The sequence below is a fragment of the Ischnura elegans genome, chromosome 6 (assembly GCF_921293095.1).
Source record: "Ischnura elegans chromosome 6, ioIscEleg1.1, whole genome shotgun sequence".
In the NCBI taxonomy this organism is placed as follows: Eukaryota; Metazoa; Arthropoda; class Insecta; order Odonata; family Coenagrionidae; genus Ischnura; species Ischnura elegans.
The window spans coordinates 24,880,821-24,941,768 of record NC_060251.1 but is presented as its reverse complement, the minus strand read 5'-3'; the positions used below and the strand labels follow the sequence as shown (position 1 = coordinate 24,941,768).

Below are 60,948 nucleotides of genomic sequence, written 5' to 3'. Positions count from 1 at the left end.
CAGTCTTTCTGGATATTCTGGACTCGAGGTAAAAAAAATGGTTACCCCTTAGTAACAACCCTACAAATTCGCCCCATAAGTTGTATGAATAGGAATATTGGCACGTGTTTTAGTTAGAATAGTTTTCTACTATTTTAATCTCACTAATATTTATACATTTTAAGCCAATCTATCGTTGGAATCGACTTAAATATAATGATTAAATACAAAATAATATTTCACATAAATTGGTAGACTTGATTAATGAAGTTCTTGAGTCATTTTCTGAAACAATTTTTTAGCATCCCCGCACTCGGAAATCCACGACTATATCACTGCATGAAAGTAATCTAAGTTTCTATGGAATAATAGTTTACTAAGCATTCATAAAATAACTAAAAATCCATTCTAATCGCTTACGTGGTGGCATTGTAACTTAGTTTTAAATCACCCACGCAATCAGTCTGGATTTCTCTATCGTTCACGCGGCAGGCTAAAATATGGGATATTTTCATGCTTGTATTTCACGCGCGACGTAATGAAATTCCGCTATCAAATAAAGTAAATGAAAAGCTAGAGGAGAGTCCTGTCTACAGTGTAGCGCTTTAAGATGCGGAAACTTGGACGATGTAGAAAGAGGAAGCGAAAAGGCTGTAGGCAATCGAGATATGGATTGAGGTATAGAGGAGAATGGAGAAGGTGAATAGGGTGGTTTCCTATTATTTTTAAATTGCCTAAATCGAAAGATTATTACTCCTGGAGTACGCATTTCACGCATTCAGATTTTTGCTATTTTTCGCAATTAAATGAAAAGTGAAAATTTTCAAGCGCGCGAAAACGCGACGGCTAAGAGAGACGACGAAGTACTGGACTGGTGGGCGAAGGGCTGGTGGTCAAGGTCACGTGGTAATATTCCAGAGGAGATAAGGGAACGAAACTGTTTTGCGAGGATGCTAAAAGCCGTGTGATGGGGACGAATTTACATTAATTGAGATGAGAAAAAAATTCCGGGAAGTCAAGTCCGCGGTTCGATTCCCGGTTCAGGGGAAATTTTTCACATGGCAATTCATATGAATTTCACCACCATTCACGCGGCGGGCAAGAAATATTACACAGAGGGAAAAATGTTAGGTAAGCAGGGAAGGATGAGGAAGAGAAAAAGATTTATAAATAGAAGGGAATACGCCTTATTGTGAGTTGAAAATTGAAGTTCAATGCGGAAAGGGCGCGGTGATGCGCCGCGGTGATTCGCGAGTTTCTCCATGCAAATCCACTTAAATCGTTAGAATACTATGATGATGTTCCTTGCGGAGGAGCTGTAGGGCGAAGGCTATCACAGTCCGCTTTGTCGTGCAGTTCTCCGTACGCACTCAAGGCTAGTGTCGGCATAATGTGAGTCAGTTTCCCCAGTCTGTGTCATCGGGCGTTGCATTCGTGACTCAAGACCTCTCTCTCTATCTGTCACAATTCTCGATCGTAACGCACTTACATTTCGAATTCTTCCGCGATCGCAACTGCCCTGCTTTTTGGCGCCTTCGTTGCCATGGCAGCGTCCGGAAGCAGAGATTGGTCTAAAAATCCATGGTGAAAATACATTTATTTAATTACATTATCCTGGCCAATGAATCGCATTTCTTTGGTCGAACTTCTACAGATAACTTTTAGCATCTAGTTTTTTTTATTGAAAAGCAATTTTGATGGATGCAATAATCTATAAGAAAACTTCTGACGTAAAGTATATTCATTCTCAGGCATAGCCGAATTTCTTATTCCCTACTCCTCCCTGACGCTTTAAAAATAGACAAGATTTTTAATACGGTCCCGATATCATTACTGTCGTTTTGTTTCGTGTTACGTCTTATGAAGATGAAGAATATATTTCGTACAGTAATTGTTGTTCTTCATCCCAAATATGAGAGGACCGTTTGCCTTTCAGACTCATGTACCCCGAACACCCCCCCAGAAAATAATCTTGAATCCGCCCAAGTTCACTGGATTGTATCCTGGAGAAGGAATATGTTTTTACTGTGGGATGTGAACAAGTAAAAAGGTCGAGGGGACGTCACAGCCCAAGATAGATGGAAGGATATTTGTAAAATAATAAAGGGATCGGACGATACAGGGTAATTGACTTTTATAGAGAAAGGTTTTCCGTATGTCGAAGAAAAAAATTTAACTGATTCCTGCGGTAATGAATGAAAAATTAAGAATATATTTATTTTCGAATTCAATCATCAATCGAAAGAGTACCAAAGAGAATACTACCTTAGACGAGTAATGTCTCTGGGTATTTCAGGCTCCCACATCGTAAATGTCGTAATGGTATGAATCTAATAGGGAAGTGCACTAATTTTTTTTTATTGCTGAATTTGAAAGTTTAGCCTAAAAAAGAAACATTAGTATAGTCACTTTTATTTTCTGCATCTGGGGTATGCACTTTAAAACGTTTTGAAAGTCGGAAAATTTCATGTTGCGCTGAAACACAGTGCCTCCATCTTGATTGAGATGTGACGTCACAAGGCAGTAGTCACCAGTGGAGTATCGCTGTATTCCGTCGCCTTCTTTAGCGCGGCGAGAGTTTCCGGGAATCGGTGGAGTTTGCTTCCTAAAAATGTCGTCTAGTACCGAAAACATAATTCAAAATAGAATTATTAATGATTTTTTGTTCCAAATTTCATCTCGACGTCGAAACAAAAGCCTGGAGAAGATATTCATTCCCGTGCCTTAAGCACAAGCTATACGGAATAAATGGTTCAAGGCTGCTCCTGACTCTTGCCTATCGATGATATTCTGTTTTGAAGATCATTTGAAGGTATTGTAAGATCAAATTGATATTCATATTATAATAATTTACTTAATAGGTACCTCAGTCACATCAGAAAGTGTGTTGAGTCAAAATATAGCATCTTCCGCGTAGACCTACGTAATTTATAAACTGAAAGTAGTTTGGTTAAAGAATTATGGCGCGACTGTTTTTTTACACGACCGGGCAAAATGCGTACTTTGCCCATGATATGTGCATATATGATAACAAACGATTTTTGTTAAAGTTAATCTTTATTTGTTGAAATTAGTACATTTATAGGTGATACAGATATAAAGGTACACGGCAGGTCGCGCGGCGTAATTTGTACTCCACTGGTGACGGGTCCATCTTGCTGATCTAAAAAATTAGCTACAATACCTCGAACTTTGAAAACTCGCAATATAGGCAGTCAAAGTACATTGTAAGAATACACGAGACCATTATAGCCCAGAATGTACGTACAATGTCGAAATCCTTGGTTTTCAAAGATTGACGTATTTTATACGCCAGCGCGCCCGGTCCAGGGTTATCAACTTTTATTTCATCCTATTTGTTAGTTGAAATTATATTTCAGAATGGTTCTTTTAGCACTGCTACTGAGGTAAACTGGTAGGTACTGAGTACAAGGTACTGAGGTATGTACTGAGTAAGTAAACTCCCTTTGGAGTAATGTGAATTACAAGTGTTCGAGATATATGGCATTTTATATTCGCTTTGTGTTCTTATTAATTATGCCTGTACGCATATTGTTGCTTGCCGCGAGCCTTTAATGGTATGTGCTCTTGCAAGAGTGGTTTTCATTTTTAATGTGGAAGTTGGTCAGTATAAGCAAAGAAAAAATTAACATTTTAGCGCACCTCAACCCTTGTCGTCATCGTATCTCTGCGTTTGTAATGGCACTGCTAAAATACCTTAACGCCATAATGATGATTAAAAAATTGTCTCATGTCAATGATTACTGCAATTATAATTAATGATAAACTTGATGTCGTATGATCACAATGAAGACAACAAAAAATAATGCCATGGCATAGTCTTGAACTACGGTCCTTCGGGAAATCTTTCCTTTGAATCGTGCACGCTACCACTACCCCAAGCGAACCATCAGAGGATTGTGCGAACCATCAGAGGTCCTACAGACCGTTGAATATTAGGGTTATTATCATTAGGGTCATGGGTTGCCGATGACTGTTTCAATTTAGCATCATATCGGCTGTCCGAACTGCACAAAAAAATAAGTTCCAGGGAAAAATTCTTTTTAAAACATCTTTTCGGAAGTTTGGAAGATCACATAGGCGAATTTAGTGGGGGGAGGAACGGTGCCACGTGCCTTCCCTGGCGCTTAAAAAATAGACGAGATTTTAAATACAAATATCAATACATTTTATAATTTAATATAAATTATACCTTTATATGTATTAAAATTAAGAGTATATTTCGTATAGTAATTGTTGCATGTAGTTTTAATTCCAAATATTAGAAGACCATTTGCCTGTCAGACCCCCCCAGAAAAAATCCTGGTTCCGTCCTTGCATGTGATAGTGGTCCAAATTTATCAATTATAAGCCAATTTTCGTGGTCTTCGCCAAAATTATGTTTTTTTTTTTGCAAAGTTTTACGAAAGCATACCAAATTGTCTTTGACTACAGGTTATTAATATGCTAATTTTGTAATTACGCATCTCATGAATGGAAATAGTATGTTCATTTCGTATGGCAAAGATTTCTTTTGAGTGATGCAAGACGGATACGGAAGTATTGGCATGATGTTAATTTGATTTAGCTATGATTTTAAAATAATGAGAGGATTGATTATTTATTTTTAACTGATATCAATGGGAATATTTTTTATTGATGCTATCTCTGTTTCTTCTCGCGAAAGCTCAACCTTCAGAGCTCTGATGTATGAATTCACGGAGGCCATTCCTCCCTGCAAATACTTTGACCTTGGGGTGGCAGCTCATTCTCTTTTTCCATATTAAAATCTTTCAAAGATTAGTTTCAACAGTCTTATTTTCAAAAATATGAAAAACTAATATATATTTATGGCTTATATCAATGAGACATTAATCAATTCCAACTAGTTTCTTAGGTTTATGATTTCCTATTTCTTAAAAATGGCGCGTGGTTTTACCAAACTATCAAAAGCAAAACACATATCAGAAAAAAGTTGCACATGAACTAGTAATAATTATAAAATGAAAACGTAAATATTTTTCAATACTATAGCCAATACATGTATAAAATATTATGAAGTAATTAATTTACAGTAATTTAGTTAACTTGAGCATGCGCAGGACGCGCAGCGTGCGCAAACTCACCGTCAGCTGATCGTGACGCGATATCGACATCGACATTGCTCATGTGAAGTTGCCTGTCACTTTTATTGCGTTGTGGAAGCTGGATTCTGTGTTTTGAACTTCTGTGTGCCCACCGGCTGCAGAAAGATGTATGGTAAATTGTTCATCATCGCAGCGCTTTGCGGTAAGTGTATCCACAAGGTAGCATATTGAATAATTACTCAAATATGTGTGTTTAGCGAGGCAATAATGGTAATCTCATTACCACACATGATTTCTGAAATTTCGTTTTATCAATCTTTTTATAGTAATGGAGGTTATTTTGCTTCTTTCCATGTTCTGTAGCTGTGCAATGCCTTCTTGGTGTGCATTCCATGGGATTACTTGGAAAAGAAATGTGTTCGAAAGGCCAAGCTTATTGGTGCAATAATTTAAGGTAGGTACAATGTTTGCCGTATTTTGGAATGATGCTTATGTTTAGTTGCCGTAGTCGATGTTTGACGTAGCCGATTTATTTTGCAGGAATGCCAAAAGCTGCAATGCTGTGAAGCATTGTATACAATCAGTTTGGGAACGTCAAACATTACCTGAAGATAATGGCGATATTTGTAATATATGCAAGGACATGGTGACTCAAGCAAGGGCACAGCTTGAGAGCAACGAAACACAGGTATTGTTTGTCGTGACAATATAAGTGCTAATTTTAGTATTATTCCCTTTTTTTCGGAAGTATCTCTCATGGAAACTTGGTGGCTCACAAAACAAGTGCTGACCGTTTCAAATAACTGTATAATGAACATTTTCCCTGTACCTCAATTAATTCAATGCAATGATATAACTTGAATTTCCATATCTGCGAAACGGAGGACCTTTTGTTATGCCAATGATCGTCTCTTTCGGAATCTGTAACGGGGCTCACTTTGAATCGCAATCAAGGCCAAGGGGTAGTTCAGGTTATTTTCAGAATTTAATAAAGTGGTTTTATTCCGACGAAATAGAATTAGTAAATATTTATGTGAATCTATGGAATTTCTAATAATTTTATATTCTACCGAAGTTTAAATGTAAGATAATGAACCTACTTAGGTTGCTTAGTTTTCTCATATTTATGATAAAACCTTAATGGTTGGTAACAAAAACCAATAAGCGAAAAGACTAGCCCTCAATAGTAGTCAAGAGTGAGGCTACCTAGTCAGGAAACAGTGAAGCTACTGCTGGTTACTCACTAAATCTAATACGTATCAAAACTATCAGTTTAGCTTGGCCACTTATGTGGTGTACTCCCTTGATTCTATTCATAACACCTGTTTTCCTTCTGCCAGATTCTATAATGCGTACTTAATGTTCTTCTCTACACCAAAGGCTCCAACATCCCATTACCTATTTGTGTGTTCCACAGTCATCCACCATGTGTCCTATCCACCTTGTCCAGAAACTTCCTCATGCTATTCATACTATCTCTCTCTCTCTCTTCCTTGGTGCTACAGCTTTTTGTCAGCTTTGGCCTTCAATACAATCTTCCTCCATTCCTCCCTCTTAATGGCCTTATTTCTCCATCCTCTTATCCCCAAAGTAGCCAGGTCTGCTTCCACTCCATCTTGGCATTTTAGGCGTGGACGTCCTCTTCTTTTTACGCTGAATAATTATAGTACTACAATTCTATGATTGGTTGAAGCCTCAATTTACACCTTTCTCTCATTCATTTTCCTGCTGTTCTTCTTCTTGGTGTCCTCCTTTATTCATTCAAAGCACTTCTCTAGTTCTTCTTTGAGGGATTATCCTTCAATATTCCTCCTGTAACTGCTCTATCTCATGCATTGCAAAGGAAGGATGAAACTCTAATTTAGTCAGTCTGTATAAAAAAATTAGTTTATGGATGCATATTTAAAAATTTTTGCGTGAATTTATAAATGAAGTGCTTCATGTACCAATGGAATTTCATCTCTTTTGACATTTTAACCCTCTTAGTGCTGCAGGCCAATACATCGGTTTTTGCTTTTCACCCGAACAGTGCCACTAGGCAAAATATCGACTTTGAGGGAGCTAATTTTTCAATAATAATTTTTTTAATATTTATACAGCCACTAAACTCTTGTATGAAAATCAGGAAATTAATCTTACAACTAAAATTTAATGTATGAAATGCGAGTAATAGTAAAAAAGAAGCATGTTGACATATCAAAACATGATGAAACAGAAATTTTTTCTCAACGGTATTGCATTTAATTGAAATACCTTTGGCATTACCTGCCAGTGCACCTCCAAGTAGGTAGTTCTAAAGGCTTGTTTACATGTTACATTCACACGTACAAGTTTATGTCTGTTTGCATGAATGATTTTTGTGGACCGGAACGGAACATGTACGAATGCATGAACCAAATTAGAACAGGTTCTATTTTCTGTGCATGCATTTGCACAAGTTGGGTAGTTACACGGTACATTTTGATGTTCATTCTCGCATTCATACATTTAGACACTAACCCGTATGTGTTAATGTACCATGTAAACAGGCCTTAAAGAGGTGTGAGGAATCTGGGTACATGTCTGATTTAAATATTTTTATGTTTTCTCACTTTTATCAAATTGTAGAAAAAAATCCTCTGCTCTGTGCTCAGCTTTGCAATGTTTCTGTGGTTGAAAATTTAATCATAATGCTGGCTACTCTAAATAACCCAAAGTAACTACAATGTGTAATTCTGTGCAAACTTGAATTACTGGTGAAGTTGGCCATGATTGAGCCTAGGGAAAATTTTATGCAATGGAGTTATGGAGAGAGTGAATAATTCTGGGGAAATGAAGATTATTTTCAGCAAATAGTCAGGGCATTCAAATTCCAGAACTTACCCTGTTAGCTTCAGCATAGTTTGATTCGTCATCATCATATAATAATCTTAGGATTGATATACCATGCATCTTTCCATCATATTTATCATCATATATGTATATTTTCATGCCTATTTATTTTCTGTCTTTCACATTCATCATCATCTGATCAATGTCTCTCTTAACCATTCCTCCTAATCTCTTGCTCTTCAGTGATTCTATTGATTAGACTGTGATGTGGCCTATTAAGTTGTCCAGTATTCCTCTCCTAATTTTCATACTTCTCTACCTGTCTCAATTTGCCTTTTGCTCAATCTATTAACCCTTTTGATCCTCATGATTATTTGCATGAATCACCTGTTGAATCCTTCCACAATTGACTTTCTGCTGGTTAGACTCATATCAGGTATAATTCCAAATTATTCTCAGCTACATTGCTTTGCCTCAATACTGATGGATTGAACATATTTGGATCGGTTGGGCCTATTATCAAATCATGTGGTCATTTAAAAGGTGTGTAATATTGGTGTAAAATTTCCTATGTTGTGCTTAACTAATAAGTCCTAATATGCATTGATTTTTCTGATATGAAGTGGAATGCCTAAGCAGAGTAAAAATATATTTCATGAATCCAAATTGAGACTTGGATTGACTGTAGAATTAAAATCCCCCTCTATTCTGGTGGTGTATTTTTTTCATCCTGAATCCTGATAATGTGATTATTTTTCCTTTCGCATTTATTCAGGAGGAGCTGAAGGAAGTTTTTGAGGGAAGCTGTAAGCTGATTCCAGTCAAAATTGTCACTCAAGAATGCATCAAAATGGTGGATGAGTTCATACCAGAGTTGGTTGAGACTCTTGCATCTCAAATGAATCCACAGATGGTGTGCTCTGTTGCTGGATTGTGCAACAGTGCACGTAATGACCAACTTCTTGCGGAGTACAAGGTAAATGTCCACTCAACATGTTCTCGTTATGCATTCAAATGTTTTAGATGTACCTTAATGTGACAATTCTGTAAAATGTGGTATTACTTCAGGGATATGTACTCTTATGTAGCGAGTGATTTTTTATGTCTGTAGAGAGAAAATTGTGTTTTATTAATGGTGTGTAATATTATAGGTACTGGGAAAGAAATAATATTGTATCAGTAAGGAAGTAGGTGGAGGGATAGTTAGTATGTATTTCCTATATCAATTGTTTGTTGATATTGTAAATGATCTAGAGTGACCCTTAAGACATGATTGTTATTTGCAGCTCTCAGGAGTAATATCCATTCAATCCATTAACTTTAGAGGAAGTTGAAAAGAAGAGATCTAATTCAGTCATGGGTGAATCTTAAGCAGTTGTAGTGGGGAAATTAAGGTGCAAGTAGAGTTTACTGATGATCAGGCTATTAAGAGTCTCATATTTCCATAGCATTCGGTTTTCACTGCGTGAAATAGTCAATTCTGGGACGACAGTTTCTCTGGCACTCCAACCTGCATCTAAAGGCCTAGTTTTAATTTTTCAGTTGGCAAACTGAAGCATGTGCTAGGAGAACTGTTTTAGCTATAGAAAAAGATACCTTAGAAGAAAATTATATGAATTTACATTATGAGTCTTGTATTTATTTATTTTTTTAAAATTTTATCTAGTGAATGAGAATAGAACACAACAAATAATTTTTTTGGCTATTTTGCTTTTTTGTGATTAATGCACTGTGATGGTTGTCTCATCGTAGGCCAATCTGGCTGTATCCAAGAATAGTGATGACTGCAATGGCTGTCGAGTCGTCGTTGCAACTATGAAGGACAGGTTCCAAGGGATGAACCGGGACCAATTTATGGAAGAACTTCTGGAGGTGAATATTTTATTATTTTTTTACCTTTCCATTCTTTATTTTGCAGTTACTATGGTTTACTCCAGTAGGATAGAAAAGTGATTATGCACAAACGTCTTGCCATTTTCTTCTTGTGTGACATTAATTTCACATTGAAATATTTCTTGGGAATTCATCATTTGCATCTAAAATATTGAATAACGGGAAAGAAGTGTCAAGTAGTTAAATATTAAGATGGATAATAATGATACGAGTATGTTATTCATACTTCTGAAGGCCTTCTTTGAATATGGGTTGGTGAAAAATGTTTTCTAGTATGCTTTTCCTAATTGGTTAATGGTATCATGAAATATTTTCTCACATTTTGGTTGCAATTTTTAGTGATTACTAATAACAATGATATTATTTTCATGCAGTAGAATCTCATGACCAAGCGATGCTGTTAATTTTATGTTGTATTCATGCGATAGTATATATTTTTAATGGAAAATAAGATAATGGCATTCCCAGAATGATTTTGTTGGCTCAATAGTCAATTATTTATTTTCTATTTGAATGATGTTATTCTCTTGGTAGATTTTCTCGAATGTGATGGACTTATTGCCTACTCGGTTTACCACACAGGTTTAAATTCTCTGAAAAAAAAATTATTTGATGATGTATTTGTAATTTATTTTTCAGCTCTGTGGCAAGACTGGAAGCTTGTCTGATGGTTGCTCATCTCTTGTTGTTGCTCACCTGAACACAATCTACAACCATCTGACTAATAATCTCCACCCTAAAGCAGTCTGTGACCTTGCTGGAGTTTGTCATGCCAATTACCACCAGCACAAGAAACCTGTAAGTTGGAAACAATTGTGGAGCAGCTTTTAAAGTATTTGCCAATTATTTCAACCATTTCATCCAGAAATGGTTGTACTGATGATTAACATTTTTTTTATACATAGAAATGAAAAGTCATAAAAGCTATTTAGGGTAAATGAGGTACAACATGCTTACTTTCATCCTCATTGCATGCTTTAAATTAGGCTAATAGCAAATTATTCTCAAGTAACACATTCAATGCGGGGCCGATTTTCATTAAAGTCATCAAAATTGGCCATAAAAATAAGAAAGAAAAATAGAGGGAGATTTCTGCACCATAACTTCCATTCAATTACTGCTTTTTACAAACGGCACACACGGTTCGGAAGAGGAAAGCTTGCTGAAGGCCATACTCACCAAGCCCGTAGCCAGAAAATATTTTCGGGGGGGTTTTATGGAATAGTAGACAAACAAAATTATTTTTATAAGTTAAATAAAATAGCGTATACGTTTAAATATACATATTTATTATAAACCCTTAAAGGAAAATATAAAAATATTATTATAAAATTGAATTTAGACTTCTAGCTTTTTTTTGCAAATGAATTAACTCCTCGGTGTCGATGTCAATTCTGCGGCCCCTCAGGAGGCTCATAAGTCACTCACCTCTCTACTAATTCACAGCACTATTATTTCACACACTGCACTACAACTACACACTCTGCACCAACAAATTCGCTTAGATAATTATTGACTTACGTCGCATTGGACTACTAGATGTCCCTGTGCCGCTGTATAATATTGTCGTGTGAGCACCAAGCGAGCATAAAGTATCTATTTAATTTTTTTCATTTTGGGGGGGGATCAATCCCCCTTCAACCCCCCCCTGGCTACAGCCTTGATACTCATGATCAGAAGACTCGGAAGTGGATATTAGCCACGTACAGAGGTGGAGAAAGGGCTCGCGGCAGAGCACGCCAATGGACGTGGTCCGTTTCTCGGCTGGGACGGGACCACGTCAATTAACGTGCTTCGCACTGAATGTGTTAAAGATGTTTAATTTATATAAATCTTCACTGTAGCTAAGGCCTAGAAGTATCTTTGTGAAAGGATAATAATAGTATTTAGAATTTGGTTAATAGCATGTCAGAGATATTCTAGTTCTCAGAATGTGATCCCTCGCAGTTTTTCAGGCTTGATTTTGATAAAAAAATTCTTAAGTACATAGCAATCCTTTAAGATTTAGGCAATGAAACTTCTTTGTTTTCATTGTTTCAATAGAATAAATTTATTCTTAGATATTATGATGTCATCGAGGAGGCATGCGTGCCGTCATGGCCATTGTCTTTTAGTGGTCTTTGTGTATTCCCATTTAAGGGTGCACTCCAAAACTTGAGTGGCCTATACTCTCAACCTCTCTTTTGTTTGGATGTATTCATGTGGCCTATTCATTTCCTTCTTGCTCATTTACCTTGATATAATGTGATATTAGAAACCCTTCTATTATTCACTTTCTCCCTTGGGATAGCTGCGAGGCCAAAGTCGAACCTATCGACATTCACCAAAATTTAATTAATAAAATTAACTGATGACAGTCTGGAATCTGTTAATATAAAATTGTCATCAGTAAACGTTCGAAGTTAACTTTTTTTAAAGTAGCAATTTAATGAAATGGTTGACTTAATTTTTAACAATTAATTTTAATCCCAACTATAGAATACTTGTACTAAAAGGTAAAGAGTAGTAGTGAAAGGCTACCAAATACTACAACTGCTTGAGTTTCTAATGCCAACTTCTGCATTGGCACATTCTTGTTACAGGTAATCAACATGACAGATCTGTGTAATAACGCATTCACTCTCATAGCGATTTCCATTTTCACTCCCAGAGAGATTGAGCCTGATTTTTGAAATTTCAGTTTCTATTTGAAATTTTTTTTTGCATGGCTATTTCATCACAAATGATGCCAAAATTGTGGTCTTGTCTTCTGAACACATTGATGTTTAAATGAAAACATTGTCATTTTAATATATTAATACTTATCGATAGTAAATGATTGAAAAATTATTATAAACCTTGAGCCTTTTTATCGACACCTTTAGTTTCTAAGGGTTGAAATTTTTTTTAAAGAAATAATAACTTGAATATGGCTGGCATAATTTATTTTACCATTCTTGGTGCATTGGGTTGGTCCCGACAATTCTTTGCAAAAAGCAGATCTTTATTTACACCAAAGGTTGCCATGAACAAATCATTTGGCTTTACTGGAATGTCAACTGGGCTCACTCAGTTGCAGGTCTTTTGGGACACTTGTTACAACAAGAAAATTTGTTTCCAATATTGAATTTCAGTTTGAAATTGGCCTTGGAAGAAGATAGCTTTGTGATGGTACTGGGTGCATACTTGAACAGCAATTGTCAGATCCGGGTTTGAAGCCTGGATTAATAGCTAAATGATTTTTACGTGTGGAATTGCTCCCTAGGTGTAAATAACTTTTAACCCACGGACATGACAAATTTACTTGTTTCATAGTGCGAAAAATCCACAGAGAAAAAATCATTCGCCTTGACCGGGATTCGAACCCGAATCCTTCTATTTCCGGCCGAGTGCTTTAGCCAGTTAAGCTACTGAGGCGTCATTCTCCCCTGTGGAAATTTGTCCAAAGCACTCGGCTGGAAATCGAGGGATCCGGGTTCAAATCCCGGTCAAGGCGAATGATTTTTCCCCTGTGGATTTTTCGCACTATTTGTGCATTGCGGGTGACTCCGTAAAAGTTATCTCCGTGGCTGGTCCCGGTATACTTAAATACTTGTTTCATGTTCTTCTTTAGAAAATCTATGTTTAACAGAGAAGAAAGAATTTTCATAAATGATAAGTGTGTGTTTTGTATTCTTGAAATCATTCCTTTGAAATGGATAGATTTCCGGCTGATTATTTTATAAATAGACTCTCATTTCCTATTAGCAGTAAAGACAACATTTTCAACAATTTCAGGAAGTCCAGATCATCAATGAGTCGTCCACTGGCACTTTGTCTCATGACTTGGAGGCAGGGGAGGACGTGCCCTGTGAGCTTTGTGAGCAGCTGGTTGTCCATTTGCGTGACGTCCTTGTTACTAACACGACTGAAGATGAATTCAAGCTTGTCTTGGAAGGATTGTGCAAGCAAACAGGATCTTTCAAGTCTGAGGTTTGTCATTCCCATTTTTCTAGTTCTAACTTTTAACACATTGCGTACGGATGGCGATAATTCTCGTCATTTTTTTCCCGAACGTTCCGGACGGATGACTAAGATTCTCGTCATTTAGGCACGTCAACCTAAACAATTTATAAGGGTACTATACGTATTCGTTAGTATTTTTTCAGTTGTTGTTCGTTATTCATAATGAATTGATGCATCATAACGTTTGATTGGGTAAAGTTATATTCTAAACATTAGCTTACCCCGGTAACAATGTGTTAATGGCATTTTTAAAGGTAGATAATCTGTTGAGTTCTTTTGAATTTAAAATCCATTTAATATTAGGATGTCCCGCACTCCGAAAAACCAGGGAGGCCATAAATCTGAGGGACTTTAATTTTCATTGGAAACATGACAGAAAGGTTGAATGGACTCTGGAATTTTCTTTAGTGTCAATCTATGAAACAGAAATAAAAGAAAGTAGCATTTCAGTGCTCTTTTAGAGCAAGCAGCATTTGCATTCTGGTTATTTCCTTAAGTAGGTACTTTGAGTGTTTTCTATGTGGGTAAATTGTGTCATAGTGATAAAATAGATGTTGTAAAATATGATTTAACACTTTCCCGGCGAACAAATTTTGAAAAATCTTCTCTGGAAATTTTGAAAAATCTACCGCGCGGTATCCCGAGAAGATTTTTCAAAAGATGTTGTAATGATTGCACCTTTTTCAGCATTTCATGTAATCAAACTCTCCCTTTCATTTTTATCATTTTATAGCATTCCATGTATGAACTGCTAAATGCAGGAAGGTATCATGTCCAATTTGGCTGACTTTACATGAGAGAGAAACAAAATTTAGTAAACCTGTGTACACCCATGCCTCGCTTAGTGCAAGGGATGTTTTGCTTGAGATCTTTGCGCTAATTGAATTTGCGTTGTACGAAAGCATTTTAACATTGGGAGATTGGGATGCGTTCCTGGTAGCATAAGTGTTGGGTATCGAATTTCCTATAAACCATATAGTATACGGTTAAATTGTATCTTGCATACCATATACTGGAGTAATCGTTTCCTTTATGCAGTGCCTTGGATTGGTGGACAACTATTTTGATGGCCTCTTCAAATTCCTTACCTCTGAGCTTAATCCAACCACTGCTTGCCAAGCCATTCACATTTGTAATGGAGCCAAACGACCCAAGGTAAGTCAGTGGCTACTTCTGTGTTGGGATAAAAATCTATTGTTCATTGTTGATAATGCGAGTGATTTTTTTTTACTATTTTAGTAGAATTAAGGTGACTACTTTGTGCCCAAATACATTGCTTGTAATTCAAAATATTCATTGGAAATCGTGTCGTAATTTTTTTGTGAATCGTTAACTGAATTGTCAGTGAACTAAAATCCATATTTTGTAAACTTTTGATTTTTTTCTTCTGTATTTTGCAAAACAAAAGAGCTGCATGTTACTACCATATTTTATCTTGCCAGTCTTCCATCAAGCGGGGAAAATTTGTGAAGTACTCTGAACTTGAACTTTTGGAATTAATTTACTGACGATTACTTACTGGTAATGATAAACAGAACTCCTGGTTTATAATAGTGCCACTGTATTGAGTAACCTTTTTTCTTGTGTTTTGCTGTCTCTAGTTACAATGTTAATGCAACAATATTGTTGCAGGTGTCCATCACTCCCCTTCTTCCTGCTGATCAGGTAGTGCCCGTGGAAGAGGAGTTGGGCCATGTCCCGTTGAGCAAAGTTTATACTGGCGGGTGGAAGGAAGAGGGCTTGAAGAAACCGAATCTCCCTCGAGTGAAACTTGAGAAGGACCTTCACAGTAAGTTAGAGAGTTACAAGAATGAGATCTAGTCAGTGAACTAAAATCCATGGATTGAAGTTGGGTTATCTATTTCACCATTGACTACTTCATTTTTATAAATTGTATTATAGGAAAAAGAAATTTTCCTCGATTAGATTCCAATGACTAAGTTAAGATGCGCGACAGCAAAAATAGGCTTTGTGTGTCACACAGGATTGTGCAAAGCTGTGAATATGTTAATAATAATAATAATAATAATAACTTTTATTCACTTTAGGCAAGAACATTTGCATAGTTTCGTCAAATTGAATCAAATTAAATTTACAGAATTACAGCATATCAAAAAGAAGAAAAGAAAAAAAAATTTTGTTTACAATAAAGGGCCTCTGCCCTTATCATACAATACATTCATATCACATTATATATACATAAAATAGTACATAATTAATAATAGTAATATGTTAATTGATTGTAGCCTGGTAGTTGAGGTGACAATCATTTGTAGGATAATTGCATACTGTCAGTCTTTGCCTTTGAGGAGATGGTTCATTCTTTTAATTGTGAAGCTGTTAGGGATTCAAATGGTGAATTTGTGTAAATGATGAATGATTTTGTATTGAACATCAGTATTAATGATTGCTATCAGTTAGAAGAGGTTTTCTTTAGATGAAATAATATTAAATACGTGGACCTTTTGTTGTTAATGAGGTGATGATTTTTTAAAATGAAAGAATCTCTTGAACTGAGTGGAAATGATAGCTGAAATAAATAATTTTGATTTTTGGATGAGGAATACAGGCGGTCCCCGACTTTCGTACACAATGCGTTCCCGAAAACTTGTACGAAAGTCGAATTGTACGAAAGTCGAACCATTGACCTCCATACTAATTAGGGGTTACGTTCCAAAAGAGCGGAATTTACGCACTAAAACCCTTTTTTTTTCATGGAATTCATTTCAATTGACTTAATTTTAATAATATATTAATAAAACTCCTCAAATCATATAATTTATTTAGAAAATACGCAGAAAATGCAAATATAAGTTTAAAAAACAAGAACTCCGTCGGCTATCGAGTGAAACTTCCTCTTGGCGTTTAAGTTGACATTCCACTTATTACGTCCACTATAAATAAAAGGACATATCAAGTAGCATAAAAAAATGTATTCGTTGAACCCGCACTCTGGATACCTTTTAATTTTTACACCAAAATTCGATGTTTGGCAGGTGACATTCGTGATCGCGTATATTCCGCATGTTATTCAAAAAAGACAAAAGACAAACGGAATTCGGGTGATATGTTGTGCACTATCGTTGCTGAAGGTTTACATGAATTAAACAGCACTCAAACGAAAAAACACAATTAGAAAGAAGGTCTTACTAGTTTTATTGAAAGCTATTCGATGATGTCTAGTCAACTTCTTTTGAAAAATATCTTCAATGAAGGCTTTCTTCTTCTCTTGATAAAGGAGCCTATAGCAGGCAGTCTCTCTCCCAAATAAATCACCTAGATCAGAGTCAATTACCAACAATTCCCTTCATTATATACGTTCATATTGTTCGCATATACTGCCGATACTGCAATTTGAAACAATTGAATGTTGGGATGCGCAATAAACATAGCGGGAATTTTAAAAAAATTACAGACCAGCGTCCGAAAGTCCGAATTTAGCGTACGAAAGTCGAGTAAAAGGTGTCAATTTTGAACGTACGAAAGTGCGAATTGTACGAAAGTCGAGTGTACGAAAGTCGAGGACCGCCTGTATGTGGAACACTTCAGTTTTGAGGGATGTTGATGGTTGGACGTAGATGTGGAAGGTTCCATTGAAACTTATTCAACCCATCCCTGAGTGTAGTTATCTCTGCATCTTCATTCTTCACTAATTCTATTTTACAGAAGAACTCCAGGCCCCTGAAACTGCCCAGCTTCCTATTGAACGAACTATGCCACAGACTGTCTTAACCCTTGGAAACAAGCCTGTGTGTGAGTTGTGTGAATACTTCTTGCATTATCTGCAGCAGGCTCTCACGACCCCTGCTACTGAGGTAATTATATTTTCATTGGTGCTTGTGCTGATATGATTTTGTGGTTTACATCTTTCAGAAGATGATTTTGTGGTCTAATACTACCTATTTTAATGACTGAGACAGTGCCCATAGTGATTAAACAATTTTAGATTCTTCATAGATTTTATGTGGGTCATTTCCCTTTTTTGTCTCTGAAAGAGAAGTCTGTATCAATCTACTTTTCCTTTGCTTGTTCAGCTAATATCTTCTTTTCCTTTCAGGAGAAAATCAGAGAAATCGTCGACCATGGTTGTGAAAAGCTGCCAAGTTCCATCAGTGCGTCATGTGTTGACTTTGTGAACACTTACGGTGATGCTTTGGTTTCTTTGTTGGCCCAGGAGATTGACCCATCTCAGGTATGACTCACAATTATTACAGTATAGCATTCTTTAGTCGACCAACAGGTAGTGTTGTCACTCATCACATATTTAAATGGGTTTGCAATAGTTGCCCCTAACTTTAGCGTGGAATTTCACTGGGGAATAATCTGTTTGGTTTTACTTGAAATTTATATTCATGATGGTGTAATCTATCACATATTTATAACTTTAAAATGTTATTTTTTGTGAGTGCTACGATTGATTAATACTCTACTCACATGTTGAGAATAAGCACTGTGAGCAATGCTGACACTCTCAAAGTTAATCAGTATAGCTTTAATTTTATGCTTTTTGAAATTCTTGGCACTCTATGCCCTTGCATCTGTTAAAATTTAAAAATTTTCAGGTGTGCCCAGGTTTGGGTGTATGCCCTGGAGTTCAACTGCTGACAAGGCCTTTAGTCGGCGATAAGCCTACTTGCCCTCTGTGCTTAATGGCAATTGAGCAGCTGGATAAGGTACTCAAGGACAACAAGACTGAGGTATGTATTAGAAACATGGCCTTTCTGCAGAACTAGATATTGTTCTTTCTAGATTCCCAATAAGAAATCTTATCATGCTTTGTATGTATTCTTAGGGACCTTCATAATTATAGTGAGTCAACTACATGTAGAGATACCAAAATATAGAATTAATGTTGTGTATTTGTCGCAAAGGGATCGTTCACCAACTTTAATTTACAGTTGTTTGTCATGGAGTTTGAAATATTGAGAGACACTTATTTATCTGTTTTATTTGTGATTGGTCTCCTACTTCTTTAGCTACTCACAACAGAAAATCAACAGCCTTTACCCTTTCTCACGTAAGTAGAGATATGCTAAAAGTGGTGCTATTATATTGGGCAATGAGTGCCATTTTAATAAAGCACAATGGGTGCTAATTAACACATTCAGTGTGGAGAGCGTCAATTGATTTGCTCTGCTGGCCGGGCTGGGAGCCCTTTGTCCACCTCTGTACATGACTAATATTCACTTCCGAGTCTTCCGATTGTGTGTATAGCCTTCAGCAAGCTTCCCTCTTTCGAACCGTGTGCATCGTTTGTAAAAAGCAGTACAGTGGAACTTGGTTAGTACGTTTTCCTCCTTAGTACAGCAATTTCTCTCGGTCGCAGTTCCATCCGAATGAAATACAGGTAAAAGTATTTGGTTAGTACGTTTGAAAAAATTGCGCTTTCCTGGCTAGTACGCTCAATTGCTTGCCGTGACGCAACCCACAATTCGTTCTTTAGTACAGTAAAATTCGGTTATAACGCGGGTCTAGGGGGACATAGCTTACACCCGCGTTAACGGACAACCGCGTTATAACGGGAAAATACGTGGGAAGCAATAAAAAACCCTTAAAGGTAATTTTTATAGCCAATTTATTTGCGTAATACATTATTAAAATATTTATTTTATGATTTAGACGCTCTACTTTAACGGGAGTTACTAAAATACTCTGATATTTTCTTTTGCCGCGATAGTTGATGGCGTTTCTTTGTCACGTAATTTTTTATGCTTTGCAAGTGCAACAAATGAATACTATCGCAATCACTTTGTCCCTCCAACCAATTCATCAATTCACTTATATTATGTAATAAATGGCCAGTTTTTGGCATCTCGACCTCACATTCGTCTTCTTCATTCTCGCTCTCATCTTCCGATGATGCAGCTGTTTTTGCGCGGCTCTGGACTGCAGCCACAATTTCATCGTCACTCTTATAAGACGATACAGGAGTTTCCTCGTCTTCGCGAACCCAGGCCTCGAGATCACTCACAAATAGTTTATTAGAAAGAACATCTGAAGCTTCACGTGCGTCCTCTTCCGTGAAACCCAAAAACTCGTCTTCGTCTTCCATGCTATCGCCCGCTGTATACTCGCACTTTGACCAGCAATTTAGGATTGTAGCTGAAGTTATTTTCTTCCATGCCAATCCAATATTATAAGCCATATTCTTCAGGGTGACTGTTTTCAGATATTCTTGTACCTGCAGTTCTGAATTTATGACACTAGTGAGCAATTCCCGCCGATAATGGGCTTTAAATGCTCTAATTATCCCTTGATCCATGGGCTGAATAAGAGCTGTCGTATTTTTTGGTAAAAACGAAGCCACTATTTTGCCATCCCTCGATATCAAGAGCTCAGAAGACGGATGGGCCGGACAGTTATCTAACAGAAGTAGAGCCTTCTCTTCTAACTTTTTTGATCTTAAGTGGCTCTTAACCGATGGAACAAAATCTTCATTGAACCAAGATAAAAAAATGTCTCGAGTCATCCAGGCATTCTGACTGTTTTTGTAATTTATGGGTAGTGCTGTCATATTAACGTGCTTGAAGCACCGAGGACTTCGATTTTTACCAATACACAGGGGTTTTAACTTGTGACTTCCTGATTTGTTCGCGCACAGTAATAAAGTCACTCTTTCTTTGCTCATTTTTATTCCGGATTTATTTACCGACTTCTTAATATCAAGTGATTTTGTTGGAAGCAATCTCTAGAAGAGAGCGGTTTCATCGCAGTTATACAATTGCTCTTCAGTGTACTCACCCTCATCAATCATCTTGCGTAAAGTCCCACAGAATTCTCTAGCGGCTTCACTGTCACTGGAACGAGATTCTCCTTGCATGTTAACTTGCGCTATCCCGTGGCGAATTTTCCACCTCGATAGCCAGCCAGCAGAAGCAACAAAATCATGAGCACCACCAATTTGTTTATTTAATTTAATTGCCTGTGCTTGTAAAAGTGGACCGGATAATGGAACACCTTCACTGCGCTTCTGAACAAACCACGTAAACAAACATTCATCCACATCACCAGCAGCACTCAATCTAGCCTTTTTTCTATCAAGTCCTATTTCGTCATCCACTTGATCAACAAATGATCGTAATTTATCTTCTTCTTTCATCCAACCACGAATAGTTCCTTCAGGAACACCAAACTCCCTGAATAAACTTGATTTTGAATCACCGCGTTTCACTCTGTCGATTATGCCCAACTTTTCTTTTATTGTGTAAGTTTTCCTTTTGGCAGACATCGTTTTAACCCTAAAATCAATGAAAATTTTCGTAAAAAAGTAATTTTCATATTCATATTAAGACAAAGGTAAAACAGCCATTCATTGTTAAATGCTCGAAGCCTGTGGGCATTGAGTACCTACCTTGGTTTGGGCGCCGCGGTGCGAACGTACGAATGAGAATTATCTCAATCTCCCAGAATCTCGAAAATTATTATAGCCGTGCAACACACTTTTCAGCTCGAGTTCACAAGACACAATGACCGATCAGGCATTACCGAGTTTTTTTTTATGGCTACGAAACAATGTATGGAATACGTCGCCAACCGCGTTAATACAGTCGCTTGAAGTTGCGACGCGTCGGTAGTCACGCCGAGATAAAATTCGCCACAAAGTTACCTACCTCAAAAAAAAAGGTCAATGTAATCATCTCGGGGGACATGGTGAGACCCGCGGTATATCCGAAACCGCGGTAAAGTGAGGCGCGTAATAACCGGAATTTACTGTATCTTCTTAAGTGTCATAAACCTCTGAATTCATGATTAAATTTACAGTGGAACCCTGATTTATCGTTCCCGCATTCATCGTTCGCCGCTCCTGGTCCCAAATTTCATAAAGACAATGTAATTTTTTCCCGCATCTATCGCTCCCCGAAGTATAGTTTTCCCGCATTGATCGTTCGAAGATCGCGGTCCCGTCGTATAATATTCCCGCATCCATCGTTTGACAAAAATAAGACAAAGTGTTTACAACGTGTTGTTTATGGCTAACAGAGACACAAAGTTTGAATCTTCCCCAGGAGATTGAAATACGATAGGGAGAAGCTGAGTGCCGTGGCATATTTACATTATTGCATTTCCCAAGATCCTTATCCCCCTCCATTCAGCACTCACCTCCCCCCGGTTGAAGCTTTCTTCTTCTCCGAAATAAAAAAAAGGTCCCAGCTCGAGCAGGGATCGTATTATGAAGACCTAAGCTTCGAAAGAAAATATCAAGTTACTCGAGAACAAAAGAAACCTTTTTCACGCTTCCCCCTTTCTCGACCGCTGACTTTTTTTTTAGCTGACTCGCTTCAAAGATCCCCACCTCTGGAGGTCAACTGCTGCATGAATCACCGATTAGCCTGAAAGGTGTGTAAAAATGAATTTCGGCAATTGGTATTATATTTTTATTAGATTGAGTGATGTGCACGTAATTCAAAAAAGAATGATACCAAACACGACGTATTTTTAACGTTATTTAACTATTTTAAGCAAGGAAATAGTTGGAATAATACGATGGTGATTTCTGGCGAATATCGATATCCTCGCAGCTGATAGTGAGCTTCACGGCAGTTGATGCAGATTTTTTTCGAAAACTTGATTGTCTGGTTACAATTTACGAGTTACGCTACAAGTCTCACTTGTCTGAGGTGCTAACGAAGCGATGTCTTCTCAGGATATTTTGTTTCTCCCTACTAGCAATCTGAATTCATCTGCTCATCTAGAGCTACGCGACTTATTGTTAGAAATAAGTGAGTAAGTTGCCTTCTCTATAGGATAAATAATTTGCACAGTCTTATGGTCATGCTTCACCCTCTGCAGTAAGCTCTGCTTACGCCGTATGCGATAGCATTAGTGCCGAACTTCACCTTGTACGAGTGGTTCCGTACTTTCCAGGGTGGGTTGACTTATAACCGGCAAGTGTTTTCCGTGTGGGTTCTAAAGAGTCCGGTCCGGTTTCATTTTTATTAGTTTTATTCTTATTCGTCTTTGGACCATGGCCCTTTCGAAGACACGAGTGAGAACTTTAAAAGATTGACTGAAAATAATTGAAGACGAAGAAAAGAATCCGGGCTAGAAATGCGTGAATATTACAGCACGCCTCGGTATGTCCGCTAGTACATGACGGCAGGGGTAGGGGTGGAGCGAGATCCCTGGTGAAAACAAGAAGTGGGATGAAGCCTAGGATTAGTTGGCCGTGCTGCTGACGATTAACGCCACATTGCCTCAATCATATTAAAAATTTAATTGCAAGAAAGGAACATTTCAATTAATAAACTATTTTTGGCCTTCTTGATCCATCTCATAACCAATCACTGCGACGGTGAAATCGGTTGTTTGAGGCATAACACGCACATTTCTCTCGTGAATACATGTACTTGAAATGGCATTTGATGGATAAGAATTTTTACATCGGACAGAAATGCATAATAGCAGTGAAAATTCCGAGTGGAGTGAAACATTTTTTAGCAAGGCGGCTTGTTCCTTCAGGATATTTGAAAGAGATATAATCCGAATCAACAATATGACCTAAGTGTTTCGATAAAGGAATAATTATTCCTGTAATCAGTTAAAATCTTTTTTAAATCCATTAATGAATGTCATAATTCGCAAAAATCCAGCGTTTCTTGGGACATAGGCAACCCGGACAAACATTCGTGCATTGATCGTTTTCCCGCATTTATCGTTTTTTTCATCCATCCCCCTGAAAATGATAAATCAAGGTTCCACTGTATTATTATTAGCCATTAACATTCCTGCATTCATTCCACATCTCTTTCTACGACCGTGATTTATCCAAATGCATTTCTCACTTCTTGTGACGAGATGAATAATAAAAGGTGGCCATTTTTCAGGAATGTATGACTATGCAAAACTGCAGCCAATGAGAAGCCCCAATTTTAAAATTTTTTTCTAAACAAGTTCTACTGTATTTGAATGGAAGTTATGGTGCGGAAACCTCCCTCTATGTTTCTTTCTCATTTTAACGGTCGATTTTGACGACTTAAATGCAAATCGGGCCCGCATTGAATGTGTTAAGTGCCATCCATGTATAAGACCCACCTGTTGGCTGTTGAGTTTTCCATACCAGTCATTGCGGTAAAGTAAAGTGAAAAACTTGCTTAATGGACAGTCATTGTCTCAATCTTTGAAGTTCCATGGCATTTCTATGGGGATTTTATTTTTAGTTTTTAAATTTGTAAAAATATTTCAATATTTTAAGTGCTGAAAGCTTGTTTTATAATCGTTTTTATAGTCGTTTTTGAGATATTGTTTTTTTAAAAGCAAGCATTGAAAGATATAGTATTTTTATGCATGTGGATAAAAGCTTTGACATCACAATTTGCCTAAAATTGGTTTTAATGGGATAGTTTCAAAAAATCATTGCTAAGTGTAAAGCTTTGAGCTAACTGCAATGTTTTGTTTTTATTTTAGGAAAGCATCAAGGACGCTCTTGAAAATGTTTGCAGTAGCATGCCCTCAAGGCTTGTTGCGGAATGTGACAGCTTGGTGGATCAGTACACTGAAGAACTGGTTGATATGCTGATTGCAGACTTCACCCCTCAGGAAGTCTGTGTCTATCTGAAGCTCTGCACTGGAGGCAGCAGGAATGTTCCCACCAATCCTAAGGCTGATTTTGAAATAAGTGAGTTCTCCTCCAGATGTTAATTTAACATTTTAGTGTTGGTATAACATGAGCATGTATGCCATCATCTTTTAAGTTGTCTCTTCTCTGTAATTTTTGTGCTTTCACTCCCTGTGATTATATTTTGTTAGGATAGTCAAGCACATTTGTCTCAATCTTTGATGTTCCATGGTGTAGCCATTGTTCTGAACCTGAGGAGAAATGTGGCTGGGGAAAAGGAAAGCATGTATAGACTATAGTTCAGCATGGGCCAATTAAAGCCTAGGGGAAAGGGATTAAGTGGAAAATTCCTATTACGTTGCTGTTTTTTGTATGTTCATAGCAGAAAAATGCATTTGAAAAAGGATGCATTTGAATGAGATATTGAGCATTGATTTTGATTTTTATCGATTCTTTGTTCCAATTTTTTTTGTGATGGTTGAAAAGGAAGTGTCATAAGTCAGGTGAAAAGAGAATTTTGCCTAGGTAAAGTCAGGGATTTTGAAATTGTGGATCTTATTACTAACACGTCTAATATCATGGGCATAATTGAACAGTTTTGGGATTGGTTTAATGCAGCTCTCCTCTCAGTTCTCTTATGTGCTTAATTTTTCATATCAATGAGTTTGAAGTATATCCTTTGAATTCCCTTTGCAGTGACAAATGAGATTCCAGACTATAAAGTGACTCATATGGAAGAAGTCGCAAAGGTCTTACCTTCCCATGTCCCAAAGAAGTTTAATGGGAAGAAGGCAAAGGACTCAAGCACTTGCGTCATCTGTGAATTCATCATGTCTCAAATCGACAATGCTCTGAAGGACAATGCCACAGACGTAAGTGTTTACTTGTAAAATCTTTATTATCATTCTAATAGCGCTATTTGTGTTCCTGTCACATTGATATGTGGTTATCTCAAGTCGGTCAGGATGGCGAGCAAAGCTTAGGTGATTTTGTGTAATCATTTTTACCCTCCAGGTTAAAAATTTCCCTATCTTTTATAAAAAATGCACATTTTTCTTTTATTTCCTTCATGTTCACTTATAGATTTAAGGCCTGATTGGCAGCTCTAGTCATTACGTTATTGGCCCTGGTAAAACTTTCAGACCACGAAACTGTGCTTCATTATTATAAATATTTATATCTAGTTGGTATAGTTTTTTGACTGCTAATGTAACAGATGCACCCATGTGCACTGTTTCCCTCACTCATGTGAAGTGCCTTGGAAAAAAGCCCCTGAGCCAGTAATCAAACCTCTGACGTTCCGCAATCTTCTGCATTTGATTCCACTAATAATTATTTATCATTGTGTGTACACTGGTTTGCAATCAGCATATTTAGTCCTGGTATTGCACCAGTCTATTCGATAAATTTGCACCTTTGATTTTTGCAAGATTTGTTTTTCTTGTACTTGAAATAATTAAGTTAAGCTGAACTTTCAGTGCAGTTATTAGCATGTTTAGTAAAATAGGTTCCACTGTTAAATATGTACATGTTGGATTAGTAATGATATCGAAGAACATAAATGGTTTAGCATTTTATGCCCCAAAGGTCAACTCTGTATCATGGTTTAAAATTGATGTGAAATGATGACTGTCAATGGTGCGACTTAGTCGTTGTTTTTATGAGAATTTTAATTTTTTCATTTAACTATGATTGCAAGAAAGACAAGTGAGATTCTTTAAGTAAAGTGAAATTCCTTGGCTGATGTGGCAGTATTATATGTATATCATTGAGGAGCGTGATTGGGTAGAACTTTTGGCTGCTTTTCCATGGGTCCCAGGGTGAAATGTGGGCTCGTAGCCTTCAAAAACTCCCAAGAAAATCCTTGAAGTTGGACGTTATGTTGAGAAAAAGAAACTGCCTCCTATGTGTGGTATTCGCATGCCTTAGGCCAAGTCTGGGGTGAGTTCTTCCCTCACCTATCGAAACCAACCTTCGACTACAGTCCGGCCGTCGAGAGTTGTCCGATGACAGTTCAAAAGGAGGGGCGGAGAACCCTGCGCCTGCACGGTTTGCAGCCAATTGCTGTCCCCCAAACGCACCTCATACCCTCGCCCAGTCATACAACGTTGTCTCATGGATATGAAGCACTGAAACAAGCCTGAGCCACCAAAACAAGCCCTTTCTGCGAATCGCCAAAACAAAGGAATCTTCCTTTGGATCCTTCACGCTCGTCGTCCCTTCTGGTTCCTTTCTTAAGGGAACCCTTTTGTTTACGCGTGGTGTGGGTGTTTCCATTTCTTACCTGGCAACCTTGCCCCCTACTCTTTCTAGCTGTCATCGGACAACTCTCGGCGGCCGGACTGTAACTATGGGTTGACAGGGTTCCCACTCAACCGTGAAAACCTTAAAACCGTGAATAAGCCGTGAATTCCGTCCACCGTGAAAAAACCTGGAAATAGCCGTGAATTTTGTCTTAAAACCTTAAAAAATCTCTCAAACTTGAGTGTAGATCTGTGATTGATAGATCGAAAGAAAAATCGATACGTCGATCATTATTTCAAGGTCAGTCACTCGCAGACACTGTCCACGCATTTAGTGCCATGACGATACGCAGACCTTAAGCCTGTGATTGGAAGACCGGCAGCCAAAGTACAGTACACTCCCGATTATCCGGGGTAATGATGGGGAGAGATGGCACGAATAATCGGAAAACACGGATAATCCAAACTTTCTGTTAAATGTCTTGCAATGTTCATAATTTACTTAAAACAAACAATATATTATTATTTATGCAGTTATTGTGTTGCTTTAGAGTGCTTCCAGGACTCCTTGAGAGCTTTCTTCGCCAGTTCGCGATCTTTTTTTAGCGACGATAGCGTGGATGTACTCGTATTATTAATGCTTTGTGTATGGCCTGGTTTCGAAAACCACGCATCCGTGGCTGTGTGATAACGGATACAGGAAAAAGGTTTGCACGAATGCTTCAAAACCACTGCTTCACGTCGCAAACTACACTGTCAGGCACTACGCCACGTACTCGCGTCTCGCACAAGTTGCCCGGGTTGAAACTGCTGCGGGACTTGTATCCGTGATCAAGGAGCGCGGTCGCGCATTGCGAGGCTTGGAAAACAGGAACACGGTGCTCCCGTGAATGCAACTAGAGCGCGATCGCTTCCGTTTTACGAAGGGGATTCTAACGGAAATGATAAGCCCCGTATGTCCTAGCATTGATGCAGTAATTCTGGTGATTTTGCGTAGGATTTTTAAAAACAAAGATCGTGGAAAAAATTGAGCGAGAGTGAAAATCATGCACGGATAATCCGCAACCCGGATAAACCGCAGCCGGATAATCGGGAGTCTACTGTATTCATTAATCCTGGCTAAAAATTGACTTCCCTGCCACCCTCCATTTTCCCACTCACAACCTTTAGCTGGCTCTAAATTTTGGTTAGGCCAAAATTGGCGACGTCATAAGAGCACTTACATTGCTGTGTTTGCATTCCCGGAGTTCATCGCGTTTGCGGAATTTTTAGTTAACGTGCGGCCGGTTATTGTTACGTGATCAATATTTCTTCCTAAAATGGCCTACCAAAGACCGTGAATTTGGCGAAATTTAGACAGTGAAACCCTGGAAAAACCGTGGATTTTATAATTTAGTTAAGAGTGGGAACCCTGGTTGAGTCACTGAGTGAGTTAATGCTAATGGGTCTGATTGTTTTTAAATTGAATGTATACTTGCAGGAAGAAATCAAACATGCAGTGCATACCGTTTGCAATCACCTGCCCATGACAGTCGGCAAGGAGTGCAATGGATTTGTGGATCAGTATGCTGATGTGGTAATCAGTCTTCTGGCTGAATTCATGGATCCAAAGGATGTCTGTTCTGCCCTCAAGCTCTGCAGTAGCAAGTTCCTCAACAAATCTAGTGGTAAAGACCTTGTTTGAAATTTATCAATCATTAATCTCCCTCAATTTTTTATTACTATGGTCTGGCTTTGACCGAACAATGCTAAACTAATGACAGTTATAATAAACATGTGAAAGATCCACAGAGAAAAAATCATCCGCCTTGACCGGGATCCCGGTCTGGTATGTGAGATGGTAAAAATTTCTTCTCTGTGGATCTTTCGCACGATTGTGCATTGCGGGTGACTCCCATATAAGTTATCACTGTGGCTAGTCCCGGTATACTTTAAAACAAGTTATCAAATTAAAAAATCATAGGGCGGCTTAATACTTTATGTAAAGATTTTCAAACATTTTGACATAAAATCATTGCAATAGAAACAAATCTTCATGTGAGTAAGAAATGCAACCTGTGTTGAAGTTGCAGGTCTAAAGGCCGTTTTACACGGGGCATGGAATTGTGCAGGTAGAACTGCATTAATTTCTAAAATGGCGTGGAATTGTGTGAATGCATGAGCGAAATTAGAACAGAGGGGCTATTTTGCAATCTCACGTCCACATATTCTCGCATGTGTGCAATTCACCGCTTTACACGATGAAATTTTGACTGCACCTTTGTTCACACATCAGATTCTGCAAGTACCTGCCCCGTGTAAAACAGCCTTTAAATGCCTGTAGTTTTCATATTGAGACAATTCATTTCAACAACGACTTATTCTGACAATTACTGAGCGAATATTCATGTAAATGTCCCACGAGATGAGGGAAATGGGCTCGTTGAGCATGTTGAAGTTGGGAGGTATATGCCTCTCATCCTCTCCCAACTCGAACTGCTCCCCGCTGCCCGCAAACTCTCCACCTGCGAATCACAAGCAGTGCCACGCCTCGTCTCCACGGCAAACCACGGCGGCGGGAGTATGAAAGGCCAACAACCCGCATTGTCAATATGATGAGGGAATGGCTTGTTTTACTCCCTCTTACATGATCATAATTTCACCTAAATTTTAATTAGTGATGGGTCGGTTCGATTCTTCGATTCTTGGCCAATAACCGGAATCGAAAATGAGTTCAGTCAAACCTCTTTATAACGAAATTCTAGGGACCAAAAAAAAATTTTGTTGTATAGAGGTTTTTGTTATACAGAGGTATCCCTTTTACAAAAGTTATTACCCATTTTAATGTACTGAAAAGCTTTTTAGCAAATAAAGGACTGATATCTATTGATAAATTCACTTAAATAAGATATGTTACCCACATAAATATGGTAAATTTTCTCAAATTTACTTTAAAAATGTAAAACTTTGATATGGCCTCATTGGCATAGCAAGAACTTAAAGCCAATCACTAATTGAACTCAATCATGCAAAGATTTGATAGGAGCACATTTAGGGACAAGTGTAATTGATATTTTTAATCATGGCATTAACAAATAAATTTCTTTATTTCACTCACAAAATTGAAGAATTCTTTATAAATAATAATATGTTACAACTTCAGGTAACTCTGAAATTCAAGAAGATTTGGCGTTAACAAATAAATTTCTTTATTTCACTCACAAAATTGAAGAATTCTTTATAAATAATAATATGTTACAACTTCAGGTAACCCTGAAATTCTAGAAGATATATCCCAGTCTTCCTGGTAACAGCCAGTTAAGAGCATTATTAAATATTAAAGATAAGATCACAATACGAGGTCTGTTCAAAAAGTACCCGGAATTTTTAAATTTCGCGGGTCTGGAGAGTCCGATTGTCGAAATTTTTTTATATTTTGTTGGTATACATGCCCCTAAAGTATGATAAAATTTTCAGCCATATTCACTGTTTACTTTGTCTGTGGTAGTCGCTAAGGTTCGACGTGTTTTTATGAGCTCGGCAATTTTTGCTTGTTTAAACAATGGAAGAATTGAAGAGTCAAAGAATTTGTATTACATTTTGCGTAAAAAATGAAATAAAGTGTGACTAAGTGTGTGAAATGTTACAAAAAGCCTATGGTGAGTCTGCTATGAAAAAAACAAGTGTTTACGAGTGTAATAAGCGTTTCCAAGATGGCCACAAAGACGTTGAAGATGACGATCGCTCCGGTCGACCCAGCACGTCCATAATCGATGAAAATGTTGAAAAAGTTGAAAAAATGGTTATAAATGATCGCCGAATAACAATTAGAGAAGTTGCTGATAAAGTTGGCATATCAATTGGCTCAATTCATAAAATTTTTTCAAAAGTTTTGGTTATGAAACGAGTGGCAGCAAAATTCATTCCAAAACTGCTGAATTTTGACCAAAAAAACAATCGCATGAACATCGCTCAGGAGCAGTTAAATGACGTCAACGACGATCCAAGTTTGCTTGAAAGGGTTATAACTGGTGATGAAACATGGGTGTACGGTTATGATGTCGAAACTAAAGCACAATCGTCCACATGGAAGCATTCAACGTCACCAAGAGCGAAAAAAGCACGTCAAGTTCGATCAAATGTCAGGGTTTTGCTAACTGTTTTCTTCGATTACAATGGCATAGTGCATCAAGAGTTCTTACCACAAGGTCGTACGGTTAATAAGGAGTATTACCTTGAAATTATACGACGTTTGCGTGAAGAAATCCGAAAAAAACGCCCCGATTTATGGAAAAAGAATTCATGGCTTTTGCACCACGATAACGCACCTGCTCACTCGTCGTTGCTTGTTCGTAATTTTTTGGCCAAAAACAATACCGTAGTCATGCCCCAACCTCCGTATTCAGCAGATATGGCTCCGTGTGACTTTTTCCTGCTCCCAAAGTTGAAGAGACCCATGAAAGGTCGGTCTTTTTCCTCAATTGAAGGAATAAAGGCCGAATCGCTGAGAGTGCTAAAGGACATACCAAAAAGTGAATATCAAAAGTGCTTCGAAGATTGGAAAAATCGCTGGCATAAGTGTATTATATCTGGGGGGGACTACTTTGAAGGGGACCATATTGATGTAGACGAATAAATAAATATTTTTTTGAAAAAACGAAAATTCCGGGTACTTTTTGAACAGACCTCGTATGTAGGCATTCCATGGAATTTGTAAAACTAAAGAAAGCTTTAAAACAATTAACTCAAATGCTCTTTAGCAGACACAAGACTGTGCAAACAAAAGGATAGTAATTAACAAACAGCAAATTGACTCTTTGCATATAAATAATAACATATCCCACTATCAACATAAATAGAACTTAATAGAATTTAGATGGCTGATGCTCTCAAAATTAAAATAAAACTTATTTAAAGAAATCTGGTAATTTTTTCTGAATGGTTCGCTTTCCTTCCAAGGACCATCTCACACAAAGATGCCGCAGTTGATCGAGAGAGACTAAATGCTCAACAGGTATATCTCTCTGGGAAAAAAATTTCTGCAGGGCTTCAATGTATGCAAGGGCCTCATTTGTAGTAATTTCTCTCTCAGGGTTACCTTCATCCTCATCACTCTCAGATGAATCTTTTTCCATAACTTCCTGTAAAATATCCTCATCTGTTACTTCAGGGAATACTGGTACATCCTCATCAGCAGATACAAAATCATCTGCAGTCACATCAGTTTGCACTCCTGCTCTCAAAATATACTCCTCCCAGACTGCATCAATGCCAATGTAATTACTGCTTATACTGGGACCTGCTTCAGTTTCTTCTCCTTTATTGAAGTCAAAGCCTGCCTTTCTCCAACAGTTCCTTATTGTTTGAGGAGTCACGCTCCACCAGCCACCAGTAGCCATTTCAATCCCTTGTTTTAAGTTAATAAAATAAGGGTTGTCCATTTTCCTCTCAATATTAATTACGATTCGATGCAGCATCCTCGATCTGTAATTCGATTTAAAAGATCGAATAATAACCATATCTAAAGGTTGCAGGCAGGAAGTGCAGTTCGGAGGGAAGAAATACAACTTCACATTTGTTAGCCTATTTATATCACAAGAGTTGTGAGCCGAACAGTTGTCTAATAAAAGAGCAATCTTTCTCTTTTGTGCTCTCATTTTCATGTCAATTTCTAAAACCCACTGCTGGAATAATTCAAAAGTCATCCATGCTTTTTTTTTTCGCCCTGTAATCTGCTGGTAAACTTCAAATGTTTTTAAAACACCGTGGGTTTCTCGCCTTTCCTATCACTAAGGGTCGTAACATCTCAGTCCCATCTGCATTACAGCAGAGAAGGACAGTGATGCGATCTTTTGCCTTTTTACCACCTTTACATTTATCTGTTTTTACAGCCATTGTCCTCTCAGGTAGCGGCCGATACATTAAAGCCGTCTCGTCGGCGTTGAATATATTTTTCGGGGGAAAACTCGCCATTATCTCCTTTAATTTTCCACTCTGCCACTGAGCAATGGCATCTGCCGGTGCAGACATCTCTTCTCCTGATATTCCCTTGCACAAAATATTGTGGCGAGTGCGAAACTTTTCAAGCCAGCCTTGTGATGCGCAAAATCCGTCTTCACCTAAAGTCACGGCCAATTGCTTGGCTTTCTGGCAAATTAGAGGTCCAGTGACAGGGATATTCAAACTTCGTATTTGTAAAAACCATTTAAATGTTGCTTCATCAACCTTGTCGTAAGTTGCGGCCCGTAATCCCTTCCTCGTGGGATTCACAGCGTTGTACATGGTGCTTATTTCTATTTTGTTTCTCTTTTTTAAAATTGTTGTCAATGAAGACGGCGATATGTCGTAGCTTCTTGGCCACATCCAATTTCTTCATTTCTGTGTCAAAGTCTTTTAAAATGGCAATTTTCTGCTCGAGAGTGAATTGCTTTCTTTTTGGTGGCATTCTGTGAGTCCCTACGAGTTGGAGAAAGATTTGATAAAAATCCCCAATATTAACCATAAAACACATTCTGATGGACTGCTAATGGTACCTTTTAACTTTTCGTTCTCTTCTACGAAGATTCTGAGACTTGACAATATATTTAACGTCACTTTTAAAAGAGTTATTGCTCCCGAGGACTTTCATCTGCTAACTCGGCGTGTGAAACTTCGCAGAAATAGCCAATATCGTCAGTAATCGATAGGTCGATAGTTTCAGTCGATACCTACGATCCACTGCATGATGGCCGTCATGTAAAAACGAAATGCAGACGATGCTAAAATGAAAAATATAGGTAATAGTGCTTTGTTAGCGACAATTATCTATCAACACAACCTTTAATCACATCCAAATTATTAATCTTATTTCAAGGAAACAAAGTAATGGATTCAGCGATGAGGAAAAAATTGAAATATGTACTCCCTTTTCGAAAAAATTAATGCGGCTATCTCGAGCGCAAATGATATCAATGAAATGGAGGATACGTAATCACAAACTTCATTATTTCGCTCTAAATAGGTAAAATAATTGACTCGGGGCCAAAAGCTTATTTCGTTCTAGAGAAATTTTTGCTGTACAGAGGTTCGTTGTACAGAGGATGAAAATACACATAACTTACGGGAACAAAATCTGGACCGTAACTTTTTTTCGCTGTATAGAGAACTTGTCTTCTACAGAAGTTCGTTCTAAAGAGGTTTGACTGTACTTGCCAAGGTGAAAAATCGATTCGATTCCAGCAGTACTTCGAACCACAAATTTATATACGACCGCGTTTTCAACAGTCATTTGAATTTTCGCGTCACGTAATCGTGATAACAAAACACATAGCATATCGATTCTAAGTGGCACACCACTTCCAGAGGAGCAAATGCAGACTAGGGAGCCTGTGACAGGTGTATGGTCAAGATACAGTGATGCATTTGGAAAAGTACCCAAAGTCAGCGTAGCAAACACTGTTGAAGCTGAAGTGGAAGCTTATTTATCAGAGATGAATGCACCACCAAATTCCTTCCCTGGGAAATACTGGAAGACTTGCATCTCTTGCTCAAGGCTGAAAGTAGTAGCGAAGATGCTTTGCTTTCTGAGCAAAAATTAAAATTTGTAATAGGGGATTAAATTTGTGAGACATTATTGATAATACTAAGATATTTACAATAAAATATAAGACCACTTTTCAGGTATGTTCCGTTTTGAAATTTAGCTATTATATTTTAATGGCATAGTGATGATATGAAAGATGCTTTTGTCAACTGATTCTTTCACAGAGTAATAATTAAGTGGTTGTCTTGTTGCCTGGAATTAAGTGATATTTTTCTTGGAGCCTATGGCGTAAGAATCGATGGAATCAGTATCGGTAGAATTGGAATCGAAATATCAGGATCGGAATTGTTAAAATTTTGGAATCGACCCATCACTAATTTTAATGTAAACTGCTGGTTCCAGTTTTTTTCCGGTGAATTATGATCTGGTATAAAGTATTGGAATTTAAAGTTAGAAATATGTTCTATTTAAAGCTAGCTTAACCTGTAGAATGTGTTTAATTGTTACGACAAATGATAAATTTTGTAATATGTCAATCACTTTTTCCACTTGCATTTTCTACAGGACCTGCGACAGTACACCTCCTAGGTGGGAAGAAGTGCACTTGGGGACCTTCTTACTGGTGTCAATCTGAATTCCATGCTAATGCTTGCAAGGTAAATTTTTCTCTGTATACTTTGTAGAATGAAATTTTCTGTTTATTTATGCTAGAAGTTTACACTAATGAAAGGGATACTCAAATGGATAATGAAAATTGATAGATTATCCATTCATGATAATTTTACTTGCAAACTTAATTTTGGTGTCTCTATTATACTTTATGGTACCCATTTTTTTTAAATACCGTATATGTCTGAATATAGTTCCCCCTTTTTTCCAAAAATGCCTGTGGTGAAAGTAATATATTATATTACTATAATAAGGGGGGGACTATATTAGGGAAAATAGGGTACTTGTCTTTTGAATTAGATAAGGGCAGGAATGGTAGATAGTGTTTTTGCGGACTGGCTAGATAATTGATGGGTGGATAATTCAAAGAATGCAAAAAGCAAGTGATATTCAAGGTTCTACTATGCCTGATGTTCTTGTTGACTCTTAATTATTTTTAGATTGGACTGAGTGATTATCTAAGCTTCTTGTTGTAGTTTTAGTTCCATTTGTTTATCTTAGAACCATCAAGACATAATACATCAACTAAACTGCTATTCCTGAGAGGAAATTCCAAAATATGAGCTGATATACCACCAAAACCTATGCCCAGACTGGTTAAAGTGGAAACTCTGAATGTCTTCTCACCATTCACTCAAAATATTCCACTTTTTAGTTATGCATTCTTTATCAGTAAAATAGTCACTTTAAAATGTATCCTCAGACCGTGGCAGAAAAAAATATTTTTTTTGCAAAAATTCATTTACTTTTTTGTGTCAGGTTGGGAAACTATGCCTAGGTTACAGAAAAAGATATTGATGGTAGAGATTTAGGTCTTCATACCAAGTTCAAATGAAGTTTTTCCTAGAACCTTTTAGATTTTAGGAAGGAAAAAAAGTCCAGTAGAAAGTAATGGTCAAGTAAACAATATTTATGAGGATGCAATATTTCCTAGGAAAAATATTTCAGTACATACATACATATTGTGTTGCAAATGTACCTGCTAAGCTTCATGCCTCGTAAATAGGTACTCTGAAATAATAAAAAACAATTTAAACCATTTACATTTACAATGTGCTAACCCTTGAACTTTTTCTCCTTTTAGGCTACTAAGCATTGCCAAGACAAAGTCTGGAATGGATTGAAGCCTGTAACGAAGTGAAGGTGATTTTTATAAGTACTTTATTACTATTCCGTGCTTCAAAGAGGTGAAAGCATTTGTATTCCAAGAGCTTTGCTCAGCAATTCTTTCTTGAATTGAATTGGCAAAAAAGAAGTGTCATTATGAAACATTTTTATTTTGAATTTAGAGGCTGTCAAGTGACTCTTCCTTATTTCGTGAGCATTCTTTCCTTGAAGGGTTTGAATTATTCTACACTTGAAATTTTAGTGTCGAAAATGGTAAATTTTGCTACGTTAGGAGAAAACAAAATAGCTTTAGTTCCTCTTCATCACCTTTTAGGAGGATATTGTTTCAGCAGATAGTATAGATTTGTACAAAATTTTAAATAAAAATAGATTTTAAATAGTCTATAATTGTGAAAATGATTGTTTAATTGTCATTATCAACTTTTGTTTATTTTGTAATCAATAAATAATTGGTTTTTTGTAATTGTAATATGGTTTTCCTATCCTGCCGGCAATGCATGTTGATTAGAGATGGGTCGAATAGCAGATTTCTCGAACTCAAATATTAAATAATTGCTCGAATACCTTGAATAAAAGTCATTATTAGACACCTTTTGGGCTAGTAGATGACTCATGCAACAGTTGACCCCCAGAAATGGGGAACTTCGAAGCATTTAGGCAGAAAAAGGTCAGTGGATGAGAAAAGGGGGGAGGGCGTGAAACACGTTTTTATTGTTCTCGTGTAACTTGATATTTTTTTCGAAGCTAAGGTCTTCGTAATACGATCCCTGCGTGAGTTGGGACCTTTTGTTTGATTTCAGAGAAGAGGAAATCGTCAGAAAGGTTGAGGCGAATGCTAATTGGAGGGGGATAGCGGATCGTGGGAAATGCTCCAATGTTGCTATCCCACGGCACTGGATGGATGCAGGAAAATGGTCAGTGGGGGAGAAAGAGGGAAGGGTGAAACATGGTTCCATTATTGCCCTGTAACTTGATATTTTCTTTTGAAGCTTTTGCTTTATGGTCTTTGTAACATGAACCTTGCGCGAGCTGGGGCCTTTTGTTTGATTTCGAAGAGGATGAAAGCGTCGGAGTATGGCTGATGGATGGAGGGGGTAGCGGATTTTGGGAATTTTGCTTCGTACTTACTATCCCAAGGCACTGATTGTGAGGTTCTCCTGAAGGGGGACACCAGGGATTTTTGGATTTTTTCACCCGATCAATTTCGGTTCCCCACGTCGAACTCTTTTCACCGCTTAAACCCGCGAATTTGATGTAGTTCGTCAACTTGCCTAAAATGGCGCTGCGTGCACTAAACTACTACAGTTCTCTACATTTTCTGAGTCAACTACCAACGACGTGCGTGCGACAGTGTATGACGCGAAATTCAAAGTATTCGAGACGGTACTTTTAGCATAACTATTCGAGACCTCGAATATCGAATACTTTCTAGTATTAGAGTATTCGCGGACACTATTCGCACATCTCTAATGTTGATATTTATTTTGGTTCAATTGGTTTAAGATGCCATTTGGAAAGGAACACAATGTGGAGATAAGAATGAGGAAGATAAGCACTTATAATACAGAGGGTGAAAATTGTCATGAAAAGCTGGAAACTTTAAGAGAATTTTTACTTTATCAAAAAGTGTAGAAATTCATGTGAAAGTCTGGGAGAAACTTATACATATATATGAAATTCTTGGAATGTATTTTTCTACCTGTGTGCTCATCATTCCCTCCCCTTATTTCTCCTAATTGAACTTGTGTTCAAACCTGGCGTACATGGAATAGGCCCCCTCAGTTCATGGAACTTTCAGTTATGATTCTTAATTCTTCAACCATCACATTAGGGTAAGATGAATCAGGTCATGCTTTGCTCCGCTTAAAAAAATTAATTTGTGGAATATTGTGTAATTTGGTGAAATTATTTCAAAGGCTAATATGTATCTACAAAACAAATACTGTTTAATGTGTTTGTAATTTTGTTTAATTTTATACTAAACACCACGGAAACCAGTTAATATTTCCCCAAATACATTGTTTCTCTCCTATTACCGGATCCAGTCTTAATACTGCATTTAGAGGATAACAGGACATGCTAGTATGAGAAGGGAATGGAATACCAACATTAACATGCAATGTAGGGACTAGTTTGGGTAAGAAGGGAGTGTTGCTGACTGTCCCATTTATGAAAAAAAAGTTTGGGCGGGAAGTATGGCATGGGACAGCAAGTCATAAGAGAGGATCCAACATTCTCGACTGTTTTTCCTGAAGTTATTGATACACCCTTAGGTGTAAGTTTCCTGTATCTTAACGGATAACGTACCCAATTAAAATTACATCCCAGTTTCCAAGTAAAATGGGATTCAAAATCCTTCTGGTCAGGACTGGAAAACAAATGGAACTAATTTAATGAAATGAAACACCATATTTCAGGGTTCTTTGTCAGATATCCTGGCACTTATAATAATCACATTTATTTATCGGCAGAAGTCATTTTTTCAAATACAGAAACAAACAACATTGTATATAAATTAGTAATTATTTTTTTAAATTTGAACATATAATAATGAACTACACTAATTTGGGCAAATATTGCTCAAGACATAATTACACGTACAAGTGGAGTAACACCCTCGATTGCTCAAGGTGCCTTTTAAAACAGTACTCGGAGAAACATAAAATGACTTCATCAAGAAAATGTTAATTATGTAATATGTAATGATCCCTTGCAATTCTGTACATTGGTAAATAGTGTAAAGTATAAATTAATGGAATAAGATTTGTCTCGTGGTATCTAATACAGATTACTACAGGTACTTAGGCAGATCACTTTGACCTTTCTTGGTCCATTGTGTATACCCCATGTTTATGCTGCCTGCCACTTGCCTTAATGGTCACCTATAAAACAGTCTCTAGGCACATTGCCAGAGGGGGTCCGTGGGGGCTTCGGGCCCCCAAAAATATTTTACCAAGTACAAACTGCCCACTTTTAGGAGACAGCCCAGGATCTCTTATCTTATCACTTTCTTTATAAGTTTTGGTCTGAGATCATGTTCTAAGATGTGAATTTTTTTCACAATCTGATGATATCCTACAACCAACGGTGTAAAAAGTAAAAAAAGAAAAGTTTTGAAAAATTGGGTGGATTTCGTAAACAAATTGGAAAAATAGTTTTCCCAGTTAAGGCAACCTGCATACCACTCATGCAACCCAAAGCAAATTTCTGGATACCTGGCTGTCAGCCCTGATCCAACTTTGCTTAACTTCAGTGACCTGATGGGAACTGCTGTGTTTGTATGGTTAAGTCCTTGATCCTAAGTGCCTGTTTGCAGAACTGAATTTTCTGATGTGGAACTCAAGGGGAAAAGGGTAAACATGCATTATGTTCCGTATTTTTTTGCATACATTTCATATTACTTCCCTACTGGTTTCTAATGGATTCCTTGGAAATGACATTCCACACTGTCCAATATCAGATGTGAAGTTCGTTTTTATTGGGAATCCATTTTTTCCTGCATTAAACTAGTTTTACATGGGGCATGTACTTACACAATCTGACCTACATGCGAGAGCACATTTCAAGTTGTGTTGTGTAAAGCGGTGAATTGCTAGGATGCATTCATTATGGTATAATAGCCCCTGTTCTAATTTCTTTCATGCATATGCAGAATTGTGTGACAGATTGAGAAAAAATGCAGTTCTGAATTATGCAATTCCATACCCCGTGTAAAACAACCTTTACATCTACTGTTCTATGATGATAAATTTCAGATTCAGTGGCCAGAATGGTCGCATTGCAAAAGATTTTCGGACTGGGTAAACATTGCAGAAGCCCATTTGAGTATTTCAATGAATACATTCAAGGAGTAAGCCTGAAGATCCATGGTTAGGGTAAATTCAATGGTTTTCTTCCTGTAAGAGACAAAGAAATTGATTGATTACTATTGTGGCAGGTTTAAGATAAAATCATTTTTTTGATACTAGTAGTTTAGGTAGTATTCAATAAAAAAGGCATTCACAAGCAGGAGAGAAATCATGGAATGCATTTAAAAAGAAAATATGAAAAAATATTTTGTCCTCACATAAAGGTACCTTACAAATAAAAATTAATACAGTAGATTCCGTTTAATGGGTCCACCGGTTACTTGGGGCAGCCGCTTAAATGAAGCAGATCTTGAAGAACAGAACCCAATAGAGGAATATCCCAGAGTATTCTCCGCTTAATTGGGACAGCATGCCGCTTTATTGGGCCATGAGTCGGCGACATAGACCCTATACTCGCGACGAAATTAAATTTTTTTTTTTCAGAATACTATTTTCTTATATTATCCTCCTTTGATTTACTCTTATTTTTCACAAATTTTCCTATTCTTGCCCTATTTTGAAAGCTCTTTGTTATAGTATCCGCAAGAGGATAGGACATTTCTTTAATAGGACTTAGTAAAAGACATTCATTCAGCGTCGCCCGTCGCTGTGAAAAATATTTTTAACAAAAATGTTATAATTCTTAAATGATAATAAATTGACCAAAATCGCTGATTTATTAATCAAATTAATAGTTCAATAAACTTATGTTGCATTATGAAAATTCTTTAATATTCTTTCTACCATTTCAACGTTTTTTATGACTATATACAAGAGAGTTCGCCTAATCGGGGCAGCCGCTTAATTGGGGCAAAGTGCACAAGTCCCAATATGTCCCAATTAACTGGAATATACTGTACTTATGATTCTTCTTGAAACTTAACATTTTTCTTCGAATTGGCACAATAAAATCAGTGCCCAAACATTTTCAAAATACATATTATAATCTGCTCCTGGGAAGAGAGATTCAGCTCTGCAGTGAACATGTTCAATATGCCATCTCAATTTGTAAAAATAGTGAAAACTAATTCTCTCGCTTCTTTGAAATTCAGGATCATTAATGGCTTAATCAAGCTACTACCAAAACAATTTCCTAAAAAAAATTGAAAATTGTTGCCAATGGCATTATTGAAAGACAATGGCATTGGTGGAGAAACAATAAAAAAAACAGAAGGTGAGCATGAGTAGCAGGTTGCCTACCATTCTACTTATTTATTTATTACCACAGATAACGACATTTCACAAAAATTCAACTATTTTGAAAGTAACAACTAGAACAAAAAAAAACAAAAATTAAATGTATAACAGGTAATTATTAAAAAAAATGTACACAAAATCAAACTCAAGCAAATGAGGACTAATTTCTGCAAACTTCCCAACTTTTCTTCTAAAGTAAGCTGAAGATTCATTAAAGTTAAATCCAAGTACGTAGCAGCAGCACTACCTGTTCTGAGAAGTCGGGAGAGCCCACTGTGATAGGCGAAAGATGGTCATTGAACGAAGACCCCTAGGCACTGACTAGTCAATACCAACCAGGAGTACTGGACTGTCAATGAGGCCATTCACCAAATTAAACAGTAGAATTACGTCAGCATGTTGGCGCCGAAGTGGAACTGGGAGGAGATAAAAACGACTCTCCAAATATCTGACTGGTGTAGTAAGGAAGTTATAGCCAAGTCGGACACCAAGCAATCTTATGAATTTCTTTTTAAAAAATTTCTTTTGTTCTAACATATAAAGAAATTACTATGCTCAGAGGGGAAGGCTCTAGAAGGTCATCTTATAGAGGATAAATACCAATGGAGCAACTGACATATGTATTTAGGTTTGAATTTAGATTTTCATTACAACTTCACCTAGGGATGACAATTCTCCCCCTCATTAATTATTTTTTAGTCATTAATTTTAGTGCAAGAAAAATCTCCTGGGAGATAACAGCTTACCACTGAGAAAAGGACAAAATGCCTAAAAAACTTTGTACGCAAAGTGTGTTAACATAAGGATGTGAGACATAGACATAAAGGAAGAATGAGAAGACCAAAATTGATCCTACAGGAATGTGGTTTTGGAGAATGGTTATAAGAACAGATGGACCAACAGAAAAGATAATGAGCAAGTACTAAATGAAGTTCATACTGGAAGAGAACTAATGGAAACAATTAAAATAATAAATGAAAGCTCATGGGACACCTATGACAGCTTCATACAAAATGAAATGAGAGGAAACGCTGACAAAAGACAGAGAGGATTACAGAAAGCTATGAGTATTTTCTATAGATATGAGATGGGATTTAATTTCACCAATCCATAAAAGAAGACATGAATGGAGTAGTCATAACACGTTGCGTACAGATGGCGAGAATTCTCGTCATTTTTTTCCCGAACGATCCGGACTGATGACGAAGATTCTCGTCATTTAAGCGCATCAACCTAAAAAATTTTAAAGTGTACAGTACGTATTCGTTAGTACGTATTCAGTTGTTGTTCATTATTCATAAATTTCATCATTCATGAATTGATGCATCATAATGTTTGATTGGATAAAGTTATATTCTAAACATTAGCTTTTTAACCATGTTTAAACCAAAGGCATTACGCCATAATAGGCACATATTTCCAATCTCGGCGTTCCTAGGTATTTAAATACCCAGGTGTGCAACGTGTTAAGAAAATAAAAATCCATAAGACAATGGAGAGGTGGCATGCAATAGAAAATTTGTACCTCAAAGGTATAGACTGGTGGCCAAGATGAGGAATCCGTAAGCAGCAGATTTAGAAGCAGTGACTTTGAGTGGAGGAGCAACACTAGTAACACAGCAAGTGGTCATCTCCATTCGTGTCTCATTTTCCGGCTCCTGTAAATTTTGAATCAATACACCTTGAAAGCCAATCATCGTATTGGTAGAGTCAGCACAACACAATGCAAACTCTTCCACACATCTTGTATATTGACAAGGTGGTGGAAAAATTAAAACAAACTGCTCGAACATGTTATTACCCATAGACAATATGGGAATAAGTGCTATAGAAAATTAAAATTATGGTATTGGCATTTTGTAAAATTAATAACTGTTTTAGGCTTTGTGAAAGTGTGTAGGTTGGAGGTGGCAACTGACTGTTGATGTGTGCCTATAAAATATAAAGTAAATGATAAATGAGGAAAGTACGTAAAGTTTTTATACCTATGAGATATAATATTCGAATATTCGAGAGGCCCTAAGCCTTTCTGCAAAATGCCAGGGAGGCTCACACATCATGAGATAATTGTGTGATAACCGATGACAGTAATCAGATTTTTAAGTGAAATTCATCCATAAATTATTCTGAGTGAAAAGTTTATGAAATCAGTGACACTATATAGGAGAAAAGATGAAGAATTCTGTTTGAGAAAAGTGTCATAAAGACATCAGTGAAAGGTGTCCAAAATTCCTGTGAATAAAGTTTGGACTAAGAATATTGTCCAAAAAGTTGACTCACTCTTGACGACTTGACTGATTCCAATGATGAAATGTTGCAAAGGAATAGAAAATGATATGTGCCTGTAATCAATAGCAGTCTTCGATTGTGGTGTATGAATTAATACCAGTTATCAATATGAGATAAATAAAATAGTTATAGTGTATTTGGAGGAGGCAACCAACACACCACTAGTATAAACTACATTTAATAATTACATTCTCATAGCATACAACGTAATAACCCACATTACATTAAATAATTTGAATTGATAGAAATCAAACAATTCTACACATATATATGTAATCTGATTCTACCATTTGCGTTCCACAATCATTTATTCTTTTTTTCTAAATATACTATCAAATTTTACAAGTTAGTGTGGTATTCAAGGTCGCGATGACAACTAATTCTGCTTTGTTTTCACATGGCCATATTCTTGAGCCATAAAAAATAGTTGGTTAACCTCAAAGAGGAATTATCTTAGAGGTAATCTACATTTCTCATTCTACAGCTGCTGTGAAATTTTATAAAATCACTTTTTGTTAACAATGAAAAGAGTAATAATGAAGAAAAAATATAGTTCCAGTATCATTTTCTTAAAATAGATGTAAAAATAAAGACTTAAGTCAATTCACTCCATTACTTTAAATATGAACCTAATGACAAGCCTGACACGCATGCATAGCCAGAACAGCCAAACAGATGTCATGTACTTTCAGGGAGATTCTCTCCGTAAACTTTTATAAATTCATAATAGTCAACTGTAGAAAACTTGAAAAAAAAAATTAAGACCTTGCAAAAAATGGAAACAATTAAAATTGTAACAAAACTGATAGTAACTTTTTAAAACTAAAATATACAAAAACGTTTTCTAAAGCAGGGATTATAAAAAACTTATCAGGTTAGAAGTCAATGTTATGCAAACTATAAAATTTTGAAGTAAATGCTCCCAAAGTTTGAAAAACCTCTTAGGTTATCAGTCAACAATTATGCAAACTGTAAAACTTTGAAGTAAATGCTCTAAGCTAACTAATATTCTCACCTAAATCACTTCAAGTTACAACACAAAATTACCGAAAAATTAATTATTTACAATAAGAATACACACAACAGATGAGATGGTACGATTACTGGAATTGTAACATCCGAGTATTAGGGCATTGGTAATGGTATTAAGCATAGGGAAATGGTTGTAGCATATGAAGGATTTGGCAGGGATTAGCTGATGAAATAATGATATACACATAAAGCTTGTTTTAATTCACGTCACATGGCTCTATATCATAAATTCTAAACCCAGAAAATTTATAAGAAAAAGAAATATGCAATTAAAATAGGTCTAATTTCACAAGCAGCAAAGCTACTAATGAAGATTAACATAGTAAGAATAGCTAGGTGCTAGGTGTCCATTAATTATCAGTCTTCCCAAACACCACCATAGTACTATGAACATGCTTTTCTACCTAATTTCTTAAAGGCCGTTTTACACGGTACACGGAATTGCGCAGTCTGACGTACGTGTGAAGGTGCAATCAAAATTGCGTCGTGTAAAGCGGTGAATTGCTAGAACACATGCGAGAATGCATGGATGCGAGACGGCAAAATAGCCCGTTCTAATTTCGTTCCTGCATTCGCACAATTCCACGCCATTTTAGAAATTAATGCAGCTCTAACCTGCGCAATTCCGTGTACCGTGTAAAACGGCCTTAAGAAATGGTCGAAGAAAAATGATTTATAATCCTTGGTTGTTAGAGCATCTTCCCCTGCCTTACGCAAATTCCTGATATACAGGGTGGAGAAAAATAGTTCTACAAAATTTTAACCAAGGATAGATAATGCCAGCAAGAACCAAAATTACTAATGCACTGCAGGAACAATTAGTGACTTTGTATGCAGTCACGTGCACGGGTGCAAAGTTAAAATAATAAAGTAAAGGCGCAAATAATATTTTTTCAAGGTGAACTTCATCCTTTGGTGTATTCAAAATTACTAATGTTGTTTAGGTTGAAAACACACCATTTTTAAACAACAGAAACTTTGAGCCAAGCACTCGCCCGATTGGCTGCGAGTTTACCCCGTTGCTGGATGCCTTGGATACATCATGATCTCCGCTAGGCAAAGCATTAAAAGTCATGAGTTGTACACAATAACTCTGGCAACAGGGAATACTCACGGCCAATTGGAGTGCATGGCTCAAAGTTTCTGTAGTTTAAAAGCCATATAGGCAGATTTAAGTGGGAACACGTGCCCCTCCTCCAGACGCTTCAAAAAAATAGACAAGAGTTTTAATACGGTTTTCATTATGTTCGTTTTGTTTTGTGTATTACGCAGCCTTAATCATTTAATTTCATGGTGAAACAAAACCCAGTACTATTCCACAAACTTTTATTTTGACTGTCAACTATTTTTGATGTTTATACCGTCATTATCAAGACTAACAAATATTTCATATTAAAATAAAGGGAATATTTCGCTTAGCAATGATTGTTTGTTCTTTTTAATCTCAAATATAAGACGACCTTTTGCCTGTCAGGCCCTTGCGTGGTCCCCCCCAGAAAAAAATTCTGGATCTGGCCCTGTTAAAAGTGGTGCGTTTTTGACCTAAACATCATCAGTAATTTTGGTTCCTGCTAGCATCTGCTATTCAGGCTTCAAACTTTGTGATACAATTTTTCTGATGAAAAGAATGTAAGATGAAAAATTTTTAATTAACTTGTTTTTCCATTAGAATTACAACCCTCATGATACCATAGCATCAAAAATTAGCCTATAAAATAAAATTGGGGAGAATAAAATACTTGCCATTTAGAAATTACTAAAATAGGCTTTTCTACTGATAATAAAAAGGGGAAATTTCCATAAGGAGACAAAAGTTAGAGATAATACTTTATTGTATCATTTCACTTCTCGTTAAAATTTTGCATATTGCTCACTAGTTCTCTTGGATATTAAAAATTCCAGAATCTTCAGGATTTCTCTGCCATTTTAATAGCTTGTACGCAACTTAATTTATCATCCTATTCTTCACAATTTGATAGTAATTTTAACCAGCCTCTTGCTTTTCATTGTATAAAAATAAAGATACACGAATTCTCCAAGGACTAACTTTGAAAAATATTCATAAATTGCACATACAATAGGAATAAACTTACTTAAGGCTCCGCAGAAAATTGAGCTCAAATTACATTACAAAGAAGTGGCCACTTACCATTAAGTGAAACTGAAGCACCAGATAGATGTATGTATATTACATACTTGTACTCCATGATTGAAGCCCATCTGAGGTGACTTCTTGTAGAGAAGAGGTAATAGTAAAGTGACACTGTCACCACACCGGCATGTCCATATCACACTTGTTAAATGCAGCACAAATTGTAAACAGCACACAATTATTAAATACATCTCAGAAACTAAATACAATGCAAAAATTCTATTTTTACAATTATATTAATGAAATGACAGACAGTTATGAGATTCCTGGTTTTTAAATTATGTTTGTTAACTTATCAGGACAACAGTTCGAAAGCCATCCAGATTTTGTCTTCAGGTCAAATGTGTGGAGACTGATTTATCACCCTTTTCATTGTGCTGGGCCCAATGTTATCGTGAGAAGTACTTAATAACTACTTTGTGAGAAGGATAGCCAAAGATCAAGAGTAGAGGATAAAAACTTCAATATGTATATGTATGCATAATATGGTTATCCTCACAGTAATTTGCAGAAAAGAGTAATAATCAACCAGTTGATGGCAACATGATAGCCAGTACCATGAAAAGGAATTCTTCTCACCTTTGACCTGAAGGATGAATAGCAAAGGTCTGATCTCAATAAATCTAAGGAGAAACCAGAAAAGTTGGAGTAACTGTAACCTCGTATTAGTTACACACTACAGCATGGAAACCATTACATGAGATCAATGGTGTTCAGAGAAGGTGTTCCAAAGAAACAAAACACTAAAACACAACTAAACCGCATGCCTTTGCAGCATGAAGATTTTCTGTAAAATTATAGGGAGACAAAACACCAATTTCAGCCTCTGAACAAACTATAGAGAAAAAATATCTAAACTGTATACATATGTACAAAGCAAAGGATACCCAGTTAAAGGAATTGGAAATGGGTATTTAATTAAAAAAAAATTATAGAAAATACACAGCTATAACCACAACAGAGAATCATATTACAAGGATTAGCAATAATCTCAACAATTATAGTACAGTTAAATACCGATTATCCAGGCAAACGATGGGGAGAGGCGGCACAAATAATCAGAAAACACCTTAGTCTGTAACCCTTTCTTAGCAGGCGTCCATTGTCAACATTTTGCATTAGCAGAGGTTTATTTTTAAGAAATAGTGAATGATTTTCAACAATTTACACTTTCATATGAATAACTAACATTTTTAAGCAATGTAGAATTTTAAATGGATTTATAGCATTGATAATAATAAGTTTTACTTAGAAAACACAAGGTACTGAAGACTTTAACTCCAGAAGTCCGTTAATAGTAACATTAACATTTCTTTTTAAAATCACTTATGCACAGGAGAAAACAAAGAATTAATTTCAAAGTATAAAAAAAATTGGAGTATGAAACAAAATTACTCTTTGCAAAATCATTGACAATTTAAACATTTCATCAGGGATTCCTGCTGTGAGGAGGATAATTAGTGAGTAGGAGACCCACACAGAAAATAAACAACTATTAGATATCTAATAGATATCTACAGATAGATAAATAGTTATCTAATAGACATTTATCGTAGATATCTATTAGATATATTATTGTCAAAACAGCAGCATGTCTAATAGGTATCTACGGTAGACATCTATTAGATAACTATGTACTTATACATATGTTTTATACTTATCTATATCTATTGAAATTTTTTCTCATGCCTAAGCTTGCTGCAATTAACATTAGTGAAAAACTTGTAGCCGTATGTTCAAAATAGATGAAAATAGACAATATACAGATATAGTTGGCATAGTCGCCAGGCAGTGGCATAGCCAAGGGGTATGGGGGTTCTGGACCCCCCCCCCCTCAAATCCCCCCGGAATATAAAAACACAATTATTGTCCTTCATAAAAGAAAACAAAATTTTGAGAAATCAGGAATTTACAAAATGTTTCTTTAACAAATTAAGTTTTTTCGATTTTTTAAAAATTTTGAAATTAGTTTAAAACCCATTACTTAGTGCCCGGTTTTTCAAAAATTTTCCCCCCTGGTTTTTTTTAAAAGTCCGCTGTCACTCGAGTAAGGAACCAAAAAATTTGTCCCTTAATCAAATGTTAAATAGCTTCCATTGCTCATGAATCGCGTTTTAAAAGACACTTTCGGAGATGCATCCAAAACCGCCCCTCGTCACCTGTGCATCTGATAGATGTCTAACAGAGAGAGATATATCTAATAGATGTCTAATAGGCATCTATTAGAATATATAAATAGACAATATATAAATATCTATTTTCCATGTGGGGAGTCGGGCCATATTGCCAAGGAGTGTCTCTGGAGTCTCTCTAAGCTGGGTCTCAGGCAGGGCCTCAATACCTACGACCATTGCTATCTCACTGGTCACTTCCCTTCCTCACATCAGCTGTAACTGATGTCCTTTCGTTTGACTTCAAATATCCATACCCGCTATAGCCGACTTAAGATTTTTTCCACATGAAAATGCTTGTCAGCTCTGGCCGACATTTGGTGCAAAAGGGTTTTAAAAAACTGGTGTATACCAAGATTGCGAAAAAATTTAAATTAATCTCCGATTTTAAATTGCATTAAATTAAAGCCACTAAGCTGAGACAATTTACATAAAATTGGAGAAAAATGCAAAATGGAGGGGAAAAATAAATTACTACCACCATTTTCAGAAGTAAATGTAATAAACTATTGATACCATAATTTCCATCCCTTCATACATAAATATGCTCAAAGCAAAATAAAATTTCAAAATATTTAGCATGCTTGTCATGGAACAAGAAATAATGAACACTGATAATTAAAAGAAAAAAATATTTTATCTTCATTTAGGTGTACATGAATTCTCAATTCAATGGGTTTAAAAAATCAGCACTTTTCTATCTCTTGAGCATTTCCTGGCAATTTTTACTCCAATGAATTCTAAGATAACAATGTCAGTACTTAAAATTTTTGGCCAAATAACTTGAATAACAATTCAATTGAGCCTCGCGTCACACATTTTCACTGGGCAGTATATCACGCCATCTAAGGCATCAAAAAAAGTCAGAAAGTTATTGTGTAATCAACACAAGGTTAAGTACTCATCCCTCAGGCCACACATTCCGAACAATCCAGGGGAGGAAGGCAGAGACTCGGGAGTACACAGCCGGGGAATTTTGAAATCCACAGATTTTCCCAAACGATGTCACGCCAATCAAAGTGTACATGCAAAACACTTCCTCCGACACGTACTGCAAAGGCCCACCTGAATCACCCTGAAATTAAAAAATACCCAAAATTACTGATTGTTCTCCAGCCCATAAACATGACTGAAATTGGGTACAATACAGTCAGTCACACTTGAGAATACACTTGGGAGTTGGAGAGGAAATAACATTACTGGAGACTTATTTAAGTATACCGGGACCAGCCAAGGTGATAACTTTTACGGAGTCACCCGCAATGCACAAATTGTGCGAAAAATCCACAGAGGAAAAATCGGGATTCGAACCCGGATCCCTCCATTTCCGGCCGAGTGCTTTAGCCAGTTAAGCTACCGAGGCGTCATTCTCCGCTGTGGAAATTTGTGGACTATACCAGACAAGTTGGTATGAACTGCTGAGCATATTATGCAACTAGCAGTCCAGGTTGTGCGCATGGCGCCACAGCCGGAGATTGTCCAATATATTCCACAAATTTCCACAGAGGAGAATGACGCCTCATTAGCTTAACTGGCTAAAGCACTCGGCCAGAAATCGAGGGATCTGGGTTCGAATCCCGGTCAAGGCGAATGATTTTTCCTCTGTGGATTTTTCGCACATTACTGGAAACCGTGCAGAATGAGCAGATGTCTTTTCAAGACTTGAGAATAAAATGGATACAAAGAATTACTTTGACAATAATCAAGAGCCACAAATCATACCCACTGATTCAAACAAAAGGTTAATTTGTATAATTGAGGGTAGAGCTCACCCAAACTAAGCCACAGGAATGTGAACTACACGCATTCAGTGTGGGGGCCAATTCCTTTTCCTGAGCCACATCTCACCAAGAGGATTTCGTTTAGGCTTGTCCAGGGACAAGGATTTTGAACCTGGGACCTGCTGATTAGAAGCCAACCACCAAATAGACTACCATGCTTTCCTCTTACTGTACGAGATAGAAAATAAATACAAACCTGGCAAGTATCTTTGCCTCCTGCCAGCTCACCAGCACAAAGCTGAGTTGGAACAACACCCAATGCTAGCTTATTAGTGGTAGCTTCCACACGATATGTGTCATTGCAGATGTCACCCGAAATTATGCTAAGCTGTACTTTGAGAAGATCAGGACTTGCATCTTCCCCTGAAAGAGTAAGACAAAGTTTGAATCAGAGCATAAATGCCACAGATACTGTATTTACCCGTACAAACCGCACACCTTTTTTCAGGAAATGCCGGTGAAACAAAAATGGGTGTGCGCAGCTTATACAAATCCTCCAAATTGTAATGTAAACTGCGTACCATTTTCCCTCAAATTCTTATCGTTTATTTCTCCAGAGTTTAGCATTGAAACTAGGAACCCAACTCAGGAATTACATTTCTAACATTATTATACCTTATTAATCATGATAACGTAAATTTATTGATTTAGCAATGAATCATGAGTACCTATATTACACTGCACCCTAAAACCATTAGGAAGTTTTTTTCGTCACGAGCAAGCCCAAAAATGGGGGTGTGTGGTAGGGTGCCTCGTTTTGCCACTTTTTTTTAGGAGCGAATCGTAATACCCGGCAAAAGTTTCGTACCCGGGTGGGTATTACAGAAATGATTTTTTTTTAAATCGATTAATATCCTCTGTTCGCCATTTTGTCTTGAAATTTCGAAATTTTTAACGAAAAACTTTAAAAATGTAAATAATTAAAATTTTGTTTTAGCAAGCACTCATAACAACTTCAGACATGATTCACACTTTTTCGACTGAAAAACATCTCTATTTCGCATCATTTATCGCATGCATAGTGTAAAATGAGAATGTGTGTTTCGGGTTGCCTTCTCACAAAACTGCTTTCGGGGACACGATAAAAGGTCATTATCTCGATAATTAAAAGGAATAGAGCTGACGTATTTGGTCTAAAATATCAAGGAATGACCAATGTTATACACTATTGGAAAAAATGAGTGCTTGCTAAAACAAAATTTTAATTATTTACATTTTTAACGTTTTTCGTTGAAAATTTCGAAATTTCAAGACAAAATGGCAAACAGAAGATATTAATCGATTTAGAAAAAAAAATCATTTCTGTAATACCCACCCGGGTACGCAACTTTTGCCGGGTATTTCGATTCGCTCCTAAAAAAGTGGCAAAACAAGGCACCCTAGTGTGTGGGATACTTGACGGCGTGGCTTACACAAGTAAATATGGTATAACATATCACTCATGACATCCAAAAATGCTGTGAGTCAAACTGGTGTAGTTGATTTTCACAGTAAAATATTTTCATGACATTATATTGGACTAAGCCACTTATACCCAAACAAATTATCACATCTGAGCTAAAGTATTTTATTTTGAGAATCACCACATTCTCCAAATTATGTAGTTGTTGCATTAAATTGGCAAAATTACTCTTTTTTCAAAGCATACATTTTTCTTGTCCAGTGTAATGATTGCAAACATCTCATAATATTGTGAAAAATTAATTTATTCCTTTCAAACTTGCCCAATAAAAATATTTTTTTTTCATTTTCTAGCATAAAAAAAGAGGCATTAAGAGGTTAGAGTCAGGGAATGTAGCAATGGTAAAAAACATTTTTATCCACATCTTTTTCTGGGATTATCTTTATTATTATCCAAGTGTGTTCACTGATTAGCAATTTTAAAAATCCTTGAGATTCCAGGTTTTCCACAGGAATTGTTTTCTTTTACGTACCAGAACCACTTTCATGCAACCAAACCCTAATATCCACTCATCATATACAGCTGTAGTCATAATACCTTTCTGGGGAAAGTGTGGGTCTATCTGTAGTGGGTAAAATAAAGTCTGTACCTCTCCAAACTTTCAGGAAGCAATAGCGGTCTAGCAGTAGTGTAGCCAGGAATTTTGTTCAGGGGGGTCCAAAACCAGGGGGGAAAATTTAAAAAAAACAGGGTGCTAAGTAATGGGTTTTTAACTAATTTTAACACTTTCATAATCGAAAAAAACTATAATTGTTAAAGAAATAGTTCGTAAATTCGTGATTTTTCAATATTTTGCTTTCTTTTTTGAAGGAAAACAATTGTGTTTTTATATTTAGGGGGGGGGGGGGTCCGGACCCCCTGGATCCCCCTCTGGATCCCCCCCTGGCTACCCCACTGGCATCTAGTAAACATGGGTGCCAGCACTATAAACTTGACTGTTGCTGCTTATGAGCAAATGAAGTTTCATGGACTATGATGCACAAAATTGGGATAGAATATTGACAGTGGCAGACTAAGATAGACCCTCCTGTAACTTCTGGAAAAATTGAAAAGATGGAGATCTTCACAGTGGCTCTCCAATTAATTTTTTAAATTTACCAGCTAAAAAAACAATGTCTAAAAATACCAGATGAATATTTAAGACCGAGTCTGTATGTAAGACTGCATCCGCACTATTGCTAAGAGTTATTGTACACCACCAAGGTAGTGGAGAAAGTAATTCCCCATACAAAACAAGTACACACTGTAATCTGCCCCTCAGGATTTGAGTATTTATTTTAGTACAAAGTATATTCTGTGAGATACATATTTATCTTATTTTCAGCTGAGTTGGTGGCTACACTGTGGTATGGGGTCATATTTAATGTTGACGGCACAGCAGCCTTAGACCCCCTGCTTCCTTCGTGCTCTTCACAATGCATTTATCTCTCACCCATCAGTGTCTACTCCATCTACACCTTATGCCTTCCACTCTTTTCTCTCTTTCTTACTCCCCTATACAATGCTCTTTGTATCATCTCTTTTGAATTCATAAACACCTCCTTGCTAGAAATGCTATTCACCTCTGATGATTCTAGTTACTCTGTCCATTTTCCTTGACTGTTTCCCGATTGGTTAAATGACTTTACAGGTTACGTTTACCGTTAACGTTAAAGGTTAGTGGTCCTCTACCAACACATTTAGCATCAAATTCTGTGATTTTTAAGGTCTGCAATACATTATGACAAATATAGGCCGGAAATAAAATACTTCTGGACACATTCACCCATTTCTCATCATAGCACACGGAATGATTGATTGTACAGTAAAGAAAAGTGTGACAGGAAATCTTTCCCCAAAATAAATATGTATGTACCTCAAATACTTCCTCAAAAGGGCATCGAGTATATTTACAAAAAATATACATTACCATGACCAACTCGACCCCAGCCAGTAGCAAGGGCTTTGGCAAAGGGCAATGCTGTTTCTCTGTGTAGGCATGCAGGCCGGATAAACCTGTTGAAAAGTGGATGCCGTCCTCCTCGTGGAATGGGTTGGGGAGGCACCAGTGGTGTATCATCCCCAGCCAAGGGTGCCAGCCTCATAAGTGCAATGTCATTATACTTTGCAGGGACCTTGTAGTTTGGATGCCTAATTCTTTCCACTACTTGAAGGATTCTTCCACTCGTTCCAGCTCGGCCACTTGTGATTGAAGAAACCAGCTCCAAGTCTCCCACCTGCACCCATTTAGCCTCACCACTGAAATAATACAGAATATCATTCATTATCACCAGCCACTAAATTGATAAGAATTTTAACAATAGGATATTTCACTCTGACCAAAAATGGCAATTCATTTAAAAAATTCATTGGATGAAAGGGAAAGATAGGTAATAACTAGGGATGGTCGGATCCAAATATCTGCGGATATTGCCCTTCATCGGATACATTGGATCCAAAGTCGCGGAAGACATCGGATCTGTATCTGAAATTTTAAATGATAGCTTGAGTGAATGCAGTGCAATGAATAAGGGTGGAAAGAGTTCAAATTCTCTCTTCGAATGCGCCGTCACTTGCGATTCTTGTCCTACTCATGAGCTGTTTTGTTTGAAAGCTCTTGCAGAGGTTATGTGGCAGAATTTCAGCTGCGGAAAATAAAAAAGGCAAAATACGACTGGCACTTAGAGTGACTCTTGTGGCATTTTTTAGTGTACCCCCCGACAAAAATTTCTGGTACCCCCCCCAGAAATTCCTCCGAACTTATCCGCAGAACTTCTCCCGCTAACGTTTTTCACGCAAAGGATTTTCGTGCAAAGGCCCATTCAAAGGCTTTCAGATTCACTCAAAGGCTTGGAGATTCTAAGTCTCGAAACTCTTGTCTCCAAACTCTGTCCTTCGACGCTGCCCTCCGATGCAGTCCTCCGACACCAGCCCACCTGGAGATCAAAACTTATATAGGTAGTACGGCGGAGGAATACCTGCACCTGGCAATTGAGGGGAAGTGGGTGCTGAGGTGTAAGAATGCAGTTTAGAGTGAGAAATACTCCACTTTGTCCTATCATTACTCTCTCTCCCTCCAAGACCTCATCCTACCATGTCATTCACCTCCTTGAATTCCAATGACTTGCCTCTACCAGCTATCACACCACTTGGTTATGTCTCCAACCCAGGAGATAGAGGAGAGAAAACCCGGCGGTACGCGGTTCTCCCCCAACCCCGGCTTGGATGACGTACGTTTTGCAGTGGTGCCAGTCAACAGGGGCGCCTACCGGCAGATAGTATACACCGATGCAGCTAACTTGAACATCGCCCTATTACCCCTCCACTCCTTTGCAAATTCCCTCCCCTCCACCCTGACATGATTCAGAGGTTGCCCAGATCTCTTTTTGCTTTGGCACTGGTGGTGGATAGATTGCTCGGCTGAGATGGGTGATTTCTGCAAAATCATACAGCTTGTACTCAGTCTTTGGTAATGTTTCCTATGAGATCATTAGTTATCATCGTTGTTTTCTGTAATAATTCTGATTTTGACTATTCCTACTTCTAATAGATATTGATTGAAAATGACTCGTAATTTTGTGACAATTATTTCTTTGAGTGCTGATTATTCTTGTTTGCGGAGTCTTTCCCTCAACCAGCTAGTGACAGACGATCGGAGTTCCCTGTGTCTGGAGCTTACGTTCAGAATCTGGAAGATTTAAAGACGTAACGCCTCACTCTTCCCAAGAGATTGTGCGCTCCTTCGCCTCCACCTCTCCTTTACAGTCTTCTGCTGCCCACCCCTTCCTCATGCTGAGCGGTCGAGCACCTCGTCGCACGTGACATTAATGCTGTGTTGCTGATTGCCCAGTTGCAATTTAATTTAGTGATATCCTGATGAAAATGTCTTTCGTTGTGTAGAAAAATTTCTATTGAGATAAGGAGAACCAGTGTATGCCATGTGCGTGCACTGTGCCGTGAAATTATCACGAGGAAGTGCTAAATCCACCTCACCATACTGAAGCATTTTCGGGTGAAACACAAGTCACAAACACAAGGTATGCGATAAGAAAGTGACAAAATTCGGGTGAAATGTGCACGAGGAAAATTTGAATTCAGTCGATGGCAGTGGGGTAGCCAGGAATTTCATTAGGGGGGGTCCAAAACCGGGGGGGAAAATTTTTAAACAGTGTACAAAGTAGAGGGTTTCAAACTAATTTTAACACCAGACTGATTGTTGACGACTTAACTTGTGGAAATCCATGGATAATAATAATAATAATAATGATAGTGATAATTGAAACAGCAGTAGTATTTTTCCAAACTTTTTTATTCTTTCTCAACTGGTTCCAATGCTTACGCATCATTATCAAGAGCTGTCTAACTTTAGGAGCACCAAGCCTGGTATTTATATTGAGGGTAGGTGTAGGTGAGGTAAAATATAGAAGCATGAATGGGGGAGGGGTTGAGGTTGGGCACTCATTTGCGGGATGTCTATTCAGGGTCATCGGAAAAGGTGTTCATGGGAGGAGGAGGGACTTTCACGTTAAGGAAGGGTGTGGCAAAGCCGATGAATCGGCTTTAAACCGGTCAAGAAAGAATAAAAGGAGTGCGGAAAAATACTACTGTTGTTTCAATTATCACTAATTTTAACACCCTTCATAATAAAAAAAACTTCATTTTTAAAAGAAATCTATTGTAAATTCATGATTTTTCAATATTTTGTTTCCTTTTATGAAGTAAAGTTTGTAATTGTGCTTTTATATTTCGGGGGGTCCGGACCCCCCAGACTTCCCGCTCTTCCTGCGCCACTGGTCAGTGGTTTATCTGAAAGATTTTTCCTATTTTCATTTCCAAACCCAAGCGTAACAGTTTAGGTCCTGAGCATGTAAAGATGTTTTTAAAAAAACAACTTGAAAGCCTATAAAAATGATTTTTAATTTATTAAAACATAAAAATATGTATGAAAATCTAAAAAGCATTCCTTTGATTGTATGTACCGAGAATAAACTTGAATAATTACTTTGTTTAATAGCAGGAATTTGAAAATGCATTTTGATCCAAAAATATCCAATCCGAAATATCTGGCTCCAAAAATCAAGGATCCGATCCGAATCCGGATAAAAAAAAAATCCTGGATCCGTCCATCCCTAGTAATGACGCAAAATACCTTCGTAATACCTTCGTTATTCAGCCATTCTCTCGTAAGATTAAAGTAAAAAAATGGAGAAATTTTCTGCCTACTTTTCATTAGTTCTTGATATCATTTCATCCGTTAAGGCGAGTGATTTAAAGGAAAAATATGGGTATCTTTATTTATCAAACTACATACCTACATCACAGCCTATCTTCAAGAAAAGGAATCACTCACAAGAATGTAAACAGCAATAAACCATTTGTACCATGCAAAAGGCTGAGGAGTATCTGATAAGTAGTGGCCCATTCCACATAAACTCATTATGTCATCAACTTTTCCACAAAAGGGTTAAAGCCAGTAGTTTTTTTTATGCCAACAGCTGAAGAAGTAGTTGACCGATTGAAAAATGGAAAAAAATGAGTTTCTTAATTCATCAAATTTGCCAGAGGCAAAAAAATTGAGATTAAGCATATTTTAATGGAATGAATGCAAAGAATAAAATAAAACAGCATAAAATTGCATAATGAAAAGAGAAAAGTGGACTCGATTCACCAAGAACTCATGGTTAATTAAATCAAGGATCATAATTGCTCATTATAATCAGTGTTGGTAGAAGTACTGAAAAAAGTAACTGGGTTCAATTACAGTTATTTCCTATAAAAAGTAATAAATTAGGAGAACGAATTATAGTGACTTTAAAAAGCAATCAGTAAAATTAATTATAAATACTTCCTGTAATATTGTCCACTTTTGAGACCACCTGGCTATTGTCAAAAATTTCACTAAAAATGTGGAATAAATGAGTCATAGAGATTGCAAAAGTGGCAATTTCACTTGCAATATGCACAGTTTTAACTGCTGCGACAACAGAAGGGGTGTCATGTTTTGTACCCCTCATAAGTATGCTACAATAAGAGTGGCTGAGCATATTATCACAGACTACAGGAATATTATCCTGTAAGTTTGTTATGGTCCTCAGTGACTCGAAGTCATTTGAAGCCCTAAAGTAAACCAGTGAAATCAGTAAAGTAATGAGGATAATCAATAATAACATTCTGTTGCCATCATTGAAAAAAAGTGTCGTCACTTTACCACATTTGTAGCCTTTTCCTCAAGATGAAATCCCTCAGGTGTCTCAGAACATAAATGTATTTAGTGAGCCTTGGTCACTGAGGAAACTTAAAGAGGTATTTTTGGTAACCATACTATCGTTTTAAATAAGCATTTCAAAAATTTTGAGCACTTATTGAATAGACCTTGCACATATGATGTTTCACACTGATACAACTCCAAATTCTATCACTACTATTATGCACTAAAGTTATAATTTACACAGTTTCAAATGAAGGGATAGAATCATTAAATCACACATGAATGAAATTAACAAAAAAAAAAAACAACATACCTTCGTGAAGAAGTGCAGTGAGCAGCAGTCAGCACAAAGTTTTCGCTTATGAGTGATCCTCCACAAAGCCAGGCAACATTTGATTCAGAACCATAACCAATGGCAGCCTAGAACAAAGATAATTATTTAAGTATAATTTAACTTCCCGAAGCAATCACTGAATCAATACCGACATTTAATGAAGCAATTTAATTCAATCCCACACTTTTACAAAAGACTATCTTTGATAACAAGTCAAAGATATCACAAATACCGAAACAGATATAGATATGAGAAGTGAAAAAACAGAAGAAGTTGATATATTTCTAGCAGATAATTGCAGGTACCTATACTTCATTACAGCAATACTTAAAATTTTCTTTAAAATGATAATTACGTGCACGTGATGGTCAAAGATAAATGTGGTCATATTTGCAGTCAATGGCAAAACCAGCAATATGATGGCTTATCGAAATTGAAATAACTATTTGCTCTTATAAATGGCATTAACTTCTATACACGAATTTTTGCCTAATGTTGATGATGATAGGTTAGCTGAATACATAAATTTGCTCTGTATTGATGATGACGAATCTGCAGAGAGTGAAGATCTTCGATAGAACATTAAAGGTGGCCATGATAGATCCCATTTTCATCAAGAAACGGATGAAAAGGAAGAGTTATATAAGACACAAAACTGTGGTGATCGTTTGTAAGCAGAGAAGACAGTTTTCACTAATATTAAGAAATATTGTGATTCATCCCGTCTTCCAAATTCTTGGAAACTACTGGTCCCTAACAGCTACCAACCCAAATTCTTCTCCAGTCATGCACTTCAATCTTTTTTTCACCAATGGACCATGGTTATGAAGGAAACCAACAGCTAGGCTGAACAGTTTTTTGCTTCACATCACATCTTATGGCCAAATTTGAGAACGCTGACGTGGCCTCCACTGTCCCATCAATGCGAAGGCTACTATTGCAGTTTTCATGGAAATGGGAATAACAAAGAGATTGAGGTGACTGTCAGGCAGTGTTCACTTGACAGTTGGCCAGTTCAGAAAGAATGGGAGAGCGGGAACCAGAATGACGTCACACGGCGTTTTCCCAGCATTCATACTTAGCCATCGCGTTTTCGCGTGCTTGAAAATTTTCACTTTTCATTTAATCGCTAAAAATAGATATCGTCATTTAATAATCTAAGAGCATGAAATACGTTCTCCAGGAGTAATAATCTTTCGATTTAGGCTATAAAAAAATAATAGGAAACCATATGGTTTCCTATTATTTTTTTATGTGGTACCATATGGTTTCCTATTATTTTTTTATACCCTACCCTATTGCGGTTCAGAACAAAATCACCATTCTATCTAGTGTAAATTGGACATTCAAGGGGGAGGCTCAGCCCCATTAGCCCCCCACCCTCCATAGATCCGCCACTGCCTATTCTTGAATTCTATGCATACTTCATAAACTTGAATAAACTAAAATTCTGTATTTGTATGACCCCATTTCCCCCATATTTCGGCAGATTTGGCCTTAACTCCTCCAACAATGAGGGTGTTTCTTTCATAGCACATTGACTCACATTTTCTCAAATAATCACCTTTTTCCAAAAAAAATCACCTCAGTTTTCATACAACATTCAATGAATAATGAAATCTCCCATTAGAGGCAAATAACTTGTATAATAACGTTATATTAAGATTAATACAATTCAAAACGAGCGTGCTGCGCCCGCTCCCAGCGGGCTTCCCCCGCTCTTTTCAATGCAGGTCCACAGAGGGATAGGCACGTTTCTAATTTTAAAATGTAGAAAAAAAAGGAGGGTCTTAATTACAAATTTAATTGGAATGTTCATGCACAAATTGAAGTCAGAGGACCTCTTTGAACACAACATTGGAAGTAATTACACTATCCTCTGTTAAACGCACATGATAACTCATACTTAGGTATTGACAGGAGACTTGAATGTGGAATCAGCCGCATTTTGATAAAAGTTATATAAAGAATGCGAGATATTGTTGCATATGAACAAGTGCATCAGTTTGTGCGCCGTTAACGTCAGGAATATTTACCAGTTTTTTTTTGTTTTGTTTTTTTTTAAATTATTTAAAAACCAATTTTAGGAAACAATAGCAATATTTAGGAAGTAAGATATGCCGTCGCATGCTCTCTGATAAATTCTGTGCATTTTGGTACCTCATTTGTAGAGTTTGGTTGCGTATAAGTTGAGAAAAAGGTATCTATGCAGTAGAAATAATATAGAAGATAACACTCACCATGTGAGGAAATTCGGCAGATTTAGCTCTAACTCCTCCTACAATGAGGGGTGTTTCTTCCACAGCACATTGACTCACATTTGCTCGGACACTGCCGGGCAAATTTACGGGAGAATCTTCCAAGGTGTACACCCACTGCGAGTATTCCCGGCATTCTAAAGAAATAACATAAATATGACGAGTAAACGGACAAAATGACAATATTTGAATGATTTACTGCCGATAAACTAATTAACCTGATTTGAGATACAATTGTATGCATTGTATCTTAAGATGATAGAATAATTATACAAAAGGAAAAAATTAAAATTATACCTAAAAGTATAAAAATAACGAATATTCTACCTCTCTGGGAGAATATAAATGACACTGGCAAACGCGAGACGTAAATTATACATTACTTGA

At 37.0% G+C, this 60,948-nt stretch overlaps 2 protein-coding genes and 1 long non-coding RNA gene across 4 annotated transcripts in view; 1 reads left to right on the top strand and 2 right to left on the bottom strand.

Annotated features, from left to right (window-relative positions):
- Nucleotides 1–5,094: 5,094 nt before the first annotated feature.
- LOC124160199 (prosaposin) lies at nucleotides 5,095–35,958 on the top strand. The gene is made up of 17 exons (XM_046535978.1): nucleotides 5,095–5,268; nucleotides 5,430–5,520; nucleotides 5,607–5,754; nucleotides 8,653–8,853; nucleotides 9,630–9,749; nucleotides 10,410–10,568; nucleotides 13,527–13,721; nucleotides 14,793–14,909; nucleotides 15,387–15,543; nucleotides 17,421–17,569; nucleotides 17,812–17,946; nucleotides 18,317–18,451; nucleotides 24,159–24,369; nucleotides 25,006–25,181; nucleotides 28,033–28,219; nucleotides 34,618–34,709; nucleotides 35,807–35,958. Exons 1-17 carry the CDS (start codon nucleotides 5,232–5,234, stop codon nucleotides 35,861–35,863), a joined length of 2,367 nt encoding a protein of 788 aa, XP_046391934.1. The 5' UTR covers nucleotides 5,095–5,231; the 3' UTR covers nucleotides 35,864–35,958.
- Nucleotides 35,959–38,261: 2,303 nt separating this feature from the next.
- LOC124160543 lies at nucleotides 38,262–47,229 on the bottom strand. 2 transcript variants are annotated; one of them, XR_006865188.1, is made up of 3 exons: nucleotides 46,366–47,229; nucleotides 42,421–42,553; nucleotides 38,262–39,746 (listed from the first exon to the last, which is right to left on the bottom strand). It is a non-coding gene; the product is annotated as an uncharacterized LOC124160543 (long non-coding RNA). The 2 variants fall into 2 exon arrangements; XR_006865187.1 differs by lacking the exon at nucleotides 46,366–47,229 and having other exon boundaries at nucleotides 42,421–44,518.
- A 1,928-nt stretch (nucleotides 47,230–49,157) lies between these two features.
- Nucleotides 49,158–60,948, bottom strand: part of LOC124160423 (serine protease snake-like) — a 12,688-nt gene continuing 897 nt past the window's right edge. The window contains exons 4-8 of the mRNA XM_046536278.1: nucleotides 60,544–60,698; nucleotides 58,283–58,389; nucleotides 53,692–54,020; nucleotides 50,517–50,683; nucleotides 49,158–49,614 (exon numbers count right to left, since the gene is read on the bottom strand). Of these exons, the coding sequence (XP_046392234.1) occupies nucleotides 49,441–49,614; nucleotides 50,517–50,683; nucleotides 53,692–54,020; nucleotides 58,283–58,389; nucleotides 60,544–60,698 (932 nt within the window). The 3' untranslated portion in view covers nucleotides 49,158–49,440. The remainder of the gene's footprint in view (nucleotides 49,615–50,516; nucleotides 50,684–53,691; nucleotides 54,021–58,282; nucleotides 58,390–60,543; nucleotides 60,699–60,948) is intronic.

Excerpts from the sequence above, each read along its gene's own strand:
- LOC124160199 (XM_046535978.1), top strand. The coding sequence starts at position 5,232 with ATGTATGGTAAATTGTTCATCATCGCAGCGCTTTGCG. Across the intron at positions 10,569-13,526 it reads ACCACCAGCACAAGAAACCT|GAAGTCCAGATCATCAATGA; the intron begins GTAAGTTGGAAA and ends CAACAATTTCAG. Across the intron at positions 14,910-15,386 it reads ATGGAGCCAAACGACCCAAG|GTGTCCATCACTCCCCTTCT; the intron begins GTAAGTCAGTGG and ends ATATTGTTGCAG.